Source organism: Ovis aries, chromosome 16 (assembly GCF_016772045.2).
Source record: "Ovis aries strain OAR_USU_Benz2616 breed Rambouillet chromosome 16, ARS-UI_Ramb_v3.0, whole genome shotgun sequence".
In the NCBI taxonomy this organism is placed as follows: Eukaryota; Metazoa; Chordata; class Mammalia; order Artiodactyla; family Bovidae; genus Ovis; species Ovis aries.
In genome coordinates, this window is record NC_056069.1 from 43,609,264 (window position 1) to 43,681,352 (window position 72,089).

A 72,089-nucleotide genomic window follows, 5' to 3' on the forward strand; every position below is an offset into this window, starting at 1 on the left:
AGAAGAAAGTTTCCCCAGAGACAGCCTTTAGACTTGAGCTACAATTCCTCCCAAAGTCACCAGCCTGTCAGCCTGCTACACATATTTGGGATTTGCCAGCCTACACAATTGTGCATGTCAATTTGTTCAACTATATCAATCTCTCCCTCTTCTTAGGTAGAAAGCTAGATAATAGCAGATAGATAGATATCCCTTTATATCTATCTACATAAACATATATTTACATACCTATCTAATTATTATCGATCTTTCTATTTGGTGGCTCAGAGGGTAAAGAGTGTGCCTGCAGTTCAGGAGACACAGGTTCATTCCCTGGGTTGGGATGATCCCCTGGAGAAGGAAGTGGCAACCCACACCAGTATTCTTGCCTGGAAAATCCCATGGGCGGAGGAGCATGGCAGGCTACAGTCCATGGGGTCACAAAGAGTCAGACACAATTGAGCCACTTCACTTTATTTTCTTTCTGTCTGTCTGTTTACATCCTATTGGTCTGCTTTTCTGGTAAATCCTGGCTAACACAGTGTACCATAGGCTTTGCCTCACCAAGATTTATAAGGAAGGAAATCCCATAAACATAGTAAGTGTTTCAAAGGTTCAGTGGCCAAAAGTTGCACTGGTCAGTAGAAGTGGTTATGTTGTGGTTAAAAAAAAAAAAATCCTAATATCTGAGTGTTGTCAAAAGCATAGGGACACTCCTTGCTCTTGTGAAGGGTACTTGACAAGTGGCTGGGGGTATGACTGGGCTCTTCCACTGTCTTTTTTACTCGAAGAACCAGGTTAACAAAGCAACAATGCAACCATTTTCTGGACATTGCCAATCACTGTGGCAAAGATAAGAGAGGATGTTGTAAGAATGCATAGGTTCTTAAATAAATGTCCAAACAAATATTTTCCACATATCTTTGTTGACCAAAGTAAGTCATACAATCAAATTTGAACTCACAGAGCCAGAACTTTCTTATCCTTTTCAGTGAGAGGAAATATGAGAAGACAGTATTTCAATCTGACCCAAATGTACATGTTTTTAATGCAATAAGATAATTTTCAGAAATGTCACTCTGATATTTGAGGAAATAGAATTGTACAGATTTAGAGTTGGTGAGAGCGCATTCAGTTTAGAAGGCTATTGCAATAATACAAATAACACATGGTTAATGATACTTAATGTAATAGAGGTTATAAAAAATAGGGGAAAAATGAAGAAATATTGAGAGTCATTGCTGCTGCTGCTGCTAAGTCGCTTCAGTCATGTCCGACTCTGTATGACCCCATAAATGGCAGCACACCAGGCTACTCCATCCCTGGGATTCTCCAGGGAAGAATACTGGAGTGGGTTGCCATTTCCTTCTCCAATGCATGAAAGTGAAAAGTGAAAGTGAAGTTGCTCCGTCATGTCTGACTCTTAGTGACCCCATGGACTGCAGCCTACCAGGCTCCTCTGTCCACGGGATTTTCCAGGCAAGATTACTGGAGTGGGGTGCCATTGCCTTCTCTGTGAGAGTCATTAGAGGATGAGAATAAATAAGGCTTTCTAACTAATTGCTTGTGGATTATATATGTGAAGAAGTGGTCAATGATGACAGTTAGGGGTTTGAGTAATTAAATGAGTTTGAGGTTGCTTTTTTTAAAATATAGCATTATCTAGTGGAAGCTGATTAATATAAGTAGTCCCATTCTCTTAGACAAATTGCATAAGAAAAGTAAAATATTTTGTTTGGCTGGTATTGAGTTAAATTTTGAGTATGAGACACCTGTAAAATATCCAAGAAGTTTATGCAGCCAAGTCTGTCTGGAGCTGTAGATTTAAAAATATCAGAAAACATTTGATGGCTATTCATGGAAATTGTATAGATAAAGAAGAGAAGAAGGCTGAACACAGAAATTGATATTTAAGGGTCCCAAATCAGAAGATAAGCAGATGTAAAGTGAAACACTTGCAAGAAAAACAAACAAACAAACAATAACCAAGTGGAAATTGATAGATATAGATCAAAATGGAATGGAGTCAGCTTTAAGCCAAGGGAAGAGAGAACATATTTCAAAAATTGAGGGAGAAAAATTTTTGTTAGTAAGATGAAAAAGAGCTGAAAAAGATTATTTAATTACTGTCTTAGAGCAATTTTTAAAATACACCGATAGTATAGTCCTGACTATTGACTAGGGTTTCACATTAGGCCAGAAGGTTGTTAGTGGAATCACTCTGATTGGCCACAAATCTGATTCTTAAACTTAATGGTTATTATAAAAATAGTGTGTGCCTTTGATGTACATGGCTAGACCCTTTTGGTATATGTTGACATGCCACAGAGAAAAAAAAAAACTATTAGCCCTTGGGAAAGACAAGAGTGACAAATTAATGGAAATAGGTTGGTTCAGTCCAGTTCAGTCACTCATTCATGTCCAAGGCTTTGCAACTCCATGGACTACAGCACACCAGGGTTCCCTGTCCATCATCAACTCCCAGAGCTTGCTCAAACTCATGTCCATTAAGTCAATGATGACATCCAACCATCATGTCTTGTCATCCCCTTCTCCTGCCTCAATCTTTCCCAGCATAAGGGTCATTTTCCATGCATCAGCACTTCAAAACAGGTGGCCAGAGTATTGGAACTTCATCATCAGCATCACTCCTTCCAATGAATATTCACAGGTTGATTGCCTTTAGGATTGACTGGTTTGATCTTGCAGTCCAAGGGTCCCTTAAGCATCTTCTCCAACACCACAGTTCAAAAGCATCAATGCTTCAGTGCTCAGATTTCTTTGTGGCCCAAATTTCACATCCATACATGACTACTAGAAAAACCATAGCTTTGACTAGACAGACCTTTGTTGGCATAGTAATGTCTCTGCTTTTTAATAGGCTGTCTGGGTTGGTCATAGCTTTTCTTCCAAGGAGCAAGTGTCTTTTAATTTCATGGCTGCAGTCAACATCTGCAGTGATTTGGGGACCCAAGAAAATAAAGCCTGTCATTATTTCCATTTTTCCCCATCTATTTGCCATGAAGTGTTGTGTTGTATGAAGCACTAGCTGGAATCAAGATTGCTGGGAGAAATATCAGTTACCTCAGATATGCAGATGACACCACCCTTATGGCAGAAAGTGAAGAACTAAAGAACCTCTTGAAGAAGGTGAAAGAAGAGAGTGAAAAAGTTGGTTTAAAGCCCAACATTCAGAAAACTAAGATCTTAGTATCTGGTCCAATCACTTCGTGGCAAATAGATAGGAAAACAGTGGATGACTTTATTTGGGGGGCTCCAAAATCACTGTAGATGGTGACTGCAGCCATGAAATTAAAAGACACTTACTCCTTGGAAGGAAGGTTATGACCAAACTAGACAACATATTAAAAAGCAGAGGCATTTCTTTGCCAACAGATTCGTCTAGTCAAGGCTATATTTTTCCAGTAGTCATGTATCAATGTGAGAGTTGAACTATAAAAAAATCTGAGTTGCAAAGAATTGATGCTTTTGAAGTGTGGTGTTGGAGAAGACTCTTGAGAGTCCCTTGGACTGCAAGGAGATCCAACCAGTCCATCCTAAAGGAGATCAGTCCTGGGTGTTCATTGGAAGGACTGAAATTGAAGCTGAAACGCCAATACTTTGGCCACCTGCTGTGAAGAAGTGACTCATTTGAAAAGACTCTAGTGTTGGGAAAGATTAAAGGCAGGAGGAGAAGGGGACGACAGAGGATGAGATGGTTGGATGGCATCACTGACTCAATGGACATGAGTTTGGTTAAACTGTGAGTTGGTGATGGACAGGAAGGCCTGGTATGCTGTGGTCCATGGGATCACAAAGAGTCAAACACAACTGAGCGACTGAACTCTACTGATGGGACCAGATGCCATGATCTTTGTTTTTGGATGTTGAGTTATAAGCCAGTTTCTTCACTCTCCTCTTTTTCATCCTCATTAAGAGGCTCTTTAGTTCTTCTTTACTTTCTGTCATTAGAGTGGTATCATCATGTCTGTGGTTATTGATATTTGCCCCAGCAATCTGATTTCAGCTTGTTCTTCATCCAGCTGTGTATTTTGCATGATGTGCTCTGCATACAAGCTGAATAAGCAGGCAGACAATATACAGCCTTGACATACTCCTTTTCCAATTTGGAACCAGTCCATCGTTCCATTTCCAGTTTTAACTGTTGCTTCTTGACCTGCATACAGATTTCTCAGGAGGAAGGTAAGGTGGTCTGATATTCTCATTTCTTTAGGCTTCCGTAGTGGCTCAGAGGGTAAAATGTCTGCCTGCAGTGTGGGAGACCTGGCTTCAATCCCTGGCTCAGGAAGATACTCTGGAGAAGAAAATGGCAACCTACCCTGGTACTCTTGCCTGGAAAATCCCATGGAAGGAGAAGCCTGTAGGCTACAGTCTACCAGGTCGCAAAGAGGCAGACACTACTGAGTGACTTCAGTTTTGAATTTTTCAGTTTGTTGTGATCTACACAGTCAAAGGCTTTGGCACAATCAGTAAAGCAGAAGTAGATTTTTTTTTTTTTCTGGAATTGTCCTGTTTTTTGTATGATTCAACAGATATTGGGAATTTGATCTCTGGTTCCTCTGCCTTTTCTAAATCCAGCCTAAACATCAGGAATTTCTCAGTTCATGTACTGTTGAAACCTTGCTTGGAGAATTTTGAACGTTACTTTGCTGGCATGTGAGATGAGTGCAATTGTGCAGTAGTTTGAATATTCTCTGGCATTGCCTTTTTGGGGGATTGGAATGAAAACTGACCTTTTCCAGTCCTGTGGCCACTACTGAGTTTTCCAAATTTGCTGGCCTATTGAGTGCAGCACTTTCACAGCATGATCTTTCAGGATTTGAAATAGCTCACCTGTAATTCCATCACCTCCACTAGATTTGTTCATATTGATGCTTCCTAAGGCTCACTTGACTTTGCACTCCAGGATGTCTGGCTCTAGGTGTGTGATCACAGCATCATGAATATCTGGGTCATTAAGACCTCTTTTTTTTTGGGGGGGGGGTATAGTTCTTCTATGTATTCTTGCCACCTCTTCTTAATATCTTCTGCTTCCTTTAGGTCCATAATATTTCTGTCTTTTATTGTGCCCATACTTGCATGAAATCTTCCCTTTTATCTCTAATTTTCTTGAAGAGAACTCTAGTCTTTCCCACTCTATTGTTTTCCTCTATTTCTTTGAATTGTTCACATAAGAAGACTTTCTTATCTCTCCTTGCTATTCTTTGGAACTCTGCCTTCAGATGAGTATATATTTCCTTTTCCTTTTCTTTTCTCAGTTATTTGTAAGGCCTCCTCAGGCAATCATTTTGTCTTTTGCATTTCTTTTTCTTGATGAGGGTTTTAATCACCACCTCCTGTACAATGTCACAAACCTCCACCCATAGTTCTTCAGACACCCTATCAGATCTAATCCCTTGAATCAATTTATCCCTTCCACTGTATATTTGCAAGGGATTTGATTTACATCATATCTGAATGGTCTAATGGTTTTCCCTATTTTCTTCAATTTAAGTCTGAATTTTTCCATAAGGAGTTCATGATCTGAGTCACAGTCAGCTCTCAGTCTTGTTTTTTGCTGACCCTATAGAGCTTCTCCATCTTCACCTGCAAAGAATGTAATCAATCTGATTTTACCATTGAGCATCTGGTGATATCCATGTGTAGAGTTGTTTCCTGTGTTGTTAGAAGTGGGTGTTTGCTATGACCAGTGCCTTCTCATGGCAAATGTGTTAGCCTTTGCCCTGCTTCATTGTGTGCTCCAAGGCCAAACTTGCCTGTTATCCCACATATCTCTTGACTTTCTACTTTTGCATTCCAGACCCCTGTGATGAAAAGGACACCTTTTTTAGTTGTTATTTCTAGAAGATCTTGTAGGTCTTAATAGAAACTTTCAACATCAGCTACTTTGTCATTAGTGTTTGGGGCATATACTTGGGATTGCTGCTGCTGCTGCTAAGTCGCTTCAGTCATGTCCAACTCTGTGTGACCCCATAGATGGCAGCCCACCAGGCTCCTCCATCCACAGAATTCTGTAGGCAAGAATACTCAAGTGGGTTGCAATACTGTGATATTAAGTGGTTTACCTTAGAAGCAAACTGAGATCCTGAGAACTGAGATATGTGTGCATGTATGTGTAAAAAATTTATACCCATGAATGTATTTTGTAACATTCACAGAACAGAAATTTTTTACATAGTTATATATCTAGTTTGGTGAATATAGAAAGAAGGTAAATTTTAACATGTTCTAGGTTAAAGAACCATGTGAAAGTGAAGACATTATTTATTATATAATGTCTTAATATTATAAAGACATTATTTATTATATTCAGAGGTATCTGGATATAAAAATATGAAATCAGCTTCTATTTAAAAACTATATTTTCATGCCCAACCATGAAGTGAATTCATATATGACAGAGAAGATTGTTCCCAAGGCACACATAAATATGGAATTATATAAAACTAGTGTTTATATCAAATTAAAGCATATATTTAATTTTTGACTCCATAAGACATTAAGTGGCATCCAAGTATTTTTTAGCTCATGTATGCAACACTCATGGAGAAGGTAATGGCACCCCACTCCAGTGCTCTTGCCTGGAAAATCCCATGGACGGAGGAGCCTAGTAGGCTGCAGTCCATGGGGTTGCTAAGAGTCTGAGTGACTTCACTTTCACTTTTCACTTTCATGCATTGGAGAAGGAAATGACAACCCACTCCAGTGTTCTTGCCTGGAGAATCTCAGGGATGGGGGAGCCTGGTGGGCTGCCATCTCTGGGGTCGCACAGAGTCGGACATGACTGAAGCAAATTAGCAGCAGCAGCAGCCTGCCACACTAAATTAATATTTCCATTAAATGTAATGTAATATGTGAATCAGAGTGCTAGCCAGTTAGAAACATAACTGTTGTAGTAAATTTATGCAATATGATATCAAAATTGTTTTAGTTTACTGGATTTTCTGTCATTCATATAGTATAAAGTGATTTCTATTAGATCAGTCATCAGAAGAAAGCAAGGGTTATTTTATAGAGGGCTTTACACTGACATATGTTCACTTTCCTATATACACTAATGTAGAAATGACTCCTATATTCTAGTTGATTTCTGCTGTTCTAGAGACTTTAAAGGAACAAATCAATTTCTGCAGTGATAGCAAAAAGAGAAATAAAGAGTAAAGTATATTTATGTGGAAAAAAGGCAAAGCAAAACAAAACAAAACCCTGAAATTGCTTCATTGTTTTTGTGTCAATACCAAATTAAAGGAATGAACTTGCTGTATATGTGTAAAATATTTCCTTTTAGTGCTTCTTGCTATACTTGATAAAATATGATAAGAAATAAAAAAGAATCAGGAGAACTGCATAATAATGCTAATAGCTTGTTCTGTGACCTTGGACAAGCCACTTGACCTCCTGGTGACTCAGCTTTTCCATCTGTAAAACTGAATGGTAATTAATTACCTCATTTATTCTGTGCTCAGTAGTTTGCCATTTGTATAAGCCTTGTTCAGCATCAAGGACATTTCTTCAAGGCTTTCTTTTCCTGACTCGATGTCTATTTTCCACATTTTAAATAATGATTAATGTGATCACTATAACAAAATAAGGTGGGGGAAGGATAAGTTATCTACTTCTGCCCAATAGCTGATAGTCAAACCATAATAAACATACTTTATGTGTTTTCCTGTGTGTGTAAGTTTGTAGACGAAAGGCATAGAATAAACAAACTACATCTAATTAAATATCACTTATCAATTATTTTTAGTGATTTATGCATTTTAATTCAGCTCCTACAATATGAAGAAACTCTCTCAAATCAAAATCAAAACCATCAATGATGGGAAACACCATCTGTTGTACATACCCATTTTACCAATCGTTTTTTCAGTGTTTATTCATGAGGTCAACTACTTACCTCACTCTTACACTTTGGAAAAATGCAAACAGATGTTCCATTTTTCTCTTGATATCATCAGTTCTGATTAATGATGGTAAAGTTCAAGTTGGTGAATTTTCCTTGGCCTGCTTTCTATCTTTCAAATAACTTTAAGTCTTGCTAGCTTCTTGACACCACTTTTATCATCCAGTAAACACATTGATTACTTGACAAAGAAGATTTCAGCTAAATTGAACATTTTTTAGATCAATTTGAACACTGTCTCACTATTAGAAGAGCTAATACAATTTAAGCATATTTATTTTTCTCACATCAGGTATATTAGCCTACAAATGCACTTTAAAACTAGAGAATGAAAGTCTTCAATGATTCTTAGAATCCCAAATCTACAATTATAATTAATATCCATGATGACTAACTCTAGAATTGTGTACAAGTTATTGAGGAATGTATTGTTTAGATTTAATGCATAATTAAGAGCTTTGATAATTGTGGTTACTGATTTGTATATCTAAGTGACATAATGAAGTGCTTAAATAACAAAATAATTTAGAAGGAGAAGTTGAAGATTAACATGGAGGAAAGGAAATATTTCAAGTCATGGAAGCTTAGTACTTCCTCGATCAAATATAAGCAATGAAACTTTCTTGTTAGACTAATAAAAGAGCACCATGATACATACTACCAGTTTTTTAAAGTAATTAACATATGTGTGTACTTTTATAACAAAACTACACAAATAAAATAATACTATTGCTTTAGTGTGCCTCATAAGGTGTCAAAAGCCACCCTATTAGTAGCCTTCTAAACAGAATCTGAATACATGCATAGTAAACATGTACCCATTGTTCTAGTTTACTATACATGACAGTGTTGCCAAATAGCTCATAACAACATATCATCATTGTCTTTTCTCCAGGCTCCAGTAACATTTTTCTGGTTGTCTTTAACGCCTTTATCTAGTGTTCATTTCAAGCTTTCAGAATTGGTCCCATTGAGGCCATTGAAGCTTCTGCCATCTGTTCCAAATCAAAAGCAGTGCTCTATGTTGACAATGTTAGGCAAGAACACTTCTTTAAGGTACTAGATTCTGCTTTGGTTTTGTATTTCTTCATAGCAAACTAACTAACCTCAGTTCAGTTCAGTTCAGTTCATTTCAATCACTCGGTCTTGTCCGACTCTTTGCGACCCCATGAACTGCAGCAGGCCAGGCCTCCCTGTCCATCATCAACTCCCCGAGTTCACTCAAACTCGTGTCCATCGAGTTGGTGATGCCATCCAGCCATCTCATCCTCTGTCATCCCCATTTCCTCCTGCCCCCAATCCCTCCCAGCATCAGAGTCTTTTCCAGTGAGTCAACTCTTCATATGAGATGGCCAAAGTACTAGAGTTTCAGCTATAGCATCATTCCTTCCAAAGAACACCCGGGACTGATCTCCTTTAGAATGGACTGGTTGGATCTCCTTGCAGTCCAAGGTACTCTTAAGAGTCTTCTCCACACCACAGTTCAAAAGCATCAATACCTCAGTGCTCAGCTTTCTTCACAGTCCAACTCTTACATCCACACATGACTGCTGGAAAAACCATAGCCTTGACTAGATTGACCTTTGTTGGCAAAGTAATATCTCTGCTTTTGAATATGCTATCTAGGTTGGTCATAACTTTCCTTCCAAGGAGTAAGCATCTTTTAATTTCATGACTGCAGTGATTTTGAAGCCCAGAAAAATAAAGTCAGCCATTGTTTCCACTGTTTCCCCATCTATTTGCCATGAGGTGATGGGACCAGATACCATGATCTTAGTTTTCTGAATGTTGAGTTTTAAGCCAACTTTTTCACTCTCCTCTTTCACTTTCATCAAGAGACAACCTAAGTGTTTAAAATAGCAACTTAAAAAATTATATCTCATGTTTTTCTAGACCAGGCATTTAGGTAAAGCTTGGCTAGTTAGTTCTCATTTGATGTCACATAAGAAAACTTAGTGGTATTAACTTGGCAGATAAGCCCAACTGGAAGGTGCACAGTGTCTTCACACATGTGTTCTGTGGCTTGGAGAGGATGGCTTGAAGGCTGAACTCATATAGGATTGACAGAGGCACCTATATGATTTTGGTGAACACAAGGTAGTTCGTTTCTTACATGACAGCTCATAAACTAACAGCCTGTGGCTATTCCCTGTGACTATAGACATAGCAGAGAAGGCAATGGCACCCCACTCCAGTACTCTTGCCTGGAAAATCCCATGGATGGAGGAGCCTGGTAGGCTGCAGTCCATGAGGTTACTAAGAGTTGGACACGACTGAGCATCTTCACTTTCACTTTTTTTTTTTTTTTAGTTTTTTATTTTTTAAATTTTAAAATATTTAATTCTTACATGCGTTCCCAAACATGAACCCCCCTCCCACCTCCCTCCCCATAACATCTCTCTGGGTCATCCCCATGCACCAGCCCCAAGCATGCTGTATCCTGCGTCAGACATAGACTGGCGATTTAATTCTTACATGATAGTATACATGTTAGAATGCCATTCTCCCAAATCATCCCACCCTCTCCCTCTCCCTCTGAGTCCGAAAGTCCGTTATACACATCTGTGTCTTTTTTCCTGTCTTGTATACAGGGTCATCATTGCCATCTTCCTAAATTCCATATATATGTGTTAGTATACTGTATTGGTGTTTTTCTTTCTGGCTTACTTCACTCTGTATAATTGGCTCCAGTTTCATCCATCTCATCAGAACTGATTCAAATGAATTCTTTTTTCACTTTCTTGCATTGGAGAAGGAAATGGCAACCCATTCCAGTGTTCTTGCCTGGAGAATCCCAGGGACAGGGGAGCCTGGTGGGCTGCCGTCTATGGGGTTGAGCCGAGTCGGACACAACTGAAGCAACTTAGCAGCATAGACATAGCACCAGTCAACTGTGTCTTGGTAAGGAGATATTTAACTAATCTAAATGAATTTGGAAGAGAGGTGCAATGAAATGGACTTATTTGAAATTGTAGTCAGTAGTTTAGGGAATGAAATAGAAAATTAAATAAATAAACATCTGTCATATTTGGGAGAATTTCAAAGAAAGGATAGTGCTAAACCAAGAGTAGTAATAATTATTAACAAATAATTTCTCATAGATGTACTACATAACAATAAAAATTTATTTTTAAAAAGTTAGTTCTGCCTCAATGTCAGGAGAAGTTAAATTTGATTCATAATATACTAAATAGGATTCCAATGGAATAAATGGCGCACTTTCATTAGGATGATCCAAGAAATTTTTAATAAAGGAACTGTTTTCAAAGATGTGTGAGGGATTGGGAAATTATGAGGGGTAATGAAATAGCTTAGGAATAGTAAAAGCGAAGATGCAATTACTTTAAATTCCTGAAATGACAAGGAGAGCGAGTGGGTACAAGAGCCTGAAAACTGTAGATAGAGACAACAGGAATAGGATTGTTCACTGTATTTGAAGAATAGAGTCAGCCCAAGTTCTTCACCTGGCAAGAACCATGGAAATATAAAACACAACCTCATCCCCCTCTGAATTCATACGCAGTTTCTCCATTTACCAATGCAACTGAAGCCAAAAAACAATGATACAAATGATGGTCTCATCACGAAAAAGAAAAGAAACTAAACAAATACCAATCAAGAGGCATTCTATGAAATGCCTGAATAAGACTTTCTCCAGATATCAAAGCCATGAAAAACAAAGAAAGGTACAAAAGAATTACAATCAAGTGTAGCCTAAGAAGGCATGGTCTCTAAATGTAATGTTTTATTCTATTTATTTTTCATTTTAATTGGAGTATAATTGATTTACAACGTTGTGTTAGTTTCACAACTACAGCAAAGTGAACCAGTTATTCAAATACATTTATCCAGTCTTTTTTATTCTTTTCCCATATAGGTCATTAGACAGTATTGAGTAGAATTCCCTGTGTTACACAATAGGTCCTTATTAGTTATCCATTTTAATTATAGTAGTGTGTATAAGTCAATCCCAATTTCTCTTATCCCTCCCCAACTTTCTCCCCTTGGTAAACATGTTTATTTTCTAAACCTGTGACTGTTTCTGCTTTGTAAATAAGAACATTTGTATCATTTTTTATAGATTCTGTATCTCGATATTTGTTTTTCTCTTTCTGACTTACATAATTTAATATGACAATCTTTAGGTCTACCCATATTTCTGAAAATAACATTAATTATTCTTTTTTAATGGCTGAGTAATACTCAATTGTATCAATGTACCACATCTTTATTCATTCCTTCTTTGATGGTCATTTAGGTAGCTTCTATATCCTGGCTATCATAAATAGTGCTGCAATGAACACTGAGGTGCATGTATCTTATTGAATTATAGTTTTATCCATCTATATGCCGCAGAAGTGGGACTGCTGGATCAGATGGCATATCTAATTTTAGTTTTTTAAGGAATCTCCATTCTTTTCTCCACAGTATCTGTACCAACTTACATTCCTACCAGCCGGGTAGGAGTGTTCCCTTTTCTTCACACCATCTCCAGCATTTATTGTTTGCAGATTTTGTGATGATGGCTATTCTGACCAGTGTGAGGTGATACTTCATTTTGGTTTGCATTTCTGTAATACTTAGTGATGCTGAGCATCTTTTCATGCACCTCCTGGCTATCTGTATGTCTTTTTCTGAGAAATGTCTAATTCGGTCTTCTACTCATTTGTTTTTTAATTGGGATGTTTGTATGTGTGATATTTACCTATATGAGCACTTTGTATATTTTGGAGATTAATCCTTTGTTGGTTGCTTCCTTTGTAAACATTCTCCCATTCTCTGGATTGTCTTTTTGTTTATTTATGGTCTCATTTGCTGTGCTTAAAAATTAAATTTTAAGTTTAGCTAGGTCTCATTTGTTTGTTTTATTTTCATCACTCTAGGAGGTGGATCAACAAAGAGCTTGCTGCAATTTATGTTAGAGAGTGTTCTGACTATGTTTTTCTCTAAGAGTTTTACAGTCTCTGGTCTTACACTTAAGATTTAGGTCTTATTCCATTTTTACTTTATTTTTGTGTATGGTGTTAGAGAATGTTCTAATTTGATTATTTTACATGTAGCTGTACAATTTTTCCAGCACCTCTTATTAAAAAGCTTGTCCTTTCTCCATGGCATATTATTGCCACTTTTGCTTTATATTAGGTGACCATAGGTATTTCAGTTTATCTCCAGACATTCTCTCTTGTTCCATTGATCTATCAACATATTTCTGTATTTGTTCCAGTAACACTGTTTCAATTACTCTAGCTTTGTAGTATAGTTTGAGGTCAGGGAGCTTGATTCCTCCAGCTGTTTTCCTTTCTCAAGACTACGTTGGCTATTCAAGGTCTTTTATAATTCCATACAAATTGTAAAATTTTTCATTCTAATTCTGTAAAAAATGCCTCAGTAATTTGATAGGAATTGCACTGAATCTGCAGATTGCTTTGAGTAGTACATTCATTTTGAAAATACTGATTCTTCCAATCCAAGAACATGATATATCTCTCCATTTGTTTGTGTCATTTTGATTACTTTCATCACTCAGTTCAGTTCAGTCACTCAGTCGTGTCCAACTCTTTGAGACCCCATGAATCACAGCACGCCAGGCCTCCCTGTCCATTACCAGCTCCTGGAGTTCACCCAAACTCATGTCCATTGAGTCAGTGTTGCCATCCAAACATCTCATCCTCTGTCGTCCCCTTCTCCTCCTGCCCCCAATCCCTCCCAGCATCAGAGTCTTTTCCAAAAAGTCAACTCTTCGCATAAGGTGTCCAAAGTACTGGAGTTTCAGCTTTAGCATCAGTCTTTCCAAAGAACACCCAGGACTGATTTCCTTCAGGATGGATTGGTTGGAAGTCCTTACAGTCCAATTACTCCCAAGAGTCTTCTCCAACACCTCAGTTCAAAAGCATCAATTCTTCGGCACTCAGCTTTCTTCACAGTCCAACTCTCTCATCCATACACGACCACAGGAAAAATCATAGCCTTGACTAGACGGACCTTAGTCGGCAAAGTAATGTCCCTGCTTTTGAATATACTATCTAGGTTGGTCATAATTTTCCTTCCAAGGAGTAAGCGTCTTTTAATTTCATGGCTGCAATCACCACCTGCAGTGATTTTGGAGCCCCCAAAATAAAGTCTGACACTGTTTCTACTGTTTTCCCATCTATTTGCCATGAAGTGATGGGACCAGATGCCATGATCTTAGTTTTCTGAATGTTGAGCTTCAGCCAACTCTTTTCCTCTCCTCTTTCACTTTCATCAAGAGGCTTTTAGTTTCTCTTCATTTTCTGCCATAAGAGTAGTGTCATCTGCATATCTGAGGTTATTGATATTTCTCCCAGCAATCTTGATTCCAGCTTGTGCTTCTTCCAGCTCAGCATTTCTCATAATGTACTCTGCATATAAGTTAAAGAAGCAGGGTGACAATATACAGCCTTGATGTACTCCCTTTCCTATTTGAAAACAGTCTGTTCTTCCATGTCCAGTTCTAACAGTTGCTTCCTGACCTGCATATAGATTTCTCAAGAGGCAGATCAGGTGGTCTGTTATTCCCATCTGTTTCAGAATTTTCCACAGTTTATTGTGATCCACACTATCTTACAGTATGCGTCTTTTGCTTCCTTAGTATGTTTATTTCTAGGTATTATAATTTTTGATGTGATGGTAAACATAATAGTTTTATTAATTTCCCTTTCTGATTTCATTGTTAGTGTATAAGAACACAAGCGATTTCTATGTATTAATTTTGTATTCCACAACTTTACCAAATACACTGATGAGCTCTAGTAGTTTTCCAATACTTTGATAACTTGATGTAAAGAGCTGACTAACTGGAAAAGACCTTGATGCTGAGAAAGCTGGAAGGCAAAAGGAGAAGGGAGTGACAGAGGATGAGATGGTTAGATATCCTCAACAACTCAATGGACATGTGTTTGAGCAAATTCTGAAAGACAGTGAAGGACAGTTGAGCCTGGTGTGCTTCAATCCATGGGGTCACAAAGAGTCAAGCACGATTTAACAACTTAACAACATCAAGTGGTTTTCTGGTAGCATATTTAGGACTTTTTCATGTATAATATCATGTCATCTCCAGACAATGACATTCTTACTTCTTTTTTTTTTTTTTCCCCAGTTGGATTCATTTTCTTTCTTTCTTTCTTTCTTTCTTTTTTTTTTTACTTCATTTATTGTCATGGCTACGACATCCATAACTATATTGAATAAAAACAGTAAGAATGGATATCCTTGCATTGTTCCTGATCTTAGAGGTAATTCTTTCAATATTTCACTGTTGGGAATGATGTTTGCTATGGGTTTGTCATGTATGGTCTTTATTATGTTGATGTAGCTTCCCTCTGTGCCCACTTTCTGGATAGTCCTTTTTTTTTTTTTTTTTAATCAATGGGTGTTGAGATTTTTCAAAAGGTTTCTCTGCCTCTGTTGAGATGATCAGTTGGTTTTTATTCTTCAGTTTATTGATGTGGTATCTCACATTGTTTGATTTGTGTATATTGAAGAATTTCTGCATTCTTAAGGTAAACCCCATTTGATTATGGTGTATGATCCTTTTAATGTGTTGTTTGATTTTGTTTGCTAGTATTTTGTTGAGGATTTTTGTATCTATGTTCTTTTCTTTTATTCTTTCTTTCTTTTTTTGGTATATAATTTTATTTCCTCTTTGCTCTTTATTATTTCCTTCCTTTTTTAAACTTTGTTCTTTGTCTAATTTCTCTACATGGCAGATCAGGTTGTTTGAGATTTGTCTGTTTTTCTTGCTTCTTCAGGAAACTCTGTATTGCTATAAATTTTCCTTTTTTAGCTTTTGCAGTATGGCAGAGATTTTGTAAATTTGTGTTTCCATTTTCTGGCTTATAGTATTTCATGATTTCTTCATTCACCTTTTTTTTTTTTTTTTAGTAGCACTGTTGTTTAGTTTCCATGTGTTTATGCTTTTCTCATTTTTCATTATGCAATCGGTTTCTAGTTTCATACTACTGTGTTTGAAAAGAATGCTTGCCATAAATCCTCTTAAATTTGTTGAGACATGTTCTGTGGCCCATTATATGGCCTATCGTGTAGAATATTCCATGTGAACTTGAAAAGAATGTATATTGGGCTATTTTTGGATAGACTATCTTATAGATATTTATCAAGTTGAACTGGAATATACTGTCATTTAAGATGGCTGTTGCCTTATTGTCCTTCCTTTTGGATTATCTGCCCATTGATATAAATAGAATGCTAATGTTGACTACTATTATTGTATTATTGTAAATTTCTCCCTTTTATGTCTGTTAGTATTTTCATTATATATTCAGGTGCTCCTATATTGGGTGCATACATATGATGACTTTAATATCCTCTTCGTTTGTTGATCTTTTATCATTATATAATCCCTTTCTTTTGTATGACAGGAGTATTGCTATGCACAAAAAGTCATTTCTGCTTGTATGAACTACCTTTTAGTATCATCTAACTTTCAGTCTGTGTGGATCTTTAGCTCTGAAATGAGTATCTTATAAGCATCATATGGATTCGTCTTGCTTTTATATCCAGTGAGCTACCCTATGCCTCTTTGACTGAAGCGTTTCATCCTTTGATATTTAAACTATTTATTAGTGTGTGGACTTTGTCACTCAGTCATGTCCAACTCTTTGTGATCCTATGGACTGTAGTCTGCCAGGCTCCTCTGTCCATGGGGATTTTCCAGTCAAGAATACTGGAGTGGGTTGCCATGTCCTCCTCCAGGGAATCTTCTCAACCCAGGGATCAAACCCAGATCTCCTGCACTACAGGTGGATTCTTTACCATCTGAAAGTATATACTTATTGGGGGCTTCCTGGGTAGCTCAGTTGGTAAAGAATTTGTCTACAATGCAAGAGACTCCATTTCAATTCCTGGGTTGGGAAATTCCCTTGGAGAAGGGACAGTCTACCTATTCTAGAATTCTTGGACTTCCCTCATGGCTCAGATGGTAAAGAAACCAACTGCAATGCAGGAGACCTGGGTTTGACCCCTGAGTTGGGAAGATCCCCTGTTTCCTGAAGGAGGGTGTGGCAACAGTATTCCAGTATTCTTGCCTGGAGAATCCCCATGGACAGAGAAGCCTGGCAGTCTACAGTCCATGGAGTTGCAAAGAATTGGACATGACTGAGTGACTAAGTGCACACATATGTACTTATTGCCAGTTTATTTCTCATTTTCCAGTTGTCTTTGTTATTCATTCCTTTATCTTTTTGTTTCTTCTCTTGTAGTTATGTTATTTTCTTTAGTTCTATGCTTCTGTTCCCTTCTTTCGAGTTTTTGTATAGCTATTGTGTGTTTTGACCTTTGGCTACCATGATATTCATATTTGTTGACTTGTAACTCCATCTCCTTGTTTTAAACTGATACGTATTTAAGTTCAAACACATTCTAAACTTTTATGTAACATCCTTATGCCACATTTGATGTTTTTGATGTCATCTTTGACAAATTCTTGCTTATCTATCTCTTCACTCTTTGTTTTAGTTATAGTTGCTTTCACACTTTTTTGTCTTTTGATCTTTGTAGTAGCTTATTTAAATAGTAAACCTTCAGTTCTTAATATATATTTGCCTCTCTCAGTGGTAGTTTTCTTTCCCACTCAAAGGTTCTTACTTCTTGTTATTGTCTTTTCTTTTTCACTTAGAGACGACCTTTAATATTTATTTGGGGGCAACTTTAGTATCAATGATCTCTTTAAGTTTTTGCTTGTCTTTATCTTTCTTTGCTTGTTCTTTATCTCTTCTTCAATTCTAATTGGTAATCTTGCTGGGCAATATATCCCAGATTGCATATTTTCTCCTTATCACACTTTGAATATATGATGCCAGTCCCTGTGGCCCTGAAAAATTTATGCAGAAAAATCAGTTCATAACCCTATGAGATTTCTCTTGTACATGACTCTGCTTCTCTCTTTGTGCCTTTAAAATATTCTCTTTAACTTTTGCCATTTTAATTATCTAGGTCTTGGCATGCGTCTGTATAAGTTTATCTTGTTTTGGACTCTGTATACTTCCTGTAACCATATATCTTCTTCCTTCTCTAGTTTTGGGAAGATTTCAGACATCATTTCTTCAAATATGATTTTATTCCCTTTTCTACTTTTTGCCTTCTAGGTCCCCTATAATGTGAATGTTAGCAAAATTTATGTTACCCTAGACATCTCTTAAACTGTTCTCATTTTTAATTAGTTCATTTTGCTGTTCCAATTGGATGATTTCCATTATTCTATCTGCCAGATCTCTTATACCTTCTTACTATTCATTCCTTATAGTATGTTTTTTTTGTTTCAATTATTGTATTCTGTTCTCACTGGTTCCTTTTTTAAAAATTTATTTTAATTGGAGGCTAATTACTTTACAATATTGCATTGGTTTTGCCATACATCAACATGAATCTGCCACAGGTGTACACGTGTTCCCCATCCTGAGCCCCCCTCCCACCTCCCTCCCTGTACCATCCCTCTGGGTCATCCCAGTGCACCAGCCCCAAGCATCCTGTATCCTGCATCAAAACTAAACTGGCGATTTGTTTCTTACATGACAGTATACATGTTTCAATGCCATTCTCCCAGATCATCCCACCCACTTCCTCTCCCACAGAGTCCAAAAGACTGTTCTATACATCTGTGTCTCTTTTGCTGTCTCACATACAAGGTTATCGTTACCATCTTTCTAAATTCCATATATATGCATTAGTATACTGTATTGGTGTTTCTCTTTCTGGCTTACTTCACTCTGTATAATAGGCTCCAGTTTCATCTACCTCATTAGAAAGGATTCAAATATATTTTTTTAATGGCTGAGTAATACTCCATTGTGTATATGTACCCCAGCTTTCTTATCCACTCATCTGCTGATGGACATCTAGGTTGTTTCCATGTCCTGGCTATTATAAACAGTGCTTCAATGAGCATTGGGGTACATGCGTCTCTTTCAATTCTGGTTTCCTTGGTGTGTATGCCCAGCAGTGGGATTGCTGGGTCATAAGGCAGTTCTATTTGCAAATTTTTAAGGAATCTCCACACTGTTCTCCATAGTGGCTGTACTAGTTTGCATTCCCACCAACAGTGTAGGAGGGTTCCCTTTCTCCACACCCTCTCCAGCATTTATTGCTTTGTAGACTTTGGGATCACAGCCATTCTGACTGGTGTGAAATGGTACCTTATTGTGGTCTTGATTTGCATTTCTCTGATAATGAGTGATGTTGAGCATCTTTTCATGTGTTTGTTAGCCATCTGTATGTCTTCTTTGGAGAAATGTCTATTTAGTTCTTTGGCCCATTTTTTGATTGGATCATTTATTTTTCTGGAATTGAACTGCAGGAGTTGCTTGTATATTTTTGAGATTAGTTGTTTGTCAGTTGCTTCATTTGCTATTATTTTATCCCATTCCAAAGGCTGTCTTTTCACCTTGCTTATAGTTTCCTTTGTTGTGCAGAAGCTTTTAATTTTAATTAGACCCCATTTGTTTAGTTTTGCTTTTATTTCCAGTATTCTGGGAGGTGGATCATAGAGGATCATGCTGTGATTTATATCGGAGAGTGTTTTGCCTATGTTTTCCTCTAGGAGATTTATAGTTTCTGGTCTTACATTTAGATCTTTAATCCATTTTGAGTTTATTTTTGTGTGTGGTGTTAGAAAGTGATCTAGTTTTATTCTTTTACAAGTGGTTTACCAGTTTTCCCAGCACCCACTTGTTAAAGAGATTGTCTTTACTCCATTGTATATTCTTGCCTCCTTTGTCGAAGATAAAGTGTCCATAGGTGTGTGGATTTATCTCTGGGCTTTCTGTTTTGTTCCATTGATCTATATGTCTGTCTTTGTGCCAGTACCATACTGTCTTGATGACTGTGGCTTTGTAGTAGAGCCTGAAATCAGGCAGTTGATTGATTCTTCCAGTTCCATTCTTCTTTCTCAAGATTGCTTTGGCTATTCGAGGTTTTTTGTATTTCCACACAAATCTTGAAATTATTTGTTCTAGTTCTGTGAAAAATACTGCTGGTAGCTTGATAGGGATTGCATTGAATCTGTAGATTACTTTGGGTAGTATACTCATTTTCACTATGTTAATTGTTCCGATCCATGAACATGGTATATTCCTCCATCTATTAGTGTCCTCTTTGATTTCTTTCATCAGTGCTTTATAGTTTTCTATATATATAGGTCTTTAGTTTCTTTAGGTAGATATATTCCTAAGTATTTTATTGTTTTCATTGCAATGGTGAATGGAATTGTTTCCTTAATTTCTTTTCCTACTTTCTCATTATTACTGTATAGGAATGCAAGGGATTTTTGTTTGTTGACTTTATATCCTGCAACTTTACTATATTCAGTCAGCATTCTTATTACTAATGATTCAGATCTTTGATCTGGTAAAATATTTATTCCTGTTTATTTTTTTTTCAGGATTTCTTTTCTGGTTCTTTCAATTTAGACCAGTTGCTTTGCCTTCTAATTTTCCTTAATTCTCTCTGTCTCTACGAATTGAGATAAAATAGTTATCTATTGCCATCTTAAAAGAGTATCTTTATGTGGGAGCATGCTTACACTATCTATATGTGCCCAGTGCCTTTGGTAGGAGAGCTGGATTTGACATGAACACAAGTCATGTCTTTCCTTCAGGTGTGCTGGCAAATACTGCCTTGATAGGGAGAGGAGCTAAAGACGGAGAGGTTGGGGATGAAGTCAGTATGTGGCAAGGCCTCCCCTTTGCTCAGTGATATTATGCTCTATTAGGATGTAGTCTTATCTCAAGTTGCTAGTACAGATTCCCTGAGGGATCAGGGGTGAATCAGGGGTGAACTGTCTCTGATCCTTTTAAGTGTGTGCTCTTCCCTCTCCCAGCACCAGGACTCTTGACCAGATGGGAGAAGTTCTGGAGCATGAGGGGCCTATGCAGGCTCTTGTCTAGTAATGACGCTTCAGCTGTGGTGGGCCAACTGTAGACAGTGGTCCAGGCTGCCTCTGATGCACCACCCATGAAAGTGCCAGCAATGGCTGCCCCTGCCGCATTCAGACTTAACTTTGGGTCTGAGTTTAACTTATCCCTCACAGCTGATCACTCCCACAGCTTATTCTACCACTACCCTGATGTGGAGTTAAGCTGCAGGGTAGGTGGGGCCCAACTAAGCTCTCAGTATGTTGGTGCTACTTCCAACATGCTGCCTGAGTAAGCACCAGCAATGGCCAGACCAGCCATTCTCAGATGTTTCCCCAGGTATAAGTCAACCCTGTTGACCACAACTAAGCTCTCTCCCCAGTTATGTCAGGCTTTGCCTTAGTGCAGAGCTCTGAGGTGACATAAGCAGGCCTGGATTGTTTGCTCTCCTCAGGCTGGGGTACACAGTTGGGGGAAGTCAAGTAGCCACTGGAGCATTCCTCTGTCCACTCTCTGTCCAGATTTGGGAGCAAGCCAGAACTCATGCTCCTCGTGAACAGAGTCCAGGTTTCACACAGCCCTCCAGTTAGTCTCAGCTGCTCTCTGACCAGCCAAGGCAGCTAGTCTTCCTTGTTTTGGACCTCCAGACTGGGGTGCCCAATATGTAGCTAGAATAGCTCACCCCCTAGGGTGGATCTCTGCCCATGCAATCTCCCTTTTCCACTGAGTCCCCCACTCAGGGCCACAGGTCCTGACTTGATCACTGCTCTTCCCTTTACCCAACTCCAGGTAGGTTTTTCTTATAGTTTTAGAGTATAGGAATCTTTCTTCCAGCTTCTAGTTAGTTTTCAGTGAGAATTGTTCCACTGGTAGATGAATTTTTGATATGTTCCATGGGAGAGGTGAGTTCCACATCCTCCAACTCCACCATCTTGATTGATCTCCGATAATGTACAATTTGTAAGGAAAAAAAAAAAAAAGAAGAAGAAGAAGAAAAAACACCACAAGAACAAAGTCACCAGTTTTAACAGCATATACAAATATTTATATTTTGGCGGCACTGTACAATTCTCTTGATATTAATTTGCATTGGCAATGTGCATCATTCTATGTTTATAGATTTGTTAATACAATGAATAACTCCACTTTGCAAGTTAATTCCTGGGGAAGTTGACAGACATCAGATAAATTAAACAGCACTACAGACAAAGCTTAAATAAATAAATGCTACACTCTGTTAAAATATGACTGCAATGATTATTCCAATAATAGTATGTAAAGTCAGTTGTCATCTCTTTGAATCTTAAAGTAACTATAAGAGCCATGGAAAGAATACATTTCAGAGACAGAGAAAAAAGGGGCAGTGTATTTTAACACATTAAATCTCAAAACAATGTGTTACCTATGTATTTTATTGTGACACTGTTTGTTAGAGTTCTCTTGCTGGTATTCTGACATTAGAATTGTTTAACAAGTATCCTGGGAATTACAGGGTATCCCTCAGTACTCACACACAGCCTTCTCTACTGCATACATAGCAGTGTTTCTGCATCTCCCAGACTGACCCAGCATTAACTAAATTGGATGTCAAGTGTGTCAACATGCTCTAACTGCCAGTGACATTGTCATCTGGGCTCCTGAGATGAAAGACAAAACACCATGCAAGAAACAGATAGAATACAGGATTTAAAAAAGCAGGTGGACTGCAAAGGATTAGTCTTTTACTTTTGGATTTATTATATTCTGATATGTTAGTGCTTTATTTAAACAGCTGCCCAAAGCTTTCTGTAAAACATGGAATTAGAGACAGTCCTTCATTCATAGACTCACAGAGACCAAAGAGCAGTGCAATTAAAACTGTGGCTGAAAACTTGCAGCCCTTACCTTTTCTTAGATCCTGTATAACATAACATATACCTACATATATAACATAACATATACCTACATAACAACTACCTACCTCTTAATGGCACATAACTAAATTTTAAGAGGTATTATCATAGAAATTATTTTCCTTTATTTGCCATTTCCTAAAGAGTGTTAACATTTAAAACATAATGACGGGTATAACAATCCATTTATTTTTTAATTAAAAATCAAGTTTGTTTATAAAATAAATTTAATATAGCCATGTTATAAGCATAAAATAAATATATTGCAAAAGCTTACTGATATCCTGTGATAGAAATGCTATGTTCTTATTAAAATGGCTAGTAGTGTCATCTAGACTAGATTTCATTCTGTTATTCCTGAACAATTTAATAATGACAAATGAAGAAACTCATCAATTTTAATCCATTCTTCAAGACCCAGTTGAACTTATACTCACTTTGGTAAGCTTCTCTGGAGTTTGTAATATTGTTATATTTATAAATTTGTTAACAATTCTCGCCTATGCCATGAAATTAGCATTACTAACCTATGTTTTTCCCATTAGATTGTGTGCTCTCTCTTTTGTGTGTTTGTTGTTTTTTTTATTGAAGTATAGTTTATTTACTATACTATAGTATCTATGGTTACTATGGTTATGGTTCCCTGTGTTACACAGGAGGGTGTGGTTGCTTATCCATATTTGTGTAATTAGTATATATACTCATATATACTAGTTTGCATGTTAACTAACTATGTTGAGTTAATATGTGGTATACAAGAAAGTCACCCAGTTTATATATATAAATATGTTTATATGTATATGCACTTTTCCATTGTGGTTTATCATAGGATATTGATCATAGTTCCCTGCGTTACACGAGGGTGTTGTTGTTTATCCATATGTGTATAGTTAGTATATATACCCATATATACTAGTTTGCATCTGCTAATCCCAAAGTCACAATCCTTCCCTCCCCCACCCCACCCCACTGACAACTGCAAGTCAGTTCTATTATCTGTGTCTGTGAGTCTTTTTCTATTTTGTAGATATTTTCATTTGTGTCATATTTAGATTTCACATGTAAATCATATTGTATGGTATTTGTCTTTCTTTTTCTTACTTACAGATTGTGTGCTATCTTGAAGAGAAAACAATATATATATTATGAACTAACACGAAAAATTAAATTGACATAAGTGTGGCAATCAGACACTTATCTGTATCTATTGCCCCCTTCCATTAATCACAAAATTCACAATTTTAATCCTTTACACTGTTGACCAGAATAAAATACTACATTTCCCAGGATTTTTACAAGCTAGTATGATTATTTGTTAGTGTATGCATAGTGAAATATCAGAAAACAGTGATGCAAGGAGTTTTCAGGACATAGTTATAACAGGAAACTATTCTTCCACTCTGATCCTAGAAGTCTGTAGTGAGGGCTATAGTTCTAGCAACCATTCTGATCCAAGAAGTATGTGAGGAATGGTAGGAATGCTCCTACAACTGCAGAATGGCAGGAGCTACAAAGTTTCTATAATTTTACATGAATAGGTACATGGTTGCTGCTGGTGCTGCTAAGTCACTTCAGTCCTGTCCGACTCTGTGCGACCCTATAGATGGCAGCCCACTAGGCTCCTCTGTCCCTGGGATTCTCCAGGCAAGAATACTGGAGTGAGTTGCCATTTCCTTCTCCAATGCATGAAAGTGACAAGTGAAAGTGAAGTCGCTCAGTCCTGTCTGACTCTTTGTGACCCCATGGACTGCAGCCCACCAGGCTCCTCCATCCATGGGATTTTCCAGACAAGAGTACTGGAGTGGGTTGCCATGAAATTGCTTTATATATAAAAAAAACAAATTGCTTTATATCAAAATTATCTTTACTTTGTTAATTGAATAATTGTGTATATTCATCCTTAAGTATGAAGAATTAGTTTTCTTATGAAGAGGTTAAAGGAATTTGGGAGTGCATATTTCTGTACATATGTGTGTGTATTTTCCTAACTTAATTATTTGCTTCCAGAGAAGAAAGCCCTCTAATGAGTAAGTTAGTTCTATAATTTATGTCTTAAAAATGACTGACTACATAATATTTCAATTATCATTTTTATACTATTGTAAATAGAGTTGAATAAACCATGTGTACATTGTGTCTGCACTACATTTGCATTTTATAGATCCACAGTTTTATTTTGAGACAGAGTTGTACAGAAGAAGAAGTAAATTGAAGAGGAAACAAATTGAAATTAAGAAAAAGGAAAAGACACAAAATACAAAACAAATTTGAAGAAAATATGTTGTATAATACAATCCATGTGAAAATAACTTCAAGAAACTCAGGAAGAAAAAGGGCATGAGGACAATGAATTATGTTAAGTCAGAGCAAAAATGACAGATTAGTAAGTATCAACATGGTAGAGACTCAGATAGGAGAAGAAAGGGATTCAGTTCAGTTCAGTTCAGTTCAGTCACTCAGTAGTGTCCGACTCTTTGCGACCCCGTGAATCACAGCACGCCAGGCCTCCCTGTCCATCACCAACTCCCGGAGTTCACTCGGACTCATGTCCATCGAGTCAGTGATGCCATCCAGCCATCCCATCCTCGGTCGTCCCCTTCTCCTAACTGCCCCCAGTCCCTCCCAGCATCAGAGTCTTTTCCAATGTGTCAACACTTCACATGAGGTGGCCAAAGTACTGGAGTTTCAGCTTCAGCATCATTCCCTCCAAAGAAATCTCAGGGTTGATCTCCTTCAGAATGGACTGGTTGTATCTCCTTGCAGTCCAAGGGACTCTCAAGAGTCTTCTCCAACACCACAGTTCAAAAGCATCAATTCTTCGCCGCTCAGCCTTCTTCACAGTCCAAATCTCACATCCATACATGACCACAGGAAAAACCATGGCCGTGACTAGATGGACCTTAGTCGGCAAAGTAATGTCCCTACTTTTGAATATGCTATATAGGTTGGTCATAACTTTTCTTCCAAGGAGTAAGCATCTTTTAACTTCATTGCTGCAGTCACCATCTGCAGTGAGTTTGGAGCCCCCCAAAATAAAATCTGACACTCTTTCCACTGTTTCCCCATCTATTTCCCATGAAGTGATGGGACCCGATGCCATGATCTTCGTATTCTGAATGTTGAGGTTTAAGCCAACTTTTTCACTCTCCTCTTTCACTTTCATCAAGAGGCTTTTTAGTTCCTGTTCACTTTCTGCCATAAGGGTGGTGTCATCTGCATATCTGAGGTTATTGATATTTCTCCCAGCAATCTTAAATGCACAATTTCAATGAGGACCACAAAGTATTCCCTGTGCATGTATATGTAATGTGCATCCAAATGAAAATTAATGTCTTAGAAAATATTTGTTTTAACATATTTTATTGTTACATATTTACAAAATAATGACATCCTTAAATGTTAGATATTTGCCTATTTAAAAGATCCGGAATTTAAGAGACTACATCAGGGTGTGGTTATTGTTGTTATTGTTTAGTCTCTAAGTTGTGTCCTACTCTTTTGCAACCCCATGGACCCAGCTAGGCTCCTCTGTCAATGGGATTTCACAGGCAAGATTACTAGAGAGTTTTGCCATTTCCTCCTCCAGGGGATCTTTGTTTCCTTGGGCTCCAAAATCACTGCAGATGGTGACTGAAGCCATGAAATTAAAACAAGCTTGCTCCTTGAAAGAAAAAGCTATGACCAAAATAGACAGCATATTAAAAAGCAGAGACATCACTTTGCTGACAAAGGTCCATCTAGTCAAAGCTATGTTCTTTCCAGTCGTCCAGTATGAATGTGAGAGTTGGACCATAAAGAAGGCTGAGCACCAAATAATTGATGTTTTTAAACTGTGGTGTTGAAGAAAACTCTTAAGAGTCCCTTGGACTACAAGGAGATCAAACCAGTCAATCCTAAAACAGATGAGTCCTGAATATTCATGAAAGGACTGATGCTGGAGCTGAAGCTGCAATAGTTTGGCCACCTGATATGAACATCCTACTACTCACTGGAAAAGACCCTGAAGTTAGGAAAGATTGAAGGCTGGAGGAGAAGGGGGTGACAGAGAATGAGATGGTTGGATGGCATCACCCACTCAGTGGACATGAATTTGAGCAAGCTCCAGGAATTGGTGATGGATAGGTAAGCCAGGCATGCTGCAGTCCATGGGATAGCAAAGAGTCAGACATGACTGAGCAACTGAACTTCACTGAAATGAAGTGAGGGAATCATCCCAACCTGGAGATCAAACTGGCATCTCCTGCATTGGCAGGTGGATTCCTTACCTACTGAGCCATCTAGGAAGCCCCATGTGCAAGGTACTAACACTATTGATATGCTTAGAATTCTTCCACCAGGCAGTATATTATCACATAAAATCAACGAAATCTTCAAAGGAGAGGCTCACAGGTTGAATTTTAATTATAACCTCAAATAGAAAAAGGCTTTAATTTGGTCATAATATAACCAAGCCACTAGTAGTTCTTTTGGGGGGGCTAAATAGCAGTTTCCCCTCATCACACTTAGGGTGACAAGAAAATCTTTCAAAGAGAGACAAAAATATATTAAAATATTACTTTATTACACAATAATGGTTTCTGAAGTAAGTCAACACATGTTCAGTAATAATGGAGTAATTACATATTGAGTACCCATAGGTGTAATAGCAAGAATTAATAGGGCATCAAATTAATGGGTTCTATATACATGTGTTTGCATTTCTCTATCAATTCAGTTCAGTTCAGTCACTCAGTTGTGTCTGACTCTTTGTGACCCCATGGACTGCAGCACTCTAGGCCTCCCTGTCCATCACCAACTCCTGCAGTTTACCCAAACTCATATCCATTGAGTCAGTGATGCCTTCCAACCATCTCATCCTCTGTCATCCCCTTCTCTTTCCACCTTCAGTCTTTCCCAGCATCAGGGTCTTTTCAAATGTGTCAGCACTTCTCATCAGATAGCCAAAGTATTGGAGTTTCAGTTTCAACATCAGTCCCTCCAGTGAATATTCAGGACTGATTTCATTTAGGATGGACTGGTTGGATCTCCTTACAGTCCAAGGGACTCTCAAGAAGAGTCTTCTCCAACACTACAGTTCAAAAGCATCATTTCTACAGAACTCAGCTTTCTTTATAGTCCAATTCTCATATCCATACATGACTACTGGAAAAACCATAGCGTTGACTAGATGGACCTTTGTTGGCAAAGTAATGTCTCTCCTTTTTAATATGCTGTCCATGTTGGTCATAGATGGTGATTGCAGCCATGAAATTAAAAGACGCTTACTCCTTGGAAGGAAAGTTATAACCAACCTAGATAGCATATTAAAAAGCAGAGACATTACTTTGCCAAAGAAGGTCCATCTAGTCAAGGCTATAGTTTTTACAGTGGTCATGTATGGATGTGAGAGTTGGACTATAAAGAAAGCTGAGCGCCAAAGAATTGATGCTTTTAAATTGTGGTGTTGGAGAAGATTCTTGAGAGTCCCTTGGACTGCAAGGAGATCCAACCAGTTCATCCTAAAGGAGATCATACCTGGGTGTTCATTGGAAGGACTGATGCTGAAGCTGAAACTCGAATACTTTGGCTACCTCATGTGAAGAGTTGACTCTTTGAAAAAGACCTTGATGCTGGGAGGGATTGGGGGCAGGAGGAGAAGGGGACGACAGAGGGAGAGATGTCTAGATGGCATCACCAACTAGATGGACATGAGCTTGGGTAAACTCCAGGAGTTGGTGGTGGACAGGGAGGCCTGGCATGCTGCGATTCATGGGGTCACAAAGAGTCAGACACGACTGACTGACTGAACTGAACTGAACTGAAGTTGGTCATAACTTTTCTTCCAAGGAGCAAGCGTCTTTTAATTTCATGGCTTCAGTCACCATCTGCAGTGATTTTGGAGCCCCACATAATAGTCAGCAACTGTTTCTACTGTTTCCCCATCTATTTCCCATGAAGTGATGGGACCAGATTCCATGATCTTCGTTTTCTGAATGTTGAGCGTTAGGCCAACTTTTTCACTCTTCTCTTTCACTTTCATCAAGAGGCTTTTTAGTTTCTCTTCACTTTCTGCCATAAGGGTGGTGTCATCTGCATGTCTGAGGTTATTGATATTTCTCCCAGCAATCTTGATTCCAGCTTATGCTTCATTCAGCCTGGCATTTTGCTTGATGTACTCTGCACATAAGTTAAATAAGCAGCGTGACAATATACAGCCTTGACGTACTCCTTTGGAACCAGTCTGATATTCCATGTCCAGTTCTGTTACTTTCTTCATACAGATTTCTCAAGAGGCAGGTAAGGTGGTCTAATTTTCCCATTTCTTTCAGAATTTTCCACAGTTTATTGTGATGCACACAGTCAAAGGCTTTGGCATAGTCAATAAAGCAGAAGAAGATGTTTTTCTGGAACTCTCTTGCTTTTCCATGATCCAGCGGATGTTGGCAATTTGATCTTGGCTTCCTCTGCCTTTTCTAAAACCAGCTGGAAGATCTGGAATTTCATGGTTCATGTATTGCTGAAGCCTAGCCTGGAGAATTTTGAGCATTACTTTACAAGCATGTGAGATGAGTGCAATCGTGTGGTAGTTTGAGCATTCTTTGGCATTGCCTTTCTTTGGAATTGGAATGAAAACAGATCTTTTCCAGTCCTGTGGCCACTGATGAGCTTTCCAATTTTGCTGGCATATTGAGTGCAGCACTTTCACAGCATCCTCTTTCAGGATTTGAAGTTGCTTAACTGGAATTCCATCACCTCCACTAGCTTTGTTCATAGTGATGCTTCCTAAGGCCCACTTGACTTTGCATTCCAGGATATCTGGCACTAGGTGAGTGATCACATCATTGTTATTATCTGAATTGTAAAAATCTTTTTTGTACAGTTTTCTGTGTATTATTTATTTTTTCTGCTTCTGTCAGGCCCATAACATTTCTGTCCTTTTTTGAGCCCTTGTTTGCATGAAATGTTCCCTTGGTATCTCTAATTTTCTTGTAGAAATCTCTAGTCCTTCCCATGCTATTCTTTCCCATCAGTTCTTTGCACTGATCACTGAGGATGACTTTGCTATCTTTCCTTGCTATTCTTTGGAACTCTGCATTCAATTGGGTATATCTTTCCTTTTCTCTTTTGCTTTTTGCTTCTCTTCTTTTCACAGCTATTTGTAAGGCCTCCTCAGATAGCCATTTTGCTTTTTTGTATTTCTTTTCCATGGGGATGGTATTTGCTCCCTTTCTCCTGTACAGTGTTATGAACCTCCATCCATAGTTCCTCAGGCATTCTGTCTATCAGATCTTATCTCTTAAATCTGTTTCTTATGTCCACTGTATAATTGTAAGGGATCTGAATTAGATCATACCTGAAAGGTCTAGTGGTTTTCTCTTCTTTCTTCAATTTAAATGTGAATTTGGCAATAAGGATTTCATGATCTGAACCATAGTCAGCTCCCGGTCTTCTTTTTGCTTGTTTTTCTCCATCTTTGGCTGCAATGAATATAATCAGTCTGATTTTTGTGTGTGACCATCTGGTGATGTCCATATGTAGAGTCTTCTCTTGTGTTGTTGGAAGAGGATGTTTGCTATGACCAGTGTGTTCTCTTGGCAAAAGTCTATTAGCCTTTGCCCTGCTTCACTCTGTATTCCAAGGCCAATTTTGCCTGTTATTCCAGGTGTTTCTTGACTTCCTACTTTTGCATTCCAGTCCCTTAGAATAAAAAGGACATCTTTTTTGGGTGTTAGTTCTAAAAGTTCTTGTAGGTCTGCATAGAACAGGGAGGGAGGTGGGAGGGGGGTTCATGTTTGGGAACGCCTGTAAGAATTAAAGATATTAAAATTTAACAAATAAAAAACTAAAAAAAAAATGTCAGCTTCTTCAACATTACTGGTCATGGCATTAACTTGGATTACCATGATATTGAATGGTTTGCCTTGGAAACAAACAGAGGTCATTCTGTTGTTTTTGAGACTGCATCCAAGTACTACATTTCAGACTCTTCTGTTCACTATGATGGCTACTCTACTTCTTTGAAGGGATTCTTGCCTACAGTAGTAGATATAATGGTCATCTGAGTTAAATTCGCCCATTCCAGTACATTCTAGTTTCCTGATTCCTAAAATCCTGATGTTCACTCTTGCCATCTCCTGTTTGACCATTTGTCTTTATCTATAAGCTCTTTTCATCATAGTTTGTTAGTGGGAGTTATAAATGCCTGCATAAAAGACTTAAGTAATCTGCTTGTGATTTATTTTTGCTACTCTGCCATCTAGTCTGATGCAATGCATCTCCTGTTAATTGTAGTTTCATGGCATTACTTGATGAAATAAAGTTCTTGTTTTTGTTACAATACAGACCAGTTCCTCTTTAATTAGTCCAATGGCTTATTCTACTCAGTCTATATCTCAGAGATCAGTGGCGGCTCAAGGATAAGGTAAATAATTACTCTGCTATCAAGGAGATTAGTAGTGCCCTAAAAAGACTACAATTTTATATGAGTTGTATTCTATGTAAGCCAACTTAATTAGAAAAGATGAAAAGGAAATAATAGCTATAGTGCAAATACTACATGCTAGGCACATTATACAGTTTCTCTCTCCCTCCAAAACTCTTTGAGAGCAGCAATCTTACTTTATAGAGGAGGAAACAGAGGCCTCTGATTATGGAATTTTGTGCCCCATCTATAACAAGGCGAGAACAGTATTCTTTTATTCTTACCAGTGTTATAAAGATAAAGGAGACACTTTATGCAAATTCTGAAGAGGGTGGGGTTTTTGTTTGTTTATTTTTAAGAATTTATTTCTTAAAAATATTTAAATAAATTGTGTCTCTTGGGAGACCATGCTCTTTGCCTTACAATAGGTGTCATGGAAAATTGTGAACAGGCCATTTATGATACAGGGTTCCTTGTTTATTTTACTTTCTAGAACATTATGTGATAAAGCTAACTCATCTGAATGATTTGAGTTAAAGAAAAAGAGGTTTTAAGTTTGAGACTGCCAGTTCCCTGGTCCCTTCAAATAATGACTAATGACTTACTCATGTGCCTGCTCACTGATTGAGCCTTCTCCTGCCCTATCTTCCCCATCCCAGGATGAGACCACCAGGTTATGTGGAAGCTGCACTATAGACTGTTCACTTGGGAAGACTGCCTAGAAACCATAGCTGGGGCATTAACCAGCAAAGTTGCTTCAGACAATTACATGTAAATATTTTTTTTAAATTGAAGAACATTTAATTTTAATTACATATAAATGTTTTTAATTTATCCTTATCAGCCATTAAATGCATGTAAATTATATAACATAATGCACATGACTGTGAGGGAAAAGCAATGGGATAGCAAGACTATTGTGACTTACTAGGCAATAGGAATATGATGACTAGTCATGGAATATTGCTCCTCTTCCCTTCCCCTCCTATAAGCAGGATAATCAGAAGTTTCTTTTAAACTGTGGTGTTGGAGAAGACTCTTGAGAGTCCCTTGGACTGCAAGGAGATCCAACCAGTCCATTCTGAAGGAGATCAGTCCTGGGTGTATTTTGGAAGGACTGATGCTAAAGCTGAAACTCCAATACTTTGGCCACCTCATGCGAAGAGTTGACTCATTGGAAAAGACCCTGATGCTGGGAGGGGTTGGGGGCAGGAGGAGAAGGGGACAAGAGGATGAGATGGCTGGATGGCATCAGCAACTCGATGCACATGAATTTGGGTGAACTCCAGGAGTTGGTGATGGACAGGGAGGCCTGGTGTGCTGCGATTCATGGGGTTGCACAGAGTCGGACACGACTGAGTGACTGAACTGAACTGAACTGAACTCTTACATATCCATACTTACATCATCTGTTATGAATGCCTGGCCACCAAACACTGCTAAGTAAATATCAGTATTCCAGGATATTAGCTCTTTCCCCTCTATAAAAAAAACAAAAAAACAAAAAAAAAACACTAAAGCATAATACCCATGATCCATATGATTGAGTTACATACCCATGGATGTAACTTTTTCCTGGTAAATTCACATGTCAGTGTTCTTAATTCGAGATAATAAATACCAAAAGAAGAAGATTCTTACTATGAAACAGTTAAATGCTCAATTTTTTGTGTCAATTAATTGACATCTGCAGTACAGATTTGTTAACACATATGATGAATAGCTCAATATTAAATTAACCCTTCCTCTATTGCTCACTGAATCATTTTCATCACTTCCTATACATTATTATGTTTTCACTTTGTATTACAACACTTGATGGCTAGAGAAAGCAGAATATTAAGTCATTTGTTTTTCATTTCAGTTAATACTTTTAAAACTTCCATATTCAACAGTTTAAATTGTTTCCCCTAGGTGCTTAAAAATGGAAATATATTTAATAACCAACAGCTCATCTATCTCACTCAGGAATCTTGAAATAACAAACTGGCAATTCTATTATAAATTACCCTCTGTTAAAAGGTATTGCTGCTTGATAATATATTTCCTTCTCCCTGTGAAACAAGCTATTTAATAGCCATTAGGTTTGTTTTTGTGTTTTAGTGAAATTCCAAATGCCTAACTTCAGGTGTTATAACTTCTCTAGTGTGTTCAACCTCCTAGATTCAATCTCAGTTAACTTCCCCAAAATGTTAAGGTTGATACTGATTTTCATGTCATCTTGAGAGTTTAAATGTTTCTCCTTCATTTTATCAAAAGGGCATTTGTGGACACATAAGCTGTCTCTAAATGAAACCCTTAGAGAAACATTTAATACAGCTTCAAAGATCCATATTCATTGTAAAAGTTTTCATTATCTTTAACTTATCATTTACTCCATGACTTTTTATAGCCTATAAAAAATAGTCTACCAAGGTTGGCAGCCAAAGAAGTGTATCTGCACCAGTGTACATCTTGAACTTTTAAAAAAAATATGTTTAATCCCACAATATATAAGAATTTATTTAGGTTTAGGTGAATAAAGTTGGCACTGTGTCATCAGAGTGAAAGCAAATGGTGCATTAGTTGGGAATGATCATTAGATTTGCTTTCTTGAGTTGTTTTGATTTCCTAGGAGAGTTCATATTCTAAAGCATGCAAAATATGTATTATAGGTTTTAGAGAGAAATCACTTGATTGACCCATAGCCCTTGTTAATGAATTAGGAGATTCTTCTTTCCCAGTGATTTATTTTGCACTAATGAAATCCTCCAAAACTACCCAACTTAGCTAGATTTCTTCATGTGTGAACTTAATGTAATCATGAACATTTATCCTGACATTTGTATATAACTATGGATTCTTCCACAAAATATTGATTATATGTCAGGCTCTGTTCTAAACAATGGGGGGACAATTGTGAGCAATAAAAAGAAGAGCTCTTTTCTCTCCCTCTGGCCCTTATCAGTTCAGTTCAGTTGCTCAGTCATGTCTGACTCTTTGTGACCCCATGGACTTCAGCATGCTAGGCTTCCCTATCCATTACCAACTCCCACAGCTCACTCAAACTCATGTCCATCAAGTAAGTGATGCCATCCAACCATCTCATAATTTCAGAAAGTAACAAATGATGAATAAAATTTAACAGGTAATAGGACAGACACTGGAGGTGGGTTATCCTTTAGAGTGATTGAGTAAGTCATTTCAGAGGAAACATTATTTGAGATCTTAATGGTGAAAAAGAATGATCCAAAGAGTTCTGCGGGGAAGTGTTCAGTAGAGGGAAAGAGTGCAACACCCTTAAGTTGAACAAGTTTTTATTGTTTAAGGGAGGAAAAAAAATGTATCTAGGTATTATGAAGAAGGAGAAAGTGATGGAGAAGGCAAATCCTGCTCACAAAGAAGCTTGAGGCCCATTGAAAGCTTAGCCCAAAGCTACCGAGTGGAACAATGGCAGAGGAGCAAGAGTATGATTACATGTTTGAAAATACTCTTGATGGTTAGTGGAAAAGAAATTTGGAGTAGCAAGGGGAAAGCAAGGAGAATGCTGCAGTTGTTGAGGTCAGAAATTATTCAGAGTTTTGAAGACTAAATGGAAGTAAATACGGGAAAGTGTCATCTGTAAACATATCTTTGGAGAAATGGTACAAAGAAGGGCATCAGAGACTGAAAGGAAGTTTAGGGTAAAAAAAAAAAAATCTATTTGGAGGCTTCCCTGGTGACTCAGTGGTAAAGAAACAGCATGCCAGTGCAAGAGACACAGGTTCAATCCCTGGCACAGGAGGATCCCACACACCACAGAGCAATTGGGAGCGTGTGCCACAACTACTGAGCCTGTGCTCCAGATACCATAAGCTGCAACAACTGAAGCCCATGTGCTGGCCTAGAGCCCATACTCCGCTAAAAAGAAGCCCCCACAATGAGAAGCCTGAGCACTGCCCCTGGAGAGTAGTCCCCACTCTCGACAACTACACAAAGCCCACACAGCAATGACGACCCAGCACAGCCCTAAATAAACAAATAAAAATTCTGCTTTAAAAAATACCTATCTGGGTTTAAAATAACAAGAAACATCAGAACAGGTTAAGGTCATATGTATGCTAATGTGTGTTTTCCAGTTAGCAGGGATAAATTAGTGTTGTGAGAGAGTAGTGGAGATCTTGAAAAGAACAGTTGAAAGTTTACCTCCGTGTTAGTCGCTCAGTCATGTCCAATTCTCTGTGACGCCACGGACTGTAGCCAACTAGGCTCCTCTGTCCATGGAATTCTCCAGGCACGAATACTGGAATGGATTGACCATGCATTCCTTTAGGGCATCTTCCCCACCTAGGGATTGAAGCCAGTCTCATGCATTGCAGGCAGATTCTGTTTTTTACATCAGAAACACCAGTGGAAAGCTTATTTAGTTCAGTTCAGTTCAGTCGCTCAGTCGTGTCCGACTCTTTGCGACCCAATGAATCGCAGCACGCCAGGCCTCCCTGTTCATCACCATCTCCCGGAGTTCACTCAGACTCACGTCCATCGAGTCCATGATGCCATCCAGCCATGTCATCCTTGGTCGTCCCCTTCTCCTCCTGCCCCCAATCCCTCCCAGCATCAGAGTCTTTTCCAATGAGTCAACTCTTCTCATGAGGTGGCCAAAGTCCTGGAGTTTCAGCTTTAGCATCATTCCTTCCAAAGAAATCCCAGCTTACTTAACCCAAGCACAAATCCTTGTCTTGAGAGGTTCGAGAACACTCCTTTTGTTAAACAAGAGAGAAAAGAGATTAGAAGTGTGGATACACACAGTGTATGGTGATTGACATTCATGACATATGAATGGTTTGGCATTTGGAGACAGTCTCGAAGGTTCTGCATGTCTACTGAGAAAAAAGGCTGTCTCAACCAGTCACTTGCCAGGCTATCTGCCAAGTATGTGTTAGTCTCGTAAAAATGAGGCTTGAAGTTTTCATCGTCAGTCATTTGGAGACAGGCAGCCGTAGACATACCAAGTGATTTTGTCTTCAAAGGCTGTTCTTATAAATTCATTTCTAGCAGGATCTAATTAACTTGGGAGGTCTCACTCCATCCTCCTGTGTTTAGTATTTACCCAGCTAAGCTAAGATTTCCTGAATTGTACTTCACTGCCCCTCCTGCCCCCACCCCCACCCCCCCTGCCCCCGGCATGTCAAGTTAAGAATGTAGCTTTCAGTCTCTATTCTGAAATAAGTAACAGATAAAAGTAACAGGAAGAACAAATGCATATTTCTTTATAAATGTCTTCCTCCAAGTTCACAATGAGGGGCAGAACCAATTCAGCTTAGCCACCATTAGCAGGAGGTATGTGTGTGTACTTGAAAGGATCAGGCTTTCTTAATTATTCTAGCTGCTTCTCTGCCATCTCTGATACAGTTTCCTAAAGGGCAAAGTTATTGTAATGTGTCAGAATTTTCAGATTATTCAGTTTTTTCAGGTTCATGATATTCTAATCATGATTCTCCATGTATCTATGCTACTGGCAGAGAAGGCAGCAAGTTATGTACCTCACTGAAAGCAATCTGTGTAAGCTTTCAGACTGGCCAGCTGGCACCAAGGATTTTCTCTTTCATAATTGTCCTGTAGACCCCTAGGTAAATAGTCCATTTTTCATCTTGACATATAAAACAAAAACTTGAATTTTGTAAATCATCTCTTACCACACTCTTACATGCACATATTTACATTATCTGTCATGAATACCTGGCTACAAAATACTGCTAAGTAAAATCAGCATTCTAAGATATCAGCTCTTCCCCTGTATGGAGACAACTAATGCCTAACACCCATGATCCACATGATTGAGAGCCACACCCATAAATTTCCTTGGCAAATCTTGACATTCCCCAAGCCCCTTAATACCTGCCATGGAAGGCACAAATGCTTCAGTAGGAACAACTTCTAGAAAAATTAGGTAAACTAATGGATGTACCAGATGAAGAAAATGAAGCTGAGATCATTAATTCCCAGTTTTCCTGGGAAAGTCTTGATCTCTCCCTGTTGTCCAAGGATCATTAATAATAAAGACTAGGCTTACGCTTGAAAAAAAAAAAAAAAAAGAAAAAAAATATTTTTAGGGTAAGATATATGGCCTAAGGATCTTGTTCTATAACATATAGCTAATAGATGGCAGAGTAGGTTTCTGGCTCAGATCTAACTCAGCAATATGTTCCTTCTTCTACAACCCAATAATCATGCAATCCCAGGTCACTAATTTAACATCTTTAACCACAAATTCTGTAACTACAAGATAAAAGGGTTGTACGTATGAGCTCTGTCCCTCAGTCATGTCTGACTGTTTGTGACCCCATGGACTTTAATCCACCAAGCTCCTCTGTCCGTGGTTTCTCAGGCAAGAATACTTGAGTGGGTTGACATTTCTTTCTCCAGGGGATCTTCCCAACCCAGGGATTGAACCCACATCTCCTGCATCTCCAGCATTGGCAGGCAGATTCTTTACCACTAGGTCACCTGGGAATTTTGATAAAAGGATTAAAACATATTAATTGCAACTTCAGTTTCTTTTTTAAGGCCTTTGCCATTTCTGCATATCTTATTAGTCATATCTGTAAAACATAAATCACAGTAACTTCAGTCATTTTTGCTTATTAAGAAGTTTTTTTCTTCTGTGGGACTGTATCTCTGACAGTTGAGTTTTAGATGAAGTGGATACTTGCTTTATGATGACTTTGAATTCAATATATGGCTAAACTAAACATGTTCCAGTTTAGATTTAATAAGAAAAAAATTGTATTCAAAACAATTTTATTAAGTACCTATCAAAGGTAAACTGGTGTTTAACTTTTTGATGTTAATTATTTCTAATTTGCCTTCAGTGACAGCAATCCATTCTCCATTTGTTTCCACTCTAAGGTAAATGTTGGGGTGAGGGTTTTGTCCGAGAATTTATAGGTTTCTCCTGTTTTGTTAGTTTACCTAATTTATGAACAGGATCATAAACCTGTAGTCATGTATCAAAATAAGATTTTTGAATTTTATACCTCTTTTCAAGTCATCAAAGAACAAACAAATTCAAATTTCCCATATGAAAGTAGCTAGAACTTTTGCAATAATAAATGACTGGGTTGAAGTTAGCATCACATTTCTTAAACACATAATTAAAGTGTGATATTTTATCTGACACAATTAGCTTTGTGCATGTCAGTTCATCCTAATTAACTTGGTTGAGTTTGACAGCTATCAGCATTTCTTGTCTTTGTGCCCTTGTTATATTCTGGCACATTAAATTTAGTCTTAAAACAAAAAATATGCCACCATAACTCTGGTAAACTCAAACCTCTCTAGAGCACTGAAATGACAGCCACAATTTCCTTCATTAAAAAGATACTTAGAGGATAAAAATATGTAAATTTAACCAGTTTTCCATTGAATAATTTTTCATGAGCTCTCTATTCAGTAATTTTCAAGAAAACCTCTTTCTTATGATTTTAATACAATGCTATTATAGTTTTATCTATTTGATCATGCTATATATAAAGGAAGAAAAAAAGTACAGTGATAAAACCCATTTCTCTGTGCATTCCTCTGCACAGAAAAGGTATGAAGAGAATAACAAATTTTAAAAAATTATCTTCAGTAATAAATATATTTTGAAATGTCCATAAAAGCATGATAAATAATTAACAAATCAACTGATTAATTTTTCAAATTTAAATACATTTTAATATAAAGTGAACTTTTTTTTTCATCAGTTGTGCAGAAATTCACTAAAGAAACCATCAATTAGAGTTACCCCTAAAAGCTGATCAAGCTCTATTATTATTATTGCCATTCTTATTTTATTTTTCTCAGAAAAACCCACATGTTTTTAGTGAAAACTCTCATATAGCAAGGAATTCCAAGAAGCACAACTATGAGTCCAGCTGAAGCTTTTTTGTCAAGTATGTTTCCCCAATATGGTGCTCTATTTATGTTTTTGATTTTCTTTTAATTAACTTGGGAGGCAAGTAATCAAAATCTAAACATTAGTTAAATGAAATTGTCACATTTTGGTGAGGAGTTTACAATATGCCAGATTCTTGAATTCCTAGAAGAATCTTGAGAAAGTAGCTTGCCAACTGTTAATTGCTGATGCTTCCTCTATGAGTGGTACATTCATGGACTATCTGCTAAATGAATAGAATCATGCTATCAGAGTCTCTATCACTGGTGGGATTAAGATGATAAAGCTTAGCTAAAAAATTAGAATTTGACAATCGTCTTCAGAAGTGTTGCTGATATTTGAAACACATCAGCATATCACATAGTTTTTATTTACCTTCATTTCTGGAGAGATTTTGTTTGTTTATTTTTTGAGAGAGAGATTACTCAGTATTTAATTTTGTAATAATTTTCCTTGTAATTTAAACTCTACAGCTATATGACTAAAACTACTCCTTGATCAATGGGCTTCCCAGGTGGCACTAGTGGTAAAGAATCTGCCTGCCAATGCAGGAGACTCAAGAGATAAGGATTTGATCCCTGGGCCGGGAAGACCCCCTGGAGTAGGAAATGGCAACCCACTCCAATATTCTTGCCTGGAAAATTCCATGGGCGGAGGAACCATGAGACTACATAGACTCTAGGACACAACTGAGCACATATTCCCTGATCTTTATGTTACACTTCCAAAGAAATGTGTTAACTTTAACTCCATTTAAATTTCTTATGGAAATTTAATTCAGAAAATATTGGATTCTCAGTAAATTTTCTCACTTCAAGAAGAAAAAAAAAACTGCATTATGTAGATGTCCTATTTCTGAAATGAAAATGGGTACATTTAGATAGCTATTGATATTCACCATCCTGGATGTTCTGATGTACCCTAACAACAAAACTGTCAATTTATATAATGATAAATTGTCTTGAATTGCTATTTTACTAGGAATATTTAGAATATATATTAATTTATTGTAAAGAAGACTAGCTTTACTTTTCAGAAGAACACAAGACATCATTCCAAATATTATCCTTTATGCTCAATTAAATAACTCCATTTAGACTAATTTGTTCTTAATACCTTTTCTATTAAAAGAGTTTATCTTCTATACCTAGTAGCATAACCAAAAAAAAAAAAAATTAAAATAGCAATTACAAATTCTCCTACAGAATATGTACCAACTTTGACAATCATACCCTTCCTGGTATGACAATCATACTCACTTTGGAAAACAGATTGACAGTTTCTTATAGAGCTAAACAAATGTTTATATTATGCAGCTATACCATTCACATGTATCTTACTAAAGAATCAAAAACTATGTTCACAAAAAAATTGTATGAATATTTATTAGTAACTTTTTTCCTAATGATGAAAACCTGGATACAGTTCAAATGTCCTTCATCTGCTAAATGGATAAACTGTGGTATAACCCTACAATCGAATACTACTGGACAAGAAAAAGAAATGAACCACGGAGAATGTATAATAGCATGGTTGAATCTCAGATGAGAGAATCCTTACACAAAAAGGTTCATTCTGCATAATCCTATTTGTATAAAAAGCGCTCTAGAAAAGGTAAATGTATATGGATAGAAAGCTCAGTGGTGGCATGTAGCTGGATAAGACGGGAGGAATAACTGCAAAATGGTCATGTGATGGGATTTTGAGCTTTCCAGGGGGCGCTAGTGGTAAAGAATTTTCCTTTCAGTGCAGAAGACTGATTCAATCCCTGGGTCAGGAAGATTTCCTAGAGGAGGAAATGGCAACCCACTCCAGTATTCTTGCCTGGAGACTTCCGTGGACAGAGCAGCCTGGTGGGCTACAGTCCATAAGGTCACAAAAAGCTGGACAGAACTGAAGCAACTTAGCACTCCAAAAGGATTTTGACAGATAACATACTCTTTGTTATCCTGACTATGGTGATAGTTACATAATTGCATACGATTTCAAAATATAAAACTCTACATTAAAAACTGAATTTTGCTGTGTGCACATTATAACAATAAAACCTAGTAAAAATATAGTTGTCAATTATCATTCTGTTTGAACTCCATATTATTTGCTCTACTTGTAGCAAAGGGTTTTACTGCTTCAAGCAAGTTGCCAAATAAATAACTATTTTTGAAGAATTATTGGTAATTTTATAAGAATGCCATTCTAATACAAATGTGATTTATATTAGATAGTCATTCAAAGACTATCTCGATTACTCTCAATTACTCTCAAAAGTTAACTTTTGAATGATTACAAGCAAAATGTTGGAAATAAGTATTGTATTTTATTACATTATATTAATGAAATAAGAAAGTTTTCCCTATCAAACAAGGAGAAAAAACTTTCTTATGTGAGAACAAAAATCTGCTTACTGACGGTGACAGTTACCATTGTAAAAACTTTTTATTTTTATATTATAATTTTAAAAAATGAAGCATAAAGATGTTTTCCTAAAAGGAAGGCAAAAAATGAAATCATGTTTGTACTACTCAGTGCCATTCATTTCATTTCATTTGACTTTGCTTTGTAAAGTAACTGACTTTTCCTGGGCTTAAGGATTTTGTATGGTGGGGGGCTTTGTCTCTTTTTAAAATAGTTTTGTTTGAAGTGATTTCATTGCTGTGAAAGAAGAAAAAAGCTGAGATAATTACAGCAGTATGCTTCACAAGCTCAAGGGTTTCAACTTTTCCATAGTTACTTCTTGAATTAGTTCTATTATAAAAATAGAACCTGTCACAGATCATTGTCACTAGTGTTATTGCCTTAAAATGAATCACTTCTCATCTTTTCTTCTTAATATTTGACAAGGCACAACTGGCTTTTATTTTTTAAAAGCTTTTCAGATCAAACTTTAAAATATCTTCTTAAAAAACAAATCTCAGTAGAACTTTCTCAGTAGAATAAAAGTAAAACAATTGTCTCCCAAACTGGGCATTTGAAAGTAAATTAATTTTTAGGTTCATAAGAAAAGCTATGGTGATTAATCAATTTATATTTATGTGTTAGACTGTCTTAATTATCTCTATGAATCTAAGGCAGAACGATTCCTAATTGGATAATCTATTACCCCTTGAGGACTTATAACTTATAATTAATAACTACATATTGGTTTTTAATATGGAACATATCAGAATAAATAGAGTGTGAGAAATGTTTCTTCCAGAATCCCAATTTCAATAAATATAATACATTTATCATTTTATTACTATATACTGGACTAAATATCATATCATATTTAAAGAAGAGTTGATTATTTAGCCTGCTTTATTATCAACCATATCTCTCCTATCCTTTCAAATTGTGAAACCTGCTTTTAAAAAAGAAAATGAAGAAGAGGAATGATAGGCGCTAACTGCATGTCTCCTTGGGTCTTATGAAGACCACAGGAGAGACTGTGATTTACTACCCCTATCCACTTTCTCCACATCTCTTTTATGCAGTAGGTTGAATTGGGTCTCTCTCAAAAAACATGTTACTAATGCCCAGTACTTCAGGACGTGATCTTGTTTGCAAAGAGGGTTGTTGCTGAGGCTACCAAATTAAGATTAGGTCATACTGGAATATGATGGGCTCTTAATCCAGTATGATTAGTATCTGTGTAAGAAGATCGTCAAATATGGATGTGAGAGTTGGACTGTGAAGAAAACGGAGCACTGAAGAATTGATGCTTTTGAACTGTGGTGTTGGAGAAGACGCTTGAGAGTCCCTTGGACTGCAAGGAGATACAACCAGTCCATTCTGAAGAGATCAGCCCTGGGATTTCTTTGAAAGGAATGATGCTGAAGCTGAAACTCCAGTACTTTGGCCACCTCATGCGAAGAGTTGACTCATTGGAAGACTCTGATGCTGGGAGGGATTGGGGGCAGGAGGAAAGGGGACGACAGAGGATGAGATGGCTGGATGGCATCACTGACTCGATGGACGTGAGTTTGAATGAACTCCGGGAACTGGTGATGGACAGGGAGGCCTGGTGTGTTTCGATACATGGGATTGCAAAGAGTCGGACACGACTGAGCGACTGAACTGAAGAAGATGGTCATGTGAAGACAAAAACACACATGGAAATATCATGTGAAGATGAAGGCAGAGATTCAAATGATACTTCTGTAAAAGCAAGGAATACCAACAACTGACAATCACCACTAGAAGCTAAGAAGGAAAATACTTATTGAACATCCAAAATTTATAAACAGTGCATACAACATCCAAAAAGCAAACAACCCAACTGAAAAATGGACAGAAGACCTGCATAGATATTTTTCCAAGGAGGACATGCCAGTGGCCAACAGGCGCATGGAAAGATGTGCAACATTGTTAATCATCAGGGAAATGCAAATCAAAACCACATTGAGATATCACCTTACATCTGCCAGAATGAATATCATCAAAAAGAACACAAATAACAAATATTTGTGAGGATGTGGAGGAAAGGAAACTTTCCTATGCTGTTCATGGGAATGTAATCACAATAGAAATAATATGAAGATTACTCAAAAATCTAAAAGTAGATCATACAGTCCAGCAATTCCACTCCTGGGTATTAAAGAAAAGAAACCATTAATGCAGAAAGATACATGCATTCTAATGTTCACAGTAGCATTATTTATAATTGCCAAGGTATATAAGCAACATAAGTATCCAGTTCAGTTCAGTTCAGTTCAGTCGCTCAGTCATGTCCGACTCTGTGACCCCATGAATCGCAGCACGCCAGGCCTCTCTGTCATTAACCATCTCCCAGAGTTCACTCAAACTCACATCCATTGAGTTAGTGATGCAATCCAGCCATCTCATCCTCTGTTATCCCCTTTCCTCCTGCCTCCAATCCCTCCCAGCATCAGAGTCTCTTCCAATGAGTTAACTCTTCACATGAGATGGCCAAAGTCCTGGAGTTTCAGCTTTAGCATCATTCCTTCCAAAGAACACCCAGGACTGATCTCTTTAGGATGGACTGGTTGGCTCTCCTTGAAGTCCAAGGGACTCTCAAGAGTCTTCTCCAACACCACAGTTCAAAAGCATCAATTCTTCAATGCTCAGCTTTCTTCACAGTCCAACTTTCACATCCATACATGACCACTGGAAAAACCATAGCCTTGATTAGATGGACCTTTGTTGGCAAAGTAATGTCTCTGCTTTTCAATATGCTACCTAGATTGGTCATAACTTTTCTTCCAAGGAGTAAGCGTCTTTTAATTTCATGGCTGCAATCAACATCTGCAGTGATTTTGGAGCCCCCCCAAAATAAAGTCAGACACTGTTTCCACTGTTTCCCCATCTATTTCCCATGAAGTGGTGGGACCAGATGCCATGATCTTAATTTTTCTGAATGTTGAGCTTTAAGCCAACTTTTTCACTCTCCTCTTTCACTTTCATCAAGAGGCTTTTAGTTCCTCTTCACTTTCTGCCATAAGGGTGGTGTCATCTGCATATCTGAGGTTATTGATATTTCTCCATCAACAGATAAATGGATAAAGAAGATGTGGTGTATATACAATGGAATACTACTCAGCCACAAAAGAATGAAATTTTGCCATTTGCAAAAACATGAGTGGGGTTGGCCAGTATTATGCTAAGTGAAATAAGTCAGAGAAAGACAAATATTGCATGTTATCACTTATATGTGGAATCTAAAAATTCAACAATGTATCAAAAATAACAAAAATAAACAGACTCACAGACATAGAGAACAAGTTACCAGTACAGAGAGTGAAGTGGGAAGGGGCAATACACAGGTAAAGAGTCTAAGAGGTACAAACTATTATGTACAAAATAAGCTACAAGGATTTATTGTACAATAGGGGGAAAATGGGAGTATATTCAGTATTTTTAATAATTGTAGGATATAAACATTTTCTATTTTTATTTAAAAAATTGTAAATCACTATATTATGTACCTGAAACGTATATAAAAAAAGATCAACCTCTGACAAATAATAAAAAGAAACAAATATGGTGATTTAAACAGGTATATGAATGTACATATTCCTAGGAATATTCCTGATGTAAAATATTACATATGTTTCAGGTATATAATATAGTGATTCACAAATTTTTTGTTAATTTTAAAAATTATATAGGTGTATGAGTGTATATCAGAGAAGGCAATGGCACCCCACTCCAGTACTCTTGCCTGGAAAATCCCATGGGATAGAGGAGCCTGGTGGGCTCCCTGCCGTCTATGGGGTCGCACAGAGTCGGACACGACTGAAGTGACTTAGCAGCAGCAGCAGCAGCAGTGTATATATTCCTACTATTTAACTTTCTTTATTGCTGAAAGTGAAAGTTGCTCAGTCATGCCTGACTCTTTGCGACTCTATGGGCGCTCACCAGGCTCCTCTGTCCATGGAATTCTCCAGGCAAAAATGCTGGAGTGGGTAGTTATTCCCTTCTCCAGGGGATCTTCCCAACCCAGGAATCAAACCCAGGTCTCTCTCATTGCGGGTAGATTCTTTACCATCTGAGCCACCAGGGAAGCCCAAAATATTGCTGAAGGGCAGCGTTAAATAATCCTTCCATATATTGAATGTGCCTAGCTTACATGTAGATAAACGTTTTCTCTGAGACAATGAATTTACTCTACAGGATTTATATACACACACTCACGCATACACACATATACAAACAGTACTTGACACATAAAGAAATTTATGTGTTAACTGAAACAAACTTTAGTTTTGATAAAATTTCTCTAGATTATCTACATGATTCACTAATTCTGTTGTTTTTAAAACTAAATTTTTTAAAAATGAAAGACCATTAAACCGCATGAGAAAGAAGGACAGCACACTGTTTTCATTTCCTTATTTTCTCTTAAGGCCAGGCGGAAGATAGAAGATAGAGACAGGTTTATGTACATTGGTTTACCTACTTCATCATGTTTAGGAATACAAGTTTATTAAATCATACCGTTCTCATAGCTGGGTCTTATTAAATAGTAAACTTCTAATTTTTGTCTCAATAATTATATTTATTATTTAAACTATAAAACCTGGCAGTAGTTTAGTCCGCATTATTTAAAGAAATGATTAAAATTCTAAGAGGAAAGTTTCTATTCTGAGGCTTACACTAACTTCATTTACATTGCAATTATAATCCAAAAGACCTGATAATCAAAATTAGATCTTTAGGAAATAGCTAAAAAATATTGAAAAGAGTGCATACCTTAGCACTCTTTGAATTCAGAGTTCAATAAAGAACAGTGTAAACTTAGAAAAAAAAGTAATTTTCCTAGACCCTCAGTTTGTTGATCCAAAATTATATATATATATATATATAACACCAAAAAACCAAGTCATATTAAAAGGGAAATGTGATAATTATTCTAAAATGCCTGGCAAACAGTTTCTGCCCCATTCATATCGATTCGTCAGCCAACTAATATGACTATATATATGTTTATGTTAAATCCTAATTTCTCTCAATGATACTGCCTTGTTCAGGCCTCAGAGAGAAATTTCCACTTGTGGAATTATTACTGGCATTCCCCCTATGACTTCTGCTTACTCAATATTGAGATCATCTTATTACTTCTTGATTATTTACCAATGATTTTATTATTTTTATGCCAGTAATTTATAATTATTAAAAATGATATCCAATGGAACTTGCTACCAGTGTTAAACAATTAAAATGAAATGTATTTCATGATCATTTCTGCTTCAGTTATTTGAAATTTCCTTCAAGTAACTACAGTCAGTGCTCTTGACCAGGTCATCCAGGATCCCCTTAGTGGTTCTGTGCACCAATACTCATTCAGTCAGATGCCCTCAAGATAACTGTGCCAGGAATTTCATACCTCCCACCCCAAAAATGACTGATTCAGGATTGAGAAAGCAATTGTGAAAGTCTAGCTCCCTCGCTTCAGTTCAGTTCAGTTCAGTCACTCAGTCGTGTCCGATTCTTTGTGACCCCATGAATCGCAGCACACCAGGCCTCCCTGTCCATCACCAACTCCTGGAGTTCACTCAGACTCACATCCATCGAGTCAGTGATGCCATCCAGCCATCTCATCCTCTGTCGTCCCCTTCTCCTCCTGCCCACAATCCCTCCCAGCATCAGAGTCTTTTCCAATGAGCCAACCCTTCACATGAGGTGGCCAAAGTATTGGAGTTTCAGCTTCAGCATCATTCCTTCCAAAGAAATCCCAGGGCTGATCTCCTTCAGAATGGACTGGTTGTATCTCCTTGCAGTCCAAGGGACTCTCAAGAGTCTTCTCCAACACCACAGTTCAAAAGCATCAATTCTTCAGTGCTCAGCTTTCTTCACAGTCCAACTCGCACATCCCTACATGGCTACATGACTACTGGAAAGACAATAGCCTTTACTAGATGGACCTTGGCTGGCAAAGTAATGTCTCTGCTTTTGAATATGCTATCTAGGTTGGTCATAACTTTCCTTCCAAGAAGTAAGCATCTTTTAATTTCATGGCTGCAGTCACCATCTGTAGTGATTTTGGAGTCCCAAAAATAAAGTCTGACATTTTTTCCACTGTTTCCCTATCTATATCCTATGAAGTGATGGGACCAGATGCCATGATCTTCGTTTTATGAATGTTGAGCTTTAAGCCATCTTTTTCACTCTCCTCTTTCACTTTCATCAAGAGGCTTTTTAGTTCCTCTTCACTTTCTGCCATAAGGGTGGTGTCATCTGCATTTCTGAGGTTATTGATATTTCTCCCAGCAATCTTGATTCCAGCTTGTGCTTCTTCCAGTCCAGCATTTCTCATGATATACTCTGCATATAAGTTATATAACCAGGGTGATAGTATACAGCCTTGACATACTTCTTTTCCTATTTGGAACCAGTCTGTTGTTCCATGTCCAGTTCTAACTGTTGCTTCCTGACTTGGATATAGGTTTCTCAAGAGGCAGGTCAGGTAGTCTGGTATTCCCATCTCTTTCAGAATTTTCTACAGTTTATTGTGGTAGTTGAGAACAAACCAGTGACTTTTATTATCCCAATCCCTGCTTCATCAGCACAAGCATCACCTTATAATTTCTTTCCTCTTCTCCACCCTGCTTTCCTCCAGTCTCTTACCAATTTTTGAAATATTTTTTAAATAAATCATTTCTATAAGAATCTTTGTCTCAGATTCTGCTAGAGGAAAGCATTAGCCACTAATCATACTGTTAAAATATTGTGATCTAATACAACATGTTTAAAGAGAAATGCTCTCTTTAAATTATAAGCCATAACCAAACCCTGCAAAGTATATCTGCAACGATCTAATGATTCCATATTTATCCTCCAAAAAATTTGAACAGAGTATGTTCATAAATGTGTGCTTAATACAGATGATGTAATTTTACTTCACAAGGAAGGATCTCATTATTATTAGCCACGAAGGATCTCATTATTATTAGCCACTGGTAGAGGAAGAATAAATTATATCCACTGCACAACTAAAAATTTAAACAATAAATTTAACTCAACTAAAGGTTCCTGGAGGCCTTGTTTATATTTATTCATTATTGACTTTATAAATTATGTAGCTCCACCTTCTTTTTTTAAAAATTCTTTTGTGTTACTCCCTTTTACTGATATGGTATAAATATTTGCTGTATTCATGCCAGACAAAAAGCACAGAACAAGGACTTGTGTTTATGGATTCATTTATAAATATAAAGTGAATATAGTTCTTCAATAAAAGAATTTTATAGAATCAATCAAAATATTTTAAGAGTCCTCCATTTTTTCTTTTTCATAAAATATTTTTATATTTTATGAAAGACAGTAAAGAGTAAAGTTTTAGATATTCAAAACAAACATAACTATTTAGCTAAAATTCTATCATTTTTCATATTTCATATTTTCAGTAGACATGATTCAAAACAGCAGCTGAAATGGAAATACATGTAAATATATCTTTGAATATATCTCATATAGCATATTAATAAATCTGTTGCTTAAAGTACAGAATTCTTTGAGTGCCTTATTTTAAATTTCTATTTTAGTAATATATCTTTTATCAAGAACCCCTTGAATTAGTCAGTCTTAAATAATTTTCTGGATTAAAAACATGAAAAACTAATATTGATGCTATTTACCTCAAATAAACTGTGTGATTTTGGTGTAAAATCACCTAATTTCAGTATAATTACCAAAATTTGAAATTACTTTTAGAGTAAATTTGGTTTGAACTCTAGGTTTGCATTACAAATTATTTTTTACAGAGCCTGTCAGAAACCAACATGCTGTGTGATTAAGAAATTTAATCAGGGAATTCCCTGGTGGTCCAGTGGTTAGGTCTCATCACTTTCTGGTCTGGGAACTAAGATCCCGCAAGCTGTGCTGCAGTGAGTCTGGTGTGTAGGTAAAGCTGTATATCTGAAAAGTTCATGTTTGTTTCAATTTATGTTGCCTTCCTCATGAACAATAAATAAAAGCCTGTGAATGTTAACATGCAACACTGTTTTTAAGTTAAAGATAACAACTTTTTAAAGTACAATCAAATTACAAGTGGAATGCACAATTTATTTGAAGTAAATGAGATCTTAGGTGGTCTAAGTGGGACATTGCATCAACTTTGGTCTCAAAGAATGAGCTAAGTTTCAAAAGGCCAAGAAAGAATGTGTACTTAAACATTTCGTCAGACAATTTAGTAGATTTTCTATCAATATAAATCTGAATGCTCTTTTAACTCTTATTTCCAATTCTAGATGTATCTATCCTCTAAACATACTCATATGCCCAAAGATATATTAACCAATTTTATCATTATCCTCCTATTTATAAAAATACAAAAGCTTGAGACTTTTTAAATGTCACTTGAGTGGAGAATGGATAAATGAAAAAATTGTAACTGTATAATGGAATAAGTAAATTAGAGATAGAGTTTGAATGAGGATATATGTGTGATACATTATTTGTTGAGGAACTTTCTAAATAATATACATAATGATATTCCATGTCTGTAAAAAGAATCACGTTAAACCAGCATATCTTTTTACCTATCAACAGATCACTAAAATGAATTTCAAAACGAAGAATATGCCACAACTTGGTATTACTAGCTCTGAAGGGAAGCAAGATTACATAGAACAGTAGAGTTTGGCATGTGACAGTGATAATTTGTTATTTTACTTTTTACTGACTATAATTATCAGTGATTAAATATTTATTTATTTTACTTATTAAAATATTATACTAGATCTATAAAAATAAATTCCCTGACCAGATAGATTTCCTACTATCACTCAGAAAGCAAAGAACTAACTCTCTCCCATCCATCACTAGCATAGAAATGCATAAAGCAATTGTCTTTCTGTTTCTGTCTTTCTGTCTTTCTCTACCGTCTTTGTGTAGTCAATCTAAATACTTTCTAGAAATTTCAGGCAGTCCTGTATTACAATAAAGTGTACAACGAATTGTGAAGGTACTTGACACCAATATCTTATCATCTATCATTCTTATAAATCACAATGGCCCTGGAAAAGCAAGCATTACTCTATCCTTATTTGCAGAATTGTAGTGTTTTGAATTCTTATTCCATATCAATATGCTCCTTAGTATCTGATGAATTATCCCTGTCTCCCTTCTCTCTCACCATATTTCTACTTTGCTCTCTGAAATTACCTTGGCATTATTCAGTAAATATTTTGGATGTGATTCATACCCTTCAACTTTCTCCAAATACTGCCAAAATGCAAAGGACATTTTAGAATTCATTAAGGTAAGCTTTCCAGAAATGTATCTTGAAAATTACTGGACTTTATCCAATGCCACAAGATAAGGAAAGGAACTGAGTTATAAATGTTGTTAAAGGAAGATATATAATGATCTACATAGGAAGTCCAAGAGAATTAATCAAATAACTATTAATGCATAAGATAATTTCATAAGGGAACCAGCGTAAACATCGAGTATAAAGAATAAGTAGCTTTCTAGTAATGACTTGTTGGACATGACACCAAAACCACAGGCAACAGCAACAACAACAAAAAAAAGATGTCAATGTTAAAAAACTTATAAATCAAAATATTCTGTCAACATGGTAAAAAGGCAATAAAAATGAAAGAAAATATTTGTAAATCATAAATCTGATGAGATTTATATCTAGACTGTATAAAGGACTCCTACAACCCAACACCACCAGCAACAAATGCCCTGAATGTTATGTTACGCAAGGAAGCAATAAACCTAACTCTTTTAACCTACTCATGTTTTTCTAGCAGTCACTGGCTGCAGAATCAGTTCAGTTCAGTTCAGCCACTCAGTTGTGCCCAACTCTTTGCGACCCCATGAACCACAGCATGACAGGCCTCCCTGTCCATCACCAACTCCTGGAGTCCACCCAAGCCCTTGTCCATTGAGTTGGTGATGACATCCAACCATCTCATCCTCTGTAGTCCCCTTCTCCTCCTGCCTTCAATCTTGCCCAGCATCGAAGTCTTTTCAAATGAGTCAGTTCTTCACATCAGGTGGCCAAGGTATTGGAGTTTCAGCTTCAACATAAATCCTTCCAATGATAACCCAGGACTGATCTCTTCAGAATGGACTGGTTGGATCTCCTTGCAGTCCAAGGGACTCTCAAGAGTCTTCTCCAACACCACACTTCAAAAGCATCAATTCTTTAGCACACAGCTTTGTTTATAGTCCAGCTCTCACATCCATACCTGACCACTGGAAAAACCATAGCCTTGACTAGATAGACCTTTGTTGACAAAGTAATATCTCTACTTTTTAATATGCTATCTACATTAGTCATAACTTTCTATCCAAGCAGTAAGTGTCTTTTAATTTCATGGCTGCAATCACCATCTGCAGTGATTTTGGAGCCCCCCAAAATAAAGTCTGCCACTGTTTCCACTGTTTGCCTATCTATTTGCCATGAAGTGATGGGACCAGATGCCATGATCTTCGTTTTCTGAATGTTGAGCTTTAAGCCATTTTTTTCACTCTCCTCTTTCACTTTCATCAAGAGGCTCTTTAATTCTTCACTTTCTGCCATAAGGGTGGTGTCATCTGCATATCTGAGGTTATTGATATTTCTCCCAGCAATCTTGATTCCAGCTTGTGCTTCCTCTAGCCCAGCGGTTTCTCATGATGTACTCTGCATATAAGTTAATGAAGCAGGGTGACAATATACAGCCTTGACGTACTTCTTTTCCTATTTGGAACCAGTCTGTTTTTCCATGTCCAGTTCTAACTGTTGCTTCCTGACCTGCAATACAGGTTTCTCAAGAGGCAAGTCAGGTGGTCTAGTATTCCCATCTCTCTCAGAATTTTCCACAGTTCATCATGATCCACACTGTAGAAGGCTTTGGAATAGTCAATAAAGCAGAAATAGATGTTTTTTTGGATCTCTCTTGCTTTTTCGATGATCATATCATAAAAAATATATCTTCCTTTCCTATTAGGGTGAATGTACAAATTTCCTCATTGTCTTTATAGTGTCAAAAATCACAAACAACCTAATTTCCTATTGTTAGTTTGTTATATTCCTTCTTGCAACTTGGCAGCAGCACCCTCTCTCTCCTTTAAAGTCACCTTTTCTTTGCTAAGGAGAAAGCTGCGTTTTTCCTTTTCCGTATGGTTTAGGGCAATATTTGCCAAGTAGTATTACTCTGGAAATGCTTGGGAGGCAGAGGAGAAGCAGAAATCCTTTTATTCTCAGAAGTTGGCTGTAGCCAGATGCCTAGGGAGATGAGAGATTTAGAGCAGTTTCTCTGTGAGTGCCGGAGAGCTCCTGGTGGGCTGCTGCCACCGTCGATATTTTGTGGAACCTCTCCCAGAGCCTCTTGATTATGGTGGCAGTTCCCACATCAGTGCTTCAGGCTGAGATTCTCATTGTCTCCTTCTGTAACTTACCAGCCTCATTTCTCTGGCTTCCCATGACATTCATGCTGTTACCCCAGGTCTTCCTATTATAGCCCTTTATCTGGATTACAGAGTGTTTCTGTTTCACTAGCTGAATACAGATTGATGTAATTAGAAAAGCAGTTAAATAAATTATGGTATGCATGAGGTACTCCAGCAGTTAAAAAAAGATGTAGTAGCTCAGTGAATATTAATTGTTAAGGAAAAAATGTTACAAGAGTACACACACATACTGTACTGTACCATTTAAGGAAGTATTTATAAAATTGTTCACAGTGGTTATTGCTAGAGAGATTCTTGGAGGGATGGGTGGGATGAATGTGGTATTCCATTTTACTCTTTAGTTACTTCTGCATCATTTGCCTCTCTTAGATAAAAATACTAATGAAATATTATTTTTGTAATCAGAAATAATAACAAAAAAAAGAACCAGAAAAACAAAAAATGCCTGATACATCTTAATCTTAACGATTGCTATCTCCTACACAGTAAATTCTAATGTACAAGACTACAACTTGGATTTTTATCATGTATATACATGTATCCTTCAGAAAATGTATACCTCAAGATAGCATTGTTGTTGTTGTTCAGTTGTGACATTGTGTCCAACTCTTTGGGATCAAATGGATTGCAGTGCACCAGTCTCCTCTGTCCTCTGTCTCCTGGAGTTTGCTCAAACTCGTATCAGTGGAATTGGTGATGCTATCCAACCATCTCATCCTCTGTTACCCCCTTCTCCTGTCCTTAGACTTTCCCAGCATCAGAGTCTTTTCCAATGAGTAGTCCATTCGCATCAGGTGGCCAAAGTATTGGAGCTTAAGCTTCAGGATCAGACATTCCGTATCAGTTTAGTCTCTCAGTCGTTTCCAACTCTTTGTGACCCCATGAACCACAGCTCGCCAGGCCTCCTTGTTCAACACCAACTCCCGGAGTTTACCCGAACTAATGTTCATTGAGTCAGTGATGCCATCTAACCATCCTCTGTCGTCCCCTTCTCCTCCTGCCTTCAATCCTTCCCACCATCAGTGTCTTTTCAAATGAGTCAGCTCTTCGCATCAGGTGGCCAAAATATTGGAGTTTCAGCTTCAACATCAGTCGTTCCAATGAACACCCAAGAATGATTTCCTTCAGGATGAACTAGTTGGATCTCCTTGCAGTCCAAAGGACTCTCAAGAGTCTTCTCCAACACTACAGTTCAAAAGCATCAACGCTTCAGCGTTCAGCTTTCTTGATACTCCAAATCTCACATCCATACATGACTCCTGGAAAAACCATAGCCTTGACTAGATGGACCTTTGTTGACAAACTAATGGCTCTGCTTTTTAATATAGTCACACTTGATTTTCTTTAGGATTGACTGATTTGATCTCCTTGCTGTTCAAGGCACTCTCAAGAGTCTTCTCCAACACCACAGTTCAAAACCATCAACTCTTTTATGTTCAGCCTTCTTTATAGTCCAACTCTCACATCTGTACATGACTACTGGAAAAACCATAGTTTTGACTATATGGACCTTTGTTGGTAAAGTGATATCTCTGCTTTTTAATATGTGATCTAGGTTTTTCATAGCTTTTCTTCTAAGGAGTAAGCTTCTTTTAATCTCAAAACTCTAGTCACCATCCATGTGCATTTTGGAGCCCCCCAAAAAGAAAATCTGTTACTGTTTCCACTTTACCCCCCTTCTGTTTGCCATGAAGTGATGAAACTTGATGCCCTGATCTTAGATTTTGCATGTTGGGTTTTAAGCAGAGTTTTCACTCTCCTCTTTCATCCTTGTCCAGAGGCTGTTTAGTTCCTCTTCACTTTCTGCTATTAAAGTGGTATCATCTGCATATCTGATGTTGCTTATACTGCTCCCAGCAATCTGATTCTAGTTTTTGATTCATTCAGCCTTGCATTTCATATGATGTACTCTGCATTAGAGTTAAAAAAGCAAGGTGACAATACACAGCCTCGACCTATTCCATTCTCATTTTTTAACCAGTCCATTGTTTCTAATGGGCTTCCCTGATGACTTGGCTGATAAAGAATCCACCTGTAATACCAGTGACTGAGTTTAACCTGGATTGGGAAGATCCCCTAAAGAAGGGAAGGGCTACCCACTCCAGTATTCTGGCCTGGATAATTCCATAGACTGTATAGTGCATGGGGTTGCAAAGAGTCGGGCACGACTGAGTGACTTTTGCTTTCACTGTTCCTAAGACACAATTCTATCTGTCCATTTTGGCACTGAGCTCATTCAGTTCAGTTACTCAGTCATATCTGACTCTTTGCAACCCCATGGACTGGAGCATGCCAGGCCACCCGTCCAACACCAGCACCCAAAGTTTAATCAAACTCATGTCTATTGAGTCGGTGATGCAATCCAACCATCTCATCCTCTGTCATCCCCGTCTCCTCCCACCTTCAATCTTTCCCAGCATCAGGGTCTTTTCAAATGAGTCAGCTCTTCACATCAGGTGGCAAGAGGATTGGAGTTTCAGCTTCAACATCAGTCCTTCCAATGAACATTCAGGACTGACTTCCTTTAGAATGGACTGGTTGGATCTCCTTGCAGTAATAGGGACTCTTAAGAGTCTCCTCCAGTATCACAGTTCAAAAACATCAATTCTTTGGCACTCAGCTTTCTTTATATTCCAACTCTCACATCCATACATGACCACTGGAAAAACCATAGCCTTGACTAGATGGACCTTTGTTGACAAAGTAATATCTCTGCTTTTTAATATGCATCTACATTGGTCATAACTTTTCTTCCAAGGAGTAAGCATCTCTTAATTTCTTGGCTACAGTCACCATCTGCAGTGGTTTTGGAGTCCCCAAAAATAAAGTCAGCCACTGTTTCCACAGTTTCCCCATCTATTTGCAGTGAAGTGATGGGACCAGATGCCATGATCTTCATTTTCTGAATGCTGAGCTTTAAGCCATTTTTTTCACTCTCCTCTTTCACTTTCATCAAGAGACTCTTTAGTTCTTCTTCACTTTCTGCCATAAGGGTGGTGTTATCTGCATATCTGAAGTTATTGATTTTTTTCCTGGCAATGTTGTTTCCAGCTTGTGCTTCCTCCAGCCCAGTGTTTATCATGATGTACTCTACATATAAGCTAAATAAGCAGAAGGATAATATATAGCTTTGATATGCTCCTTTTCCTTTTTGGAACCAGTCTGTTGTTCCATGTCTGGTTTTAACTGTTGCTTCCTGACCTGCATGCAGATTTCTCAAAGGGCAGGTCAGGTGGTTTGGTATTCCCATCTTTTTCCGAATTTTCCACACTTTGCGGTGATCCACACTGTCAAAGACTTTGGCATAGTCAATAAACCAGAGTGTGTGCTTAGTCACTTCAGTCGTGTCCTACTCTGTGACCCCGTGCACCATGGCCCACAAGGCTCCTCTGTCCATGGGATTCTCTAGGCAAGAATACTGGTGTGGGTTGCCATTTCCTTCTTCAGTGATAAAGTATGAAGTGAGTGAAGTGAGTAAAGTGAAATCATTCAGTCGTGTCCAACACTTTGAGACCCCATGGACTCTTGCCTACCAGGCTCCTCCGTCCATGGGATTTTCCAGGCAAGAGTCCTGGAGTGGGGCACCATTTCTTTCTGCACAATAAAGCAGATATAGATGTTTTTCTGGAACTCTCTTGCTTTTTTGATGACTCATCAGATGTTGGCAGTTTGTTCTCTGGTTCCTCTGTCTTTTCTTAAACCAGCTTTAACATCTGGATGTTCATGGTTCACATACTGTTGAAGCCTAGCCTGGAGAATTTTGAGCATTCCTTTACTAGTATGTAAGATGTGTGCAACTGTGTGGTAGTTTGAGCATTCTTTGGCATTGCATTTCTTTGGGATTGAAATGAAAACTGACCTTTTCCAGTCCTGTGGCCACTGCTGAGCTTCCCAAATTTGATGGCATATTGAATGCAGCACTTTAACAGCATCATCTTACAGGATTTTAAATAGCTCAGCTGGAATTCTGTCACCTCTACTAGCTTTGTTCATAGTGGTGCTTCCTAAGGCCTTCTTGACTTCGCATTCCAGGATGTCTAGCTCTAGGTGAGTGATCACACCTTCATGATTATCCAAGTAGTGAAGATCTTTTTTGTACAGTTCTTCTGTTTATCCTTGCCACCTCTTCTTAATATCTTCTGCTTCTGTTAGAACCATACCATTTTTGTTCTTTTTTGAGCCCATGTTTGTATGAAATATTCCCTTGGTATCTCTAATTTTCTTGAAGAGATCTATAGTCTTTCCCATTCTATTGCTTTCCTCTATTTCTTTTCACTGATCACTGAGAAAGTCTTTCTTATCTCTCCTTGCTCTTCTTTGGAACTCTGCATTCAAATGGATATATCTTTCCTTTTCTCCTTTGCTTTTTGCTTCTCTTCTTTTCACAGCTATTTGTAAAACCTCCTCAGACATCCATTTTACCATTGAGATTAACCCATAATCCAATGTTACAGAAACCCAGATAACAAATTTCTTTAAATTTTCTTAAATTCATCATTCTTCTTATTCTGGCAATGGCACCCTACTCCAGTACTCTTGCCTGGAAAATCCCATGGATGGAGGAGCCTGGTAGGCTTCAGTCCATGGGATCACGAAGAGTCAGACATGACTGAGTGACTTCACTTTCACGCATTGGAGAAGGAAATGGCAACCTACTCCAGTGTTCTTGCCTGGAGAATCCCAGGCATGGGAGAGCCTGGTGGGCTGCCGTCTATGGGGTCGCACAGAGTCGGACACAACTGAAGCGACTTAGCAGCAGCAGCAGCAGCAGCAGCAACTCCTTTTACAATGACACTCTTCATACCTTAAGATGCTTATATTTCTTTCTTATTTTTCTATTAAAATTCAAGCCCCTTAAGTCACTATTCCAATCTAATTTTTTCACTCCTGGACAAATAAAATGCATTCTTTTGAAGGATATAATCCAAGTTTCAGACAGTTTTTATTTGTAGCTAACTAACTACAACCATATCTGTCTTCTCAATGTACAGTCACTATTTTAATTGTCTTTAATCATCTCTCTTTCTTTCCTGTCCCATATAATTCTAAACTCTTATTTTCTCACTCAAAGTTTAGTTTAGACTCTATTATTTCATTTCATAAATATCTGTCATTGATTCCCTAAAGATCAAAAATGTAGCCACCAAATGAGCGTTCATATATTCTCACCTCCTTACTGTCAACTACAAACGGACACTTATCAAGAGCATTGCCAACTGAACAGCAAAGGCATCTGCCATCTGCCTCTATGGAGTACCCTGTGCTGCTATGGCTGTTGACCTTCAACAACTGCTGAGGGAGTTCAGTGTGGAGTGTGGCATTCTGTGCTCCAGGAAAAATGGTGGGACAAGTCTTTACATGGTTGGATGCTTTTAGGAACAAATTTTATGATCTCAATCCTTGTATCTCCTCATATCTAGAGAAGCACCAAATCCCTTCATGGTGACATCAGATATTCATGACTAACAAAAACCTTTTGTAAAATGAGGACTTAATGGTATTGAACTCCCCCTTCACCAAAACCTTATATATTGACCTTCCCCTACTCCATCTGGGGAAGTAGTCTCTCAGAGCGAATGGAGTTGCCACCTCCCAGTCTGCAGTCCATATTTGCCCCCAATAGAACTTAACTCAAAACTTTCAAGTTGTACATCTTTTTTAGTCAACATTACCCCAAATATATTTATAACAATTTAAAATTGCTCTCCTACAGTGTCAAAGGACAACTCTTTCCTGCTCCTCCACTTAGACCTCTTCATCCTGCTTCATTTTCTACAGTTTGTTGTTCAGTGGTTTTCCTTTCTGAACTCCTTATTCTTTCAATGATGATTTCCCCTAAGCACATTCAGATGCCTCCCCATTATAGGACCTTTGACCTTAGGCATTATTTTAATTACTCTCTAGTGGTTTTATTGTATTTTACCCACACTTTCCAGAGAATACTAATTGCTTTCTTCACTCCTTTATTGCTAATTGACTGACATCTATATCTACCAGCACCTGGTTGGCATCCTCATTAATTCTAAGGATAATAATGATGATAATAACTAATATCTACTGAATGCTTACTATATTCTAGGCATTTTAAAGCACTGTATGCATTAAAATATTTTTGTTCTTTCACAGTCTTAAAAGGTAATTGCAATTATAATTCTTAGTTTAAGATTTGGAAACTGAGCTATAGAAAATTTGGATAACTTGCTTAAAGTACACAGTTAGTAAGTGAATGAACAGAAATTTAAGCCCAAATGGTCAAATCCAAAAGTCAACCTCTTAACCATTTGTCATACTGCCTCTCAACTATACATATTGGTAAAATAATTTTATCCTTTAAATAGGGAGGAGACTGAATTTGATTGATGACTCACAGGAATGGAAGATAGTTTATTTTTATGATGTAAACATTTTAAAATATGATACATTGAAACAATAATTACATCGTAGTGGTTAGTTTAAGGATCACCCTCAAGATTCTAACTGGTTCCCTTGCATTGGGTTTTTGTCTTGTCTGAATGGGAACTAAAAGTTTCTACATGGAAATTTTACCCACTGCATGTAAACTCCTCATTTTACTTTTCGAGGAGTGATGTCACTCCTAGAGTCATTACATTTTCCTCGGTTAGTGCAGTTTACAAACTCTGGATCCTCATGTCTCAGTGGACATCAGTGGGATGAAAACTGACTTTCAGCAAAATACCACTCTCCAGAAATTTTCTAAGTGGGCATCATTCCGGTGCAACCCTGAACAATATCTAGACACTACCTACATTACCTTCTGCCTGTTATCTAAAGATGGGACTCTTTATCTTCTGAAGGCAGTAAGACTTTTCAGCAGATTAAATAAGAGTAACTCACTAGGCATTTAGTGTCCATTGATAGACACATGTAGTAAATATAGAGTGACTTTCTACAATAGCCATGTATTCTGATGGATTTTATTACTTTCTCCAAAGAAACAATATTATGGATTAATAGTGAAATCCAATTAAAATTTATTGCCTCACTTGGCTAAAGAAATATACTCTGTCTATGGAGACATATGAATTAACTGTAAGTAAAGAGAATTCCTAATCCAAAAATATTTAAGCTTTGCTTTTCTGAAAATACACCTGTGAATCATCTTCTAGAGTGTGATGTGAACTTAGCACAAATCACTTAAGAAAAATAGCAATAGTATTTTGTTCCATCTGTTCCAGACTGTAGGGGAAATTATTGTATGCTTGCACCAGATGTATTAAGCAATATTGGGGAATTCTCTTAAATTTATGCCACAATAATAATATTCAAGGGAGAATTTCACTTTGATTCACCAGCAAAGAGTAGACTGTTTGAAATTACATCCTTTATAAACACTTTTCATAGTTGTCTCCCATAATTTACTCTCTCCTAGTGATACTGTAAATTGAGAAGCTCATTATGCAGTTTTGATTTTTCCTATTATAACATCAGTATCCAGAAGCAACTATATCCAGAAACAAGTATCTCTTCAAATTAAAATTTGTTCCCTGAAATATTTGTGTAACAACCTCTTTTTATCATTTGCTTAAAGTCTACTAATTGCTTTCTTAAAAAGGCCTTTCTCAACCATTCACATTTCTAATTTTTTGTTTCTTCATTACAGTTTAAGTTCTGGGAGAGCAGAAACTTTCATCTTCATATGATACCTTCAGTGAATGTCCAGAAAAATGTTTGTTACAAAATGTGTGCTCAGCATTGATTTGGTGAATGGAAGAATCATCTGAACTACATTTTTTAAAGCATGGGGCCAAAATCTGAACGTTTATGAAATAACATTGATCAGTTTGCCTTTCTCAATAAATATTGATTAGGTAAATAAAATGTTAAAAATGGTATTTACTGTGAAGATTAAGAAAGGGCTCTGACAAATACAAGTGATGATTTCCAATTGCCAGGATTCTAAAAATAACTTTTAAAATATTGTTCAGGGTTTTATACCACATTCTTAAATAACATTACTGTATAAAGATCTTACTTTTTCTATTTAAAATCTTAATTAAAATGTGCATTACCACAACAGATAAGATTTGAGACTAAATTTGTACAGCACAAAATACAAGATCTGACTAACAAGTTAGTGTACATACAAAATAAATCAGATTTTCTGTTGCTAATGGAAGTATTATAGAATTAAAAGTAATTAGTTATTTTAACTTTCAAAGTGTTTTGTTAAGATTTACAATTTAAATTATAATCCTCTATACCATGCACAGTTGTGTAAAGTATTATGCTTATATTTTCATTTAATGAAATAGATATAGTGATTGTGAATTAACAAGAACCCCATTGCCATTTTTGTTACATGCTTGGCAAATGCCTGTAGAAGTTTAGGTTCTGAACCCAAATGTTAAAATCCTTACAGGATGGAAATTATTTCCTGTTTCACATTTTGCAGGATATCTGCATTTTCTATGGAAACAGTAAGTAAACCATTATTCAATCATGTATAAAAGTTCTTATTGTTTTTCTCTTCTCTTTAGCACAACAGGATTGAATGAAAAGTTGAAACAAAAAAACAACCAAAAGAAAGAAGACATCACATACTTCTTTTGTGTATGACTTTTGGGTATAGTGTAGTTTCACACATAGCACTTATAACATGATGATTATTGTAAAGATTTCTTTGTTGTTGTTTGTTTTACTTAGGGTAGATTTCTGCAGACTTGCAGGCTCCTGGGTACATGCAGCTCAGTTCAGTTCAGTCATTCAGTTATGTCTGACTCTGCAACCCCATGAACTGCAGCACACAAGGCCTCCCTGTCCATCACCAACTCCTGGAGCCAGCTCAAACTCATGTCCCTCAAGTCACTGATGCCATCCAATCATCTCATCCTCTGCCATCCCCTTTTCCTCCTGCCTTCAATCTTTCCCCAGCATCAAGGTCTCTTCCAATGAGTCAGTTCTTCACATCGGGCTTCAGCTTCAGCATCAGTCCTTTCAATGAATATTCAGGACTGATGTCTTTTAGGATTGACTGGTTTGATTTTCCTGCTGTCGAAGGGAGTCTCAAGAGTCTTCCCCAACACCACAGTTCAAAAGCATCAATTCTTTGGCACTCAACTTTCTTTATAGTCCAACTGTCACATCTTTACATGACTACTGACAAAACCATAGCTTTGACTAGACAGACCTTTGTTGGCAAAGTCATCTCTCTGCTTTTTAATATGCTGTCTAGGTTTGTCAAAGCTTTTCCTCCAAGGAGCAAGTATCTTTTATTTTCATGCCTGCAGTCACTATGCAGTGGAGTAGTTCTATATTCATCATGGTCTTGCTGTACTCTCTTAGTTCAAGACTGACTTCTTTGGGCAGGGGTAGTAAACAGTAAAAAGTAGTGACATGTAGTAGAAAGATTCCCCAGGGGAGAGCATGGCAGCCCACTCCAATATTCTTGCCTGGAGAATCCCCATGAACAGAGAATTGCTGGGCTAAAGTCCATGTGATCACGAAGAGTTGGATACGAGTGAGTGACTAAGCACAGCACAGTACAGCAGAGTGGGTCAAGACTGCCCACATCCACTGTCTTCTATTTTACTTTTCTATTAATCAGAGTACAGTAGATTTAAAATGTTGTGTTAATTACAGCCAAGTGAGTCAGTTATCTGTTCAGTTCAGTCACTCAGTCGTGTCTGGCTCTTTGCAACCCCGTGGACTGTAGTACACCAGGATTCCCTGGCCATCACCAACTCCCGGAGCTTGCTCAAACTCATCTCCATCGAGTGGGTGATGCCATCCTACCATCTCATCCTCTGTCATCCCCTTCTCCTCCTGCCTTCAATCTTTCCCGGGATCAAGACCTTTTCCAATGAGTCAGTTCTTTACATCAGGTGGCCAAAGTACTGGAGTTTCAGCTTCAATATCAGTCCTTCCGATGAACACTCAGGACTGATTTCCTTTAGGATGGACCGATTTGATCTCCTTGCTGTACAAGGGACTCTCAAGAGTCTTCTCCAATGCCACAGTTCAAAAGCATCAGTTCTTTGGCTCTCAGCTTTCTTTATAGTCAAACTCTCACATCCATACATGGCTACTGGAAAAGGCCATAGCTTTGACTAGAGGGAAATTTGTTGGCAAAGTAATGTCTCTGCTTTTTAATATGCTCTCTAGGTTGGTCATAGCTTTTCTTCCAAGGAGCAGTTATACATACATATTTATTTGTGTGTATATATACTGATGGAGTTACCTGTGTTATACAATAGGTACTTATTGGTTGTCTATTTTATAGATAGTAGTGTGTATATGTCAACCCCAATATTCCAATTTGTCTCTCCCCCTCTTGTTCCCCCCTTGGTAACTGTATGTTTGTTTTCTACATGTGTGACTCAATTTCTCTTTTGTAAATAGGTTCATTTGCACTTTAAAAAACAGACTTTATTGAATTGTAAGTCTGGAATTTTAAAAAATTAACTTGCTTTAATGTGTTTACATTAGAAAATATGAAGCATGTGACTGTTTTTCCAATACCTTACAATATATAATCCCTTTCGATAGATCCACCATACCTAGGTAGTTTCAAAATCTGCATATGAGAAAACAGACTTTACTCCCATGAGTAATCATTTTGCTAAAAGAAAGACTGCTAGATTTTAAAAAATCTTGTTCATCTTGATCCCTAATTTTAGCCTGGTTTCAGGAGCACAAAAGTTACTATAACTTTATCAACAATTGATGAATATTCTTAATTCTATGGGATCTCAGCCAATCAGAAGAATGTTATATCTGACAGAGAGATAGGACCTTTGTGTAAAGTGTGATTAAGGATATCAGTTTGCAGAATTAATTGTATGAACCCTGTGCAACCCCATGTTCCCTTAACTGAAGTTATTGGTTACAATTATAGAGAATTCTCAGTCCAAAGGGGCTTCCCTGATGGCTCAGCAGGTAAAGAATATGCCTGCAATGCTGGAGACATAAGAGACTTCCCGACTGGGTCGGGAAGATCCCCTGGAGGGGGAAATGGCAACCCACTCCAGTGTTCTCACCTGGAAAATTACATGGACAGAGGAGTCTGGCGGGCTACAGGCCAAAGGGTCAAAAACAGTTGAGCACAGGTGAGCTACTAAGCATGCCTGCATGCTCAGCCCACAGAATTTGGCAATCCTACTGCACTACCCAACCCCCTTTTCTAAATAACACTGCCTGTCCCTGCTGTCAATATAGAACTTCTTGGCTTGGATCGAGCCCCCTATTAAGCTCTTGGAAGAATCTTCTCACCTCTGATGGAAACTCTACTTCTAACTCTACTTGCTGGCACTTTTTTGTTCTGAAAGACATTTCTGCTTTCATCATGGTAGATGACAGTGCTAACATGCCCTACCCACCACTCTATAGTCCAGAGGCCACTCACTATTGCCACCAACACAGATCAAGACCTAGTTCAGCCTGCTCCTTGGAGTTGGGAACAGTAAAATTTGGCTTGGAGAGACCAGTGTTTAGTTAAAAATGATATTCCTGATTTCATTTCTGTCTACAGTCAGCTTCCTCCCCTTCTCTATGGGTTCAACTTCAATGTCAATAGTGTGGCAGATGATCCTGCTACAGTTATGACAGATTCTAAGATGTTATAGATGTTTCTGAATTCCAGGATAAGACAATTATGTTTTGAGAGGCAGTAAAAAGCTATTGTAAAATTTTGAAGAGGACAGTAAAATGAGTAAAGGTGCTCTTGAGCACTGAACTGAACTGAGCACATTTGTTGAATAGTATGACTTCGCGAAATGAAAAATGGAGGCAGAAACATTATTTTTTTTTTTTTAGATTCTATTGAGTAAAAGTGAGTAACAGTGAATTTCAACTCTGAAAATAGTTACTGGTAAAGAGGATTTTATAATTTTATATCCCTTATGGAACATTTCAGAGAGGCAAATTTGCACAAATATTTGATTAAAGTTTTTTTTTGTTTGTTTTGTTTTAGTATGAACACAGCATGAGGTTTACCCTCTGAAGTTTTTAACTGTACAATACAGTAGTCTAACTATAGGCAGAGAAAATCTTTAGAACACATTCATCTTGCATAATTGAAACTATATACATTGATTAGGAATTTCCCATTCCTCCCCATTCCCTGCCATGTCCCAACCCCTTAAAACTATTATTCTACTCTCTGATTCTATTTCAACTATTGAATGTATCTCATAAAAGTGGAATTTTGCAGTGTCTGTCCTTCTGTGCCTGATATTTCACTTAAACTTAGGTCTTCAAAGTTCATCGCTGCTATTTTATAATGAAAAGTCCCTCTTTCTTAAGGCTAAATAATATCCCATTCTATGTAAAGACCAGATATCCTTTACTTATCATCTGTCAATGGACATTTAGGGTGTTTCCACATCTTGGCTATTGTCAATAGTGCTGCAATGAACACTGAGGTGCTAATATCTCTTTGAGATCCTGATTTCAATTATGTTAGATAAACCCCAAATATGAGATTGATGGATCATATAAGAACTGTATTTTTAATTTTTAGGAACCTCTTACACTGTTTTTCATAGATGCTGTACCATTGAGCATTTGCACTAACAGTGTACAAGGGTTCCCTTTTTTCCATATTCTCAGCAACAATTGCTATTGTTGCAACAATCGCATGACTATTTCTTCATAATAGTCATGGTAACAGATGTGAAATAGTATCTCATTGTGGTTTTGATTGACATTTCCCAGGTTAGTGATATTGAGCATCTTTTCACACACAAGTTGGTCACTTGTAAGTCTGTTTTTGGAAAAATATCCTTGAGTCTTTACCACATTTTAAGATTTTTCTTTTAGGGGGGACTTTTAGATTACCAACAAAATTGAGAAGAAAGTACAGTTTTCTCATATATTCCTTACCCCACACACGCTAAACCTCCTCCCATTATCAGCATCACTCACGAGAATAGTACAGTTCTTTCTAAGAATGAATCTACAGTGATACATCAAAATCACGTAAAAGTCTCTAGCTTATCTTAGGATTCACTCTTGAGGTCATGCATTCTATGAATTTAGACAAATGTAAAATGACATATATCCATCATTATAAATATCCTAGTCAATATTTTCACTGCCCTAAAAATCCTCTTGAGAAATCTGTATGCAGGTCAGGAAGCAATGGTTAGAACTGGGCATGGAACAACAGACTGGATCCAAATAGGAAAAGGAGTACATCAAGGCTGTATATTGTCACCCTGCTTATTTAACTTATATGCAGAGTACATCATGAGAAACGCTGGGCTGGATGAAGCACAAGCTGGAATCAAGATTGCCGTGAGAAATATCAATAACCTCAGATATTCAGATGACACCACTCTTATGGCAAAAAGGTGAAGAACCGGATCCTCTTTCACTTTCATCAAGAGGCTCTTTATATATTAAAAAAAAAAAAAAAAGGAAAAAAGAAAGTGAAAGAGGAAAGTGGAAAGGTTGGCTTAAAGCAAAACATTTAGAAAACTAAGATCATGGCATCTGGTCCCATGGCAAACCAATGGGAAACAGTGGAAACAGTAACAGACTTTATTTTTGGGGGGCTCCAAAATCACTGCAGATGGTGATTGCAGCCATGAAATTAAAAGATGTTTGCTCCTTGGAAGAAAAGTTATGACCAATGTATACAGCACATTAAAAAGCAGGGACATTACTTTGCCAACAAAGATCTGTCTAGTCAAGGCTATGGTTTTTCCAGCGGCCATGTATGGATGTGAGAGTTGGACTATAAAGAAAGCTGAGCACCAAAGAATTGATGGTTTTGAACTGTGGTGTTGGAGAAGACTCTTGAGGGTCCCTTGGACTGCAAGGGTATCCAACCAGTCCATCCTAAAGGAAATCAGTCCTGAATATTCGTTGGAAGAACTGATGTTGAAGTTGAAACTCCAATACTTTGGGCACCTGATGTGAAGAGCTGACTCATTGGAAAAGACCCTGATGCTGGGAAAGGTTGAAGGCATGAGGAGAAGGGGATGACAGAGAATGAGATGGCTGTATGGCATCACTGACTCCATGGACATGAGTTTGGGTAAACTCCGGGAGGTGGTGATGGATAGGGAGGCCTGGTGTGCTATAGTTCGTGGGGTCACAAAGAGTCAGACATGACTGAGTGACTGAACTGTAGTGAACTGAAAAATCCTCTCTGTTCTGTTTATACACTCCCCCAACCCCCAGCAACCACTGATATTCTTAATATCCCCATACTTTTACCTTTTCCAGGATGTCATATAGTTGGAACTACACAGTATTTAACCTTTTTAAATTGGCTTTTTTTTTTTTCACTTAGTGATGTGCACTTAAGAGTCTTCTATGTCTTTTTTCATCTCTAGCCCATTTTCAGATTAGATTATTGGTTTTTGTTTGCTTGCTATTGAACTATAGAAATTTCCTAAATATTTTGGAAATTAACAATATCTGATACATGGTTTGCAAATATTTTCTCTGATTTTATAGGTTGACTTTTCACTCTGTTGACTATTTCCTCTGACATGCAAAATCTTCTTAATTTAATGTGTTCTTACTTGTCCATTTTTGCTTTTATTGCATGTGCCTTTTGGGTCATATCCATGAACACTGCCAAGACCAATGTTATAAAGCTTTTCCCCTATGTCTTTTTTCTAGGAATTTAATAGTTGTAGGTCTTATGTTTAATTATTCCAACCTTTTTGTGTTGATTTTTGTGTATTTTGTAAAATGTTTCCAAATTCCTTATCTTGTGTGTAGATATATAATTTTTCCAACATCACTTGTTGAAGAGATTATCTCTTCTCGGTTGTGCATTTTTCAAACTTTTGTTGAAGAATGATTGACTGATTTATTTCTGGGCCTCTGTTTTAATCCATTGGTCTATGTGTGTGTCTTTATGGCCATACCATACTGTATTAAGTACTGTTCCTTTGCAACACATATTTTAAATTAAGATTGTGATGCCTCTAGCTTTAAAATTTCTCAAGATTGGTTTGGGTACTTGGGATCTTTAGGTTTTCATATGAATTTAAAATTATTTTTTTTCTATTTCTGTAAAAACTTCATTGAGATTTGGTAGTGATTACATTGAATCAATAGATAAGTTAGAATGGACATTTCTATAATAATACATCTTTTAATTTATGAATAAATGGTAGAATTCAGCAGTAAAACCATCTTGTCCTAAACTTTTCTTTATTTGGAGTTTCTTGGTTATTGATTTGATAAGGATACTACTTATATATCTGTTCAGACTTTTTATTTCTCTATGATTCACTTTTGGTAGGTTATATGTTTTGTCACTGTGGATGGTGATTACAGCCATGAAATTATAAGACAATTGCTTCTTGACAGGAAAGCTATGTCAAGCCTAGACAGTGTGTTAAAAAAGCTAAGACATCTCTACCGACAAAGGTCCATATAGCAAGGCTATGGTCTTTCCTGTAGCCATGTACAGATGTGAAAGGTGGACAATAAAGAAGGCAGAGCATCCAGAAATTGATGCTTTCAAAAACTGTGGTGCTGGTGAAGACTTTTGAGAGTCCCTTGAAAAGCAAGGAGATCAAGCCAGTCAATCTTAAAGGAAATCAACTCTGGGTGCTCTTTGGAAGGACTGATATTGAAGCTGAAGCTCCAATACTTTGGCCACTTGACGGGAACAGCTGGTTCACTGGAAAAGCCCCTGATGCTGGGAAAGATTGAAGGCAGAAGGAGAACAGGGTGACAGAGGATGAGATGGTTAAATTGCATCACCCATTCAATGGACATGAACTTGGGCAAACTCCAGGAGATGGTGAGGAACAGGGAAGCCTGGTGTGCTGCTGTCCATGGGTTCACAAAGAGTCAGACACAACTTGGTCACTGAACAACAACAATGTGTTTCTAGGAATTTATTCATTTCTTCTAGGTTGTCCAGTTTGTTGGCAAATAATTATCTATATGCCTCATGTTTCAATTATGATTTTATTTATTTGAGTCTTTTCTCTTTGTAGTCAGTCTAGCCAAAGTTCTGTCAACTTGTCACAAAATTATTATAGTGACCTTGGTAAGCACCTTCAATACAGCTATTTTGGATCCTTTGTTAAGTAAATGTTATATTTTAATTTTATTAGAGCTAGTGTCTGAAGAGTCCATTGTTTGAAAAATATTTTCCTGTTTATTCACTTTTTTAACTCTCTATATTGTTGTTCATATATTACAAAAAAAGCCACCTCTGCTAGTCTTCATAGATTAGTCTTGTACTAGAGAAGAACATCATCATGTAGCTTGCCCAGAGGTTCTCAAACCTTTGTGGTAGTCCAACCCACTCTCTCTGCTCCCATAAAATGCATTTTAGATGCTCCCAGGCATCGAAAGTATCCTGGTCCCATACCAACTGTGAGAAAAGAGAGACTGAAACCTCTTCCTCAGGCAGTCCCCAGTAAGTTGGATTATTGTGTGCTCATCGTACCTCTTTCCCTCTCCTGGGATAAGCTGAGAGCTGGAGTTTTTCAACTGCTATCTCTGTGCTGGGCTGGAGGGAGCGGTCATGGGACTGTCAGCCTGAACCGCCATCTCTCTTCTCACTGACTTAGGGAGGCTAGAGCATGCCGATTCCTCTCAGTAGTCTTGGGTAGGTGAGTCCTCACAGTAGCCACTGGAAAGTAGTCCACTGGGGCATTGGACACACAATGCAACTCTTTTTTTCCCAAGGAGAAGCTACATCTGTGGTTTCACACACATTGTATAGCACTTTGCGGGAATAAGAATAATGGCAAGAGGGTGTCTGGAATGTCCCTCTATTTTCTGAATGAACTCCTTGGTTTTGAAGTGGCTGGTTTTACACTCACCCAGGTTCTGGTTTCACACTGCTAACCAGGTCCTGGATTTCTCACAAAAGGAATATGTTGTGAATTATTGTTGAATTAGTGTGCTTGTGACAAAAATGAGGGTTGAAGGCTTCCTATCTCTATCATTTTGAAAGGTCAGTGTTTTTTGTTTATCTTTACATATTTTCCCCAAAATTACATCACAAATGTGAAAATGCACAGTATGTTTATTTTTGTTTCATGTGTATATGTGTATAAAATCTATATTAAAGTGTATTAATTTTTTTAAATTATAGAACATTTACTAAGACAATTTTTTTAAATGGCCTTATAAAAACTAGTCTGGGAATCACTAAGATTCAAAATTTTCATAGTTTATTCCAGTTTAAAATTATTTGTGAATATAAATTCTCATTAACCATTCAAATCTTACACAAAAAGAAAGGGGAAATTATAGCTAAAGAAAATCTGTGTAAAATATTTGGACTTATACTATAATTAATGGCTACATTTTTTTTAGTTGAGTTAAAGCAAACTGAAAGGGTTTTAAATGTCACAAAAATTGTTAAGAAGAATAATCATGAATGGAAGGAATATAGTAGAAAAAATTCATATTCATTAAGGGGAGTAACAGAAGAAAATTACCTTTCAGTGTCAGAGAAGACCCAGAAGTAGTGAAACACTGACAAATAAAAACAATTAAAGGATCAAATATAGAAATTCTATTCTGAGTATGAAAATGAGCTACTCTCCTAGCATGTTTTGTGTGGCATTTACATTTCATTCCATTTTGATGTATCCTAATATCTACCTACCTACTTTAGTTCTAGAGAATATACTTACTTTTGTAACTTAACAGCTTCATCTATCTGCTTCTGATGATAGATATCGATGACCCTTACTCAAGTAATTAACCAAATGAAAACGTAAATTCATGTCATTATTAGATCTTCTACACTAAAATTAAAGTAAAATTAATCTCTTTGGATTAAGTGATTAAACGTTTAAATAGCCTAAATAGTAACTAAAAAGACAAGACTATTTCTATTACAATTTAACTATACTTTCTCTTACAGTAGATGTATATTTTTGTGAAGTAGCAAGATACATCAAAGAGATGTATAATCAAAGAGAAAGCACTCAGAAATTTAATAACTGACAGACCAATAAATATTAAGATAACAACTGCATCCTAAAAAATATTCACTGGTATTCCATAAGATGCTTTTAAAGGAAAGATACTAGCTTTTCCAAAAAGTATTGCCCTCCTAGATGTATAAGAATGTCTTACTGATGCTGACAGTATATGTGGTTGTGAGAGAAAGAGAGAGAGCTGTCTTGAAATGCTTTTGATTGTCTTTGATTCCACAGTTTTAGAGTTTCATTCTGCTCATGGCATTTCTTTCTAATATGACATTTTGCTTGATGTCTTTTTCAGACAGTTACCACTTCACAGGTTGTTACTATGCAAAGAACATTCATAGGGAGGCAAAGGTGGTGGCAGATATCCTTGAAATACCTGTTGCAATATTCGGGGAAAAAAAAGAAAAGATAACATGGTAGTGGAGAAGATAAGAAAATTGCCCAGTTACATGGTAAGTGCATTTGAATTCAGATTAAATGTGCACTTCTGTTCCCTGTGCGTTTGGTCCAGCACTGCTATAACTCAGCCTTGGAACAGTGAGTGCAAATTTCTTTCTTGACATTATGAAGGACATCAGACACAATGAGACCAAATGTTAGGGATAAAAGACTCGTCTTTGGTTTTGACAGATTTCTGACACCAGTAAAAAACATAGCTGTGTTAGTAAATTTTAAATATTTACTTTTATTGTTCTGGATAGATCCATATAGAGCAAGGAGAATGAGCATTGCTATTACAGTGACATTAAAAAAAAAATGAGGAAAAAAATAATGGCTTGGTACTGAGTGAAAGAAATCCACAATTTCCAGTCATATTTAAAACATTTTTTAGCATGTGAGAGTGATTCTTTCACAAAGGGCATACTACTTGGAATCTTTCTTACTGTTCTGTGGAGCATGGAGACATGGCAGTTATTATATTTATTTAATTTTTGAAAAAGTAGATAACACTTCTGCACTCCAGATGAAATTTCAAATCAATAGATTTGAGTAGATCATTCTTGAGAGAATTTGGAAGATGCTGTGAATACTGGGGAAACATTTGAAAAATATATCCTGACTAAGTGGAGCAATGCTATATAAACAGATTAAAATACATTAATGAATTGTTTTAGTTGTTCCCAGAGTATAAAAAGTAAAGTGCTTGATGTATTGAAACCTTTTTATATAAACTTAAGTATATTTGTATCAATATTTTGTTTCCTAAACATGAATACTGAATATTTTTCAACTAATTTTACATTTCATTAGGACTCTTAGAATGGTCTTCTAGAAAATCACAGTCATTGGGGCATTTATCATGAAAGCATAGATATGAAATGAAAGAATGTCTGCATGTTTGCCTGATTCAGTTGATACTTAAGTCT